General features: G+C 45.9%; 1 protein-coding gene across 1 annotated transcript; it reads left to right on the top strand.

The window, feature by feature from the left end:
* Window positions 1–38144: 38144 nt before the first annotated feature.
* On the top strand, window positions 38145–47739 carry LOC109768267 (uncharacterized). The gene is made up of 19 exons (XM_020327007.3): window positions 38145–38268; window positions 38631–38783; window positions 38889–38973; window positions 39920–40022; window positions 40104–40188; window positions 40608–40688; window positions 40771–40800; window positions 40883–40986; window positions 41974–42079; window positions 43234–43658; window positions 43872–43953; window positions 44120–44296; window positions 44367–44420; window positions 45223–45315; window positions 45413–45478; window positions 45587–45633; window positions 45763–46434; window positions 46585–47088; window positions 47308–47739. The coding sequence occupies exons 2-18, from the start codon at window positions 38667–38669 to the stop codon at window positions 46973–46975; spliced, it is 2718 nt and encodes a 905-aa protein (XP_020182596.1). The 5' UTR covers window positions 38145–38268; window positions 38631–38666; the 3' UTR covers window positions 46976–47088; window positions 47308–47739.
* The last annotated feature ends 24350 nt before the right edge of the window (window positions 47740–72089 follow it).

Genomic DNA, 72089 nt, shown 5'->3' with positions numbered 1-72089 from the left:
AAATTCATCAAAATAAGCAAACAACACACGAAAAACACAATCTGTCAAAAACAGAACATTCTGTAGTAATCTGTAACTAACGCAAACTTCTGGAACTCAAAAAAATCAGCCAAAATAGGAAGACATGGAAAATTTGTCTATTGATCAGCAGCAATTGGAATCAGTATTTTATCACGTTCTGGTGATTTTTAACAATTGTTTTCGTGAACAGAAAGTTTCTGGAAATTTCTGCAAGATCAAATAACTATCACCGAAGAAGATCCTATAAGTTTAACTTGGCACAAACACTAATTAAAACATAAAAACACATCTAACCAGAGGCTAGATCAAATATTTATTCCTAAACAGAAGCAAAAACAAAAATACTAAAAATAAAATTGGGTTGCCTCCCAACAAGCGCTATCGTTTAACGCCCCTAGCTAGGCATAAAAGCAAGGATAAATCTAGGTATTGTCATCTTTGGTAGGCAATCCATAAGTGGCTCTCATGATATATTCATATGGTAAGTTTATTTTCTTCCTAGGGAAGTGTTCCATGCCTTTCTTTAATGGAAATTGGAATCTAATATTCCCTTCCTTCATATCAATAATTGCACCAATCGTTCTAAGAAAAGGTCTACCAAGAATAATAGGACATGAAGGATTGCAATCTATATCAAGAACGATAAAATCTACGGGCACATAATTCCTATTTGCAACAATAAGAACATCATTTATTCTTCCCACAGGTTTCTTAATAGTGGAATCTGCAAGGTGCAAGTTTAGAGAGCAATCATCAAAATCACGGAAATCTAGCAAATCGCACAAAGTTTTGGGAATAGTGGAAACACTAGCACCCAAATCACATAAAGCATAGAACTCATGATCCTTAATCTTAATTTTAATAGTAGGTTCCCACTCATCATAAAGTTTTCTAGGGATAGAAACTTCCAACTGAAGCTTTTCTTCATAAGATTGCATCAAGGCATCAACGATATGTTTAGTAAACGCTTTATTTTGACTATAAGCATGAGGAGAATTTAGCACGGATTGCAACAAGGAAATACAATCTATCAAAGAGCAATTTTCATAATTAAATTCCTTGAAATCCAAAATAGTGGGTTTAGCAACATCTAGGGTTTTGATTTCTTCAATCCCACTTTTATCAATTTTAGCATCAAGATCTAAAAACTCCGAATTCTTGGAACGCCTTCTAGGTAAAGGTGGATCATATTCAGTCCCATCGTTATCAAGATTCATATTGCAAAACAAAGATTTAATAGGGGACACATCAATAACTTTTAGATCTTCATCTTTATTTTCATAGAAATTTGAAGAACACGCTTTTATAAAGCAATCTTTCTTAGCACGCATTCTAGCGGTTCTTTCTTTGCACTCATCAATGGAAATTCTCATGGCTTTGAGAGACACATTGATATCATGCTTAGGAGGAATAGATCTAAGCTTTAAAGAATCAACATCAAGAGAAATTCTATCAACGTTCCTAGCCAATTCATCAACTTTAAGCAATTTCTCTTCAAGCAAAGCATTGAAATTCTTTTGTGAATTCATAAACTCTTTAACACAAGTCTCAAATTCAGAGGGCATCTTATTAAAATTTCCATAAGAGTTGTTGTAGAAATTACCATAATTGTTAGAGGAATTACTAGGATAAGGCCTAGGATTGAAGTTTCCTCTATACGCGTTGTTACCAAAATTATTCCTACCAACAAAATTCACATCCATAGATTCATTATTATTCTCAATCAAAGTAGACAAAGGCATATCATTAGGATCAGAAGAAACACTCTTACTAGAAAATAATTTCATAAGTTCATCCATCTTTCCACTCAAAACATTAATTTCTTCTATCGCATGCACTTTTTTATTAGTAGATCTTTCAGTGTGCCATTGAGAATAATTAACCATAATATTATCTAGGAGTTTAGTAGCTTCTCCTAAAGTGATTTCCATAAAAGTGCCTCCCGCGGCCGAATCTAAAAGATTTCTAGAAGCAAAATTCAATCCGGCATAAAAAATTTGTATAATCATCCACAAATTCAAACCATGAGTAGGGCAATTACGTATCATTAATTTCATCCTCTCCCAAGCTTGTGCAACATGCTCATGATCAAGTTACTTAAAATTCATAATATCGTTTCTAAGAGAGATGATCTTAGCGGGAGGAAAATACTTAGAGATAAAGGCATCTTTGCACTTGTTCCAAGAATCAATACTATTTTTAGGCAAAGACGAAAACCAAGCTTTAGCACGATCTCTAAGCGAAAAAGGAAATAGATTCAATTTAACAATATCATTATCAACATCTTTCTTCTTTTGCATATCACACAAATCAATGAAGCTATTTAGATGAGTAGCGGCATCTTCACTAGGAAGGCCGGCGAATTGATCTTTCATGACAAGATTTAACAAAGCAGCATTGATTTCACAAGATTCAGTATTCGTAAGAGGAGCAATCGGAGTGCTAAGGAAATCATTATTGTTGGTATTGGTAAAGTCACACAATTTGGTATTATCTTGAGCCATTGTGACAAGCAAGCAATCCAACACACGAGCAAACAAAAAGCAAGTGAAAAAGAGGCGAACGAAAAAGAGAGGGCGAATAAAACGGCAAGGGTGAAGTGGGGGAGAGGAAAATGAGAGGCAAATGGCAAATAATGTAATGCGGGAGATAAGGGATTGTGATGGGTACTTGGTATGTTGACTTTTGCGTAGACCTCCCCGGCAACGGCGCCAGAAATCCTTCATGCTACCTCTTGAGCACTGCGTTGGTTTTCCCTTGAAGAGGAAAGGGTGATGCAGCAAAGTAGCGTAAGTATTTCCCTCAGTTTTTTAGAACCAAGGTATCAATCCAGTAGGAGGCTACACGCGAGTCCCTCGCACCTGCACAATACAAATAAATCCTCGTAACCAACACGATAAGGGGTTGTCAATCCCTTCACGGTCACTTACGAGAGTGAGATCTGATAGATATGATAGGATAATATTTTTGGTATTTTTATGATAAAGATGCAAAGTAAAATAAAAGCAAAGGAAATAACTAAGTGTTGGAACATTAATATGATGAAGATAGACCCGGGGAGCATAGATTTCACTAGTGGCTTCTCTCAAGAGCATAAGTATTTTACGGTGGGTGAACGAATTACTATTGAGCAATTGACAGAATTGAGCATAGTTATGAGAATATCTAGGTATGATCATGTATATAGGCATCACGTCCGAGACAAGTAGACCGACTCCTGCCTGCATCTACTACTATTACTCCACACATCGACTGGTATCCAGCATGCATCTAGAGTATTAAGTTCATAAGAACAGAGTAACACCTTAAGCAAGATGACATGATGTAGAGGGATAAATTCATGCAATATGATAAAAACCCCCATCTTGTTATCCTCGATGGCAACAATACAATACGTGCCTTGCTGCCCCTGCTGTCACTGGGAAAGGACACTGCAAGATTGAACCCAAAGCTAAGCACTTCTCCATTGCAAGAAAGATCAATCTAGTAGGCCAAACCAAACTGATAATTCGAAGAGACTTGCAAAGATAACCAATCATAAATAAAAGAATTCAGAGAAGATTCAAATATTGTTCATAGATAATCTTGATCATAAACCCACAATTCATCGGTCTCAACAAACGCACCGCAAAAAGAAGATTACATCGAATAGATCTCCACGAGAGAGGGGGAGAACATTGTATTGAGATCCAAAAAGAGAGAAGAAGCCATCTAGCTACTAACTATGGACCCGAAGGTCTGATGTAAACTACCCACACTTCATCGGAGAGGCTATGGTGTTGATGTAGAAGCCCTCCGTGATGGATGCCCCCTCCGGCGGAGCTCCGGAACAGGCCCCAAGATGGGATCTCGTGGGTACAGAAGGTTGCGGTGGTGGAATTAGGTTTTTGGCTCCGTATCTGATCGTTTGGGGGTACATAGGTATATGTAGGAGGAAGGAGTATGTCGGTGGAGCAACAGGGGGCCCACAAGGGTGGAGGGCACGCCCTGGGGGGTGGGCGTGCCCCCTACCTCGTGGCCTCCTCCTTTGTTTCTTGACGTAGGGTCCAAGTCTCCTGGATCATGTTCGGTGAGAAAATCACGTTCCCGAAGGTTTCATTCCGTTTGGACTCCATTTGATATTCTTTTTCTACGAACCTCTGAAATATGCAAAAACAGCAATTCTGGGCTGGGCCTCCGGTTAATAGGTTAGTCCCAAAAGTAATATAAAAGTGAATAATAAAGCCCAATAATGTCCAAAACAGAAGATAATATAGCATGGAGTAATCAAAAATTATAGATACGTTGGAGACGTATCAGCTGGTACCAAGCACGAGGGGCCTGCTTGAGCTCGTAGAGTGAGCGCGAGAGCAGGCACACGTGATCCGGCTGGGTGGCGTCGACGTAGCCGATGGGCTGCTGACAGTAGACCTGCTCGGCGAGATGGCCATGAAGAAATGCGTTGGAGACGTCCATCTGGTGAACGAGCCACGTGCGAGAGACCGCCAGCTGCAGGACAGTGCGGATGGTGCCCGGTTTGACAACCGGGGCGAATGTGTCGCCGGCATGCTGGCGGAAACCGCGAACAACCCAACAAGCCTTGTAGCGCTCGAGGGTCCCGTTAGGGCGAGTCTTATGACGAAAGACCCACTTGTCGCTGATCACGTTAGCGTGCGGTGGCCGAGGCACCAACTGCCAGGTGCGGTTGCGCTGAATAGCGTCAAACTCCTCCTGCATCGCGGCGAGCCAATGAGGGTCACGAAGAGCCGCTCGAGCCGACGACGGGATGGGAGACGGTGCCGAGGTAGACGGCACCGAGGTGGAGGCCGCAAGAAGGTACTCGTTGGTGGAGTACCACTGACTCGGGCGGAGCGCACCGGTCCGGGCACGAGTCACCATGCGGGGTGGCGGCGGGGCCGGGGTGGCGGGCGACGGTGAAGAAGAGCCCGCCAAGCCAAGCCTGCCGAGGGCGCGGGAGAACCAGCGCGGACCCGGGCGACCCGGGCGCTGGAGAGGCCAACGTGGGTGCCTCGGCCGAGACTGCCGGGGAGCCCGAGGCGGTCGGCGTGGGAAGGGCCGCTGAAGAGCCCGACGCAGGAGTCCCGGTGGAGGGCGCAGATGGCGAGGGAGGCGCCGACGCGACGGGCGTCGCTACAGGAGGCGTCGAGGGCGCCGCGGTGGAGCCAGGAGCCGAACCTGCAGCCGCCGAGTGAGGCGCCGAGCCTGCAGCCCGCGAGGGGGGCAGGGGGCCGAAGCCAGGAGCCGGCCCGAGGGCGCGTGTGCGCACCAAGGGGGCCCGAGACCGAGTTGCCAGGAGCGGGTGGTGAAGTCGCCAGCGAGTCGGTCGATGGTACCTGCTGAAACGGAAAAACCCTTTCATCAAAGTAAACGTGTCTAGAAGTGAAAACACGGTGGGAGATAGGGTCGTAGCAGCGGTAGCCCTTGCTGTTGGCGGGGTAGCCCAAGAAGATGCATGCGAGAGAACGAGGGGCGAGTTTATGGGGGGTGGTAGAAGCGATGCTAGGGTAGCAAAGGCACCCGAAGATGTGAACGTCATCATAGGATGGCGGGCTTCCGAAAAGCAAGTGGTGCGGTGCAAAGTTGCCGTGAACACGGCAAGGCCGAATGTTGATGAGACGTGATACGGTGGAGAGGGCGTCGGGCCAGAAGCGGGGCGCAACTGGCATGCTGTACGCATCAACCAGGCCCGTCCACAGGTTCTGGGCCGCGGCCAAAGGCGCGGTAGCCTGCTGCTGGCGAGGCTGGCCACCCTGGCCATTGCCTTTGCGACCGCGACGCCCACCACGGCGGCGATCAGAGGAGGCAGGCTGGGTTGGCAGCCCCTGGAAGGAACCCGCGGGCGGCGGCGGGTACTGCCTGTAGGAGGCCGCTGGAGGAGAGAACCACGGCGCGGCGGGCGCCTGTGGAGCCGGCGGGGGCGGGCCGCCGCGGGAGGTCCCGGCGGTGAGATCGACGTGGGTAGCCCTGGTTTTCGCCATCTTCATGCGACGTTCCTCCAGACGCAAATAAGCCACGACCTTGGGGAAGGTTGGCTCCGGGATCAAGGTGAGGTTCGAGGCAGCGTTGCCGAACTCCTCATTGAGCCCGGCCGTCAGGGTGCTGAGGAGGAGATCGTCGGAGATGATTTTGCCAAGGTCACGGAGCCCATCACAAAGCACCTCTCCCATTGCAAGAAAAATCAATCTAGTTGGCCAAACCAAATCAATAGATCGGAGAGAAATATAAAGCTATAATGATCATGCACAAAAGAGTTCAGAGAAGACTCAAATAATATTAATGGATAATCTGATCATAAACTCACAATTCATCGGATACCAACAAACACACCGCAAAAAGTGATTACGTCGAATAGATTTCCAAGAACATCGAGGAGAACATTGTATTGAAAATCAAAGAGAGAAGAAGAAGACATCACTTCAGGATCAGCTACTTTGCCGTCTGCCAGGGCAGACGCAAAGGCATGGAAGGCGGACGGCAAAGGCCTTTGCCGTCTGCCGCGGACGGCAAAAGGCGCCGGCAAAGACAGGATCGGCAAAGACCTTCTTTGCCGTCTGCTTCCTGACGCGGACGGCAAAGGAGCCTTTGCCATCAGCGGCGGACGGCAAAGAAAGCCGACGGCAATAAAGTCGTTGTTAGTCCGTTAGGTGGCTAACGGCAGTCTTTGCCGTCCGTGGCTGACGGCAAAGAGCTTCAGGCCTTTGTCGTCTGCCACAGTAGGCAAACTGACCAAATGGGTTAGCTGCCAGGAAACACAGGTGGTTGCCACGTGGCTTCTTTGCCGTCCGCGGCGGACGGCAAAGAGCCCGTTGCCATCGGTGGCAGACGGCAAAGAGCCTGCATTGGCTCTTTTTCTGTTTTTTCCTATACCCAACCATTTTCACAGCAAATAGATGATACATATATATTTTTCACATGTCAAGTTCACAACAAACATATGAGATATCCAACACATATAATTTCATCATACATGCATAGTTCCATCAACCATACATAGCAAGTTCCACATACATGCATCCAACCATACATATTACAATAGTGTCATCCTACCATACATGCATAGTTCATCGATACAAAAGAAACATAGTTCATCCAAACAAGCACTTCATCTATGCAAACTTCTGTGAAGCGAATGAATTCTGCAAAATGGGAAATGAGAAAGTTAGAAGAAGAAGATTGGAAGAAGAAGAAGAAGAAGAAAATGAAGAAGAAGAAGAATATATGACATTTATGAGCTAATTTAGGTGAAATTGATCGTTTGTGAGCTAACTTAGGTGAAATGGATCGTTTATGAGCTAACCTAGGTGAAATGGATCGCTTATGAGCTAACTTAGGTAAAATGCATCATTTTAGAGCTAACCTAGGTAAGATGGATTATTTTGGAGCTAACCTAGGTAAAATGGGTCATTTTAGAGCTAACTTGGGTAAAATTGATCATTTATGAGCTAAGTAAGGTAAAATGGGTCATTTTAGAGCTAACTTAGGTAAAATGGATCGTTTATGAGCTAACTAAGGTAAAATGGATCATTTTAGAACTAACTTAGGTAAAATGGATCGTTTATGAGCTAACTAAGCTAATTATGCCATTTTTGACATAAGTAAACTAAGTACATGTTATTATTGAGCAAACCTAGTTAACTAAGCATATTAGAGCTAACTTTGGTCATTTTGGAGGAAACAAAGCTAAGTATAGATCGTTTTAGAGCTAACTTAGGTAAAATGGATGGTTTTGGAGGTCAGTAAGCTTATTAAGTCATTTTGGAGGAAATAAAGCTAAGTCTAGGTTTTCATGCATTTGTTAAGCAAAACACTAGAGAAACTACCGTGATCATGGAGGTGTGGGAGCAGGCTGGCTCGTGCGATGCTTGTCTGGAGTTATGCTGCACCAAAGATCATTTCCAATGTCTCGTTAGCATGATGACACTCAAATGTTAAACTCACCGTCGTCCCAGGAGCAATCTCTGGCATCGGCGGAGCGGTCTGACTAGACTTCTCGCACATAGACTGCACATTTGGTTTTGACGACTCAGTCATACTAGTTAGTAATGAGACAAACACTACATGAATGTTTTGGCTAATCAGCAGAAGAAACTTACCACAAGGAGCTCGTACATGGCCCTTGTCCGCATGTCATTCCCTGCCCTCTCCTCCTCCAACATCTTTGTCGTCCTCTCCTCCAACTCCCGCTGCCTCTCCGCCGCCTCCGACAGAGGTTTCTCCATTCTATCTCTCTCACTCTGTATAGCAGCCTGCAACACCACTCCTCGTTAGCATTTGTAATCATTGATGGAAGCGCACACAATGTATAACTAACCTTGAAGGCGAGTTGGACTGGCCGTTCACTAGGCCTTATCTCAGGAGCGGATCTCGGCTGGCGCGCCTTGATTTCCGGGAGAGTGCCAGGACAACGGATAAGTCCATCTCCAATGGCTATCGAGCCATGGGACCTCCCGCCACCAGCTATCATCACCAGCTCTGGATCAATGGGACGCTGGCTCGGGTTAAAGTCCTCCCCTTTCCTCGCCTTCCCTTGATCTCTATATTTCACGAGCTTGCCGTGGGAGGAGATGTTGGTGAAGTTGTTTGCATCATTGAGGTCAGACGGAGAGAATGCCTTGACTTTCTTGTAAGAGGCAGTATGGGCCATGGCATAGAGGTCGTACACCTCTGGCACCTTATCCGCCTTATTGTAGCGTGCCTGAAAGAGAGAAACAAAGTAAATTAGTAATTAAAGGGCTCAAGCTAGCATGATGAATGAATTGCATGCATCATGAAGCAAACCACATACCCAGTTCCGCCCGAACTGATATAAGTTGGAGCTGCCTTGATGGTGTGGCACACCTTCCATTTGGGCACGTTTGTCCTTGGCCGCGTTTTGGACGGCTAGCCATTCTTTTGAGCACCACTCATTGACCAACACCTCCCAACAATCCATCCGATCCGCACACCATCTCGGAGGCGCCTAAGTTAGCAACTAGAAACTTGAGCACTATGGCTATGAATTACTAAATGAAGGAAGTAAGTACAAGGCCTTAAGAATTACCTTAATGTACTGCTCCTTACTCAGGAACTTCTTGCGGCACGCCGGCTTGGGCTTCTTGATACCACGCAAGGCGTAGTAGTCTCGAACAGCCTGCACCCGAGCCTCGTGCCGTAAGTTCTGTAGTAGGCACTTGCAGACGTTCTCGATAACATTTGCCGCCGCCTCCTCGTATCCCTCCTCACACCTGTAGAATGTCTGCAATCAAATGAGACAATATTGATTAGTACAATTAATAACTAGCTAGTTGAAGATTTTTAATTGTGTAAAGAAGAAATTACCCAGAACTTTCTGATCACCACGTCTGCCCTCGTCTCGCACAAGACACCGTCGATAATCTCACCCGGCGGGGCCGGGGCAGCCAAGTAGTGCTCCCAGCTCAATCCAAGCTCTGGAAGCCGACCCTCACCAGGCAACGTGACAAACCCCAGGAAGTTTTGCCGGCAAAGCACTCCAAGGACGGAGTTGGGCCGGCGGACCTTCTCATGGTGGTCCCAACCCCTGCAGCATGACAAGGCCAACACATTAGATATTTGAAGAAACGTGAATGCAGAAGGTACAAAAATATTAAATGCACTTACCTCTCCCCATCAGGGAAAATCAACAACCTCTGCTCGCGGGTTGCCGGCACGGACGGGAGCCGTGTACAACCACGCTGGCAGACGTTGCCCCCTTCCTCCTCAATATCAGTCGGCTCCCCGCCATCATCAGCATGGCCACTCGGCCCCTCAGGCTGATCTGGCCAGGTACCCCATCCAGACGTGTGCTCGTCCGGGGTCCCGTGGGCCCAACTATCATGGGCCGAAGGCCCGTGGACCCGAGGCTCATGGGTCGAAGGCCCGTGGACCCGAGGCTCGTGGACTAGAGTCCGTGTATCCTCCTCCTCGGACAAGTCCACCCTAGCAGTCACGTGCTCGGGTGAAAAAGTCGGGGGTGGCGGCGAGGAAGGCACCCTAGCAGTCACGTGCTCAGGTGAAAAAGCTGGGGGTGGCGGCGAGGAAGGCACCCTAGCAGTCACGTGCTCGGGTGAAAAAGCTGGGGGTGGCAGCGAGGAAGGCACCCTAGCAGTCACCCTACCTCCTCTCCCGCGACCACGTGCTCCACCACCTCTCTTCTTCCCTCCCTTTCCTCGTCCCCTGCTGGGCACCGCAGTCGACGAAGAAGGGCCCGGCGGTGTCGACATACTGTCCAGCAATGCTCGGCGGATTTGTGCGGGTGGAATGGAAGACCTCCCACCACGTGCCGACGAAGAAGGGGCCTCAGAGCGCTCCGGACCAGCGCCCACCATCTTTCAACACCTCCATGACAAAGAGTAAACGAAGTCAATACAACATAAAAAAAATACTGACACGAATAATAATATATGATGTTTTTCATAAAAAATCGAAAAATATATATGATGTTTAAATCTACCCGATCAACACAATTATATATGTTGTTTCTCATAACAAAACCGAAAAATATATGACCTAACTCATAATTCACAAATATATGACCCCGTCGGCCTCTGGTGTCGTGGTGTTGGGGAACGTAGTAATTTCAAAATTTTCCTACGCACACATAGGATCATGGTGATGCATAGCAATGAGAGGGGAGAGTGTTGTCTACGTACCCTCGTAGCCCGAAAGCGGAAGCGTTATATCAACGCGGTTGATGTAGTCGTACGTCTTCACGATCCGACCGATCCAACTACCGAAAGCACGGCACCTCCAAGTTCTGCACACGTTCGGCTCGGTGACGTCCTCGCCTTCTTGATCCAGCAAGACGGGCGAAGTAGTAGATGAGCTCCGGTAGCACGATGGCGTGGTGACGGTGTTGGTGAAGAACAATCTCCGTAGGGCTTCGCCTAAGCACTACGAAAACTATGACGGGGGATAAACTAGAGGGGACGGGGTTGCCGGCACACGGCTTGGTGTTTCTTGATGTGTCTTGGGTGCTAGCCCTACCCCTCTATTTATATGTTGAGCCCTGGGGTCGAAACTTGGAGTAAAAGCCTCCTCAAAGTCGGTTTTGCCCGAAAGGCAAGAGTCCTTCTCGGACTCCAGGGCTAGACGTCGGGGTTCCTGACGTCTACCCCCTAGACGCCAGGGTTCCTGGCGTCTAGCCTCTAGTCTCCGCAAAACTTCCTTTTGCACTTTCCAAAAGCCTCGTGGGCTTTCCCCTTTGGCCCAAATAAAGCGTTCTCATACCCAGACATTTAGGGAAACATCCGGAACCCCTTCCGATGAATTCCGGAACCCTTCCGGAGACCAAACACTATTATCCCATATATTAATCTTTATCTCCAGACCATTCCGGAGTTCCTCGTCATGTCCGTGATCTTATCCGGAACTCCGAACAACATTCGGTTACCAACATACATAACTCATAAATACTATATCGTGAACGAACCTTAAGCGTGCGGACCCTACGGGTTCGAGAACTATGTAGACATGACCGAGACACCTCTCTGGTCAATAACCAATAGCGGAACCTGGATGCCCATATTGGCTCCTACATATTCTACGAAGATCTTTATTGGTCAGACCGCATAACAACATACGTTGTTCCCTTTGTCATCGGTATGTTACTTGCCCGAGATTCGATCGTCGGTATCTCAATACCTAGTTCAATCTCGTTACCGGCAAGTCTCTTTACTCGTTCTGTAATACATCATCCCGCAACTAACTCATTAGTTACAATGCTTGCAAGGCTTATAGTGATGTGCATTACCGAGTGGGCCCAGAGATACCTCTCCGACAATCGGAGTGACAAATCCTAATCTCGAAATACGCCAACCCAACAAGTACCTTCGGAGACACCTGTAGAGCACCTTTATAATCACCCAGTTACGTTGTGACGTTTGGTAGCACACAAAGTGTTCCTCCGGTAAACGGGAGTTACATAATCTCATAGTCATAGGAACATGTATAAGTCATGAAGAAAGCAATAGCAGAATACTAAACGATCAAGTGCTAAGCTAACGGAATGGGTCAAGTCAATCACATAATTCTCCTAATGATGTGATCCCGATAATCAAATGACAACTCATGTCTATGGCTAGGAAACATAACCACCTTTGATCAACGAGCTAGTCAAGTAGAGGCGTAATAGTGACACTTTGTTTGTCTATGTATTCACACAAGTATTATGTTTCCGGTTAATACAATTCTAGCATGAATAATAAACATTTATCATGATATAAGGAAATAAATAATAACTTTATTATTGCCTCTAGGGCATATTTCCTTCAGTCTCCCACTTGCACTAGAGTCAATAATCTAGTTCACATCGCCATGTGATTTAACACCAATAGTTCACATCACCATGTGATTAACACCCATAGTTCACATTGTCATGTGACCAACACCCAAAGGATTTACTAGATTCAATAATCTAGTTCACATCGTTATGTGATTAACACCCAAAGAGTACTAAGGTGTGATCATGTTTTGCTTGTGAGAGAAGTTTAGTCAACGGGTCTGCCACATTCAAATCCGTATGTATTTTGCAAATTTCTATGTCAACAATGCTCTGCACGGAGCTACTCTAGCTAATTGCTCCCACTTTCAATACGCCTCCAGATTGAGACTTAGAGTCATCTGGATTAGTGTCAAAGTTTGCATCGATGTAACCCTTTACGATGAACCTTTTGTCACCTCCATAATCGAGAAACATATCCTTATTCCACTAAGGATAATTTTGACCGCTGTCCAGTGATCTACTCCTAGATCACTATTGTACTCCCTTGCCAAACTCAGTGTAGGGCGTACAATAGGTCTGGTACACAGCATGGCATACTTTATAGAACCTATGGCTGAGGCATAGGGAATGACTTTCATTCTCTCTCTATTCCGTGGTCGGGCTTTGAGTCTTACTCGATTTCACACCTTGTAACACAGGCAAGAACTCTTTCTTTGACTGTTCCATTTTGAACTACTTCAAAATCTTGTCAAGGTATGTACTCATTGAAAAAACTTATCAAGCGTCTTGATCTATCTTTATAGATCTTGATGCTCAATATGTAAGCAGCTTCACCGAGGTTTTTCTTTAAAAAACTCCTTTCAAACACTCCTTTATGCTTTGCAGAAGAATTCTACATTATTTCCAATCAACAATATGTCATTCACATATACTTATCAGAAATGCCGTAGTGCTCCCACTCACTTTCTTGTAAATACAGGCTTCACCGCAAGTCTGTATAAAACTATATGCTTTGATCAACTTATCAAAGCGTATATTCCAACTCCGAGATGCTTGCACTAGTCCATAGATGGATCGCTGGAGCTTGTATATTTTGTTAGCACCTTTAGGATTGACAAAACCTTCTGGTTGCATCATATACAACTCTTCTTTAATAAATCTATTAAGGAATGCAGTTTTGTTTATCCATTTGCCAGATTTCATAAAATGTGGCAATTGCTAACATGATTCGGACAGACTTAAGCATATATACGAGTGAGAAACTCTCATCGTAGTCAACACCTTGAACTTGTCGAAAACCTTTTTGCGACAATTCTAGCTTTGTAGATAGTAACACTACTATCAGCGTCCGTCTTCCTCTTGAAGATCCATTTAATCTCAATGGCTCGCCGATCGGGCAAGTCAATCAAAGTCCATACTTTGTTCTCATACATGGATCCCATCTCAGATTTCATGGCCTCAAGCCATTTCGCGGAATCTGGGCTCATCATCCCTTCCTCATAGTTCGTAGGTTCGTCATGGTCAAGTAACATGACCTCCAGACCAGGATTACCGTACCACTCTGGTGCGGATCTCACTCTGGTTGACCTACGAGGTTCGATAGTAACTTGATCTGAAGTTACATGATCATCATCATTAGCTTCCTCACTAATTGGTGTAGGAGTCACAGGAACAAATTTCTGTGATGAACTACTTTCCAATAAGGGAGCAGGTACAGTTACCTCATCAAGTTCTACTTTCCTCCCACTCACTTCTTTCGAGAGAAACTCCTTCTCTAGAAAGGATCCATTCTTAGCAACTAATGTCTTGCCTTCGGATCTGTGATAGAAGGTGTACCCAACTGTCTCCTTTGGGTATCCTATGAAGACACATTTCTCCGATTTGGGTTTGAGCTTATCAGGATGAAACTTTTTCACATAAGCATCGCAACCCCAAACTTTAAGAAACGACAGCTTAGGTTTCTTGCTAAACCATAGTTCATACGGTGTCGTCTCAACGGATTAGACGGTGCCCTATTTAACATGAATGCAGTTGTCTCTAATGCATAACCCCAAAACGATAGTGGTAAATCAGTAAGAGACATCATAAATTGCACTATATCCAATAAAGTACGGTTATGACGTTCGGACACACCATTATGCTGTGGTGTTCCAGGTGGCATGAGTTTGTGAAACTATTCCACATTGTTTTAATTGAAAGCCAAACTCGTAACTCAAATAGTCGTCTCCGCGATCAAATCGCAGAAAAACTTTATTTTCTTGTTACAATGATTCTCCACTTCACTCTGAAATTCTTTGAACTTTTCAACTGTTTCAGTTTTATTAAGTAGATATACCCATATCTGCTCAAATCATCTGTGAAGATCAAAATAACGATACCCGCCGCAAGCCTCAACACTCATCGGACTGCATACATCAGTATGTATTATTTCCAACAAGTCTGTTGCAAACTCCATTGTTCCGGAGAACGGAGTCTTAGTCATCTTGCCCATGAGGCATGGTTCGCAAGCATCAACTGATTCATAATCAAGTGATTCCAAAAGCCCATCAGCATGGATTTTCTTCATGCGCTTTACACCAATATGACCTAAACGGCAGTGCCACAAATAAGTTGCACTATCATTATTAACTTTGCATCTTTTGGCTTCAATATCATGAATATGTGTATCACTACGATCGAGATTCAATAAACCATTTTCATTGGGTGTATGACCATAGAAGGTTTTATTCATGTAAACAGAACAACAATTATTCTCTAACTTAAATGAATAACTGTATTGCAATAAACATGATCAAATCATATTCATGCTCAACGCAAACACCAAATAACATTTATTTAGGTTCAACACTAATCCCGAAAGTATAGGGAGTGTGCGATGATGATCATATCAATCTTGGAACTACTTCCAACACACATCGTCACTTCACCCTTAACTAGTCTCTGTTCATTCTGCAACTCCCGATTCGAGTTACTAATCTTAGCAACTGAACTAGTATCAAATACTGAGGGGTTGCTATAAACACTAGTAAAGTACACATCAATAACATGTATATCAAATATACCTTTGTTTACTTTGCCATCCTTCTTATTCGCCAAATACTTGGGGTAGTTCCGCTTCCAGTGACCAGTCCCTTTGCAGTAGAAGCACTTAGTTTCAGGCTTAGGTCCAGACTTGGGCTTCTTCACTTGAGCAGCAACTTCCTTGCCGTTCTACTTGAAGTTCCCCTTCTTCCCTTTGCCCTTTTCTTGAAACTAGTGGTCTTGTCAACCATCAACACTTGATGTTTTCTTGATTTCTACCTTCGTTGATTTCAGCATCACGAAGAGCTTGGGAATCGTTTCCGTTATCCCTTGCATATTATAGTTCATCACGAAGTTCTAGTAACTTGGTGATAGTGACTAGAGAACTCTGTCAATCACTATCTTATCTGGAAGATTAACTCCCACTTGATTCAAGTGATTGTAGTACTCAGACATTCTGAGCACATGTTGTGATGCCCGGATAATTACGCTACAGTAATCCCACGCTAATGATGCCACGTCACCATGGTTACAATTGTTAACCTCGCGATGATTCGAAACCGTTTCAAAATTCAAATTCAAATTAATGTCAACAATAAAAGTTTTCAGAAGTTAAAACAAAAATGTTCGGGAGGTGCCATATTTTGCATATGTAAATATGGTGTAATAAACACATTTTTATAAAATGCCAAGATATTTTATAGTGGATGGAAACAACAAAAAAAGTAAATAAAAAGAAAAGCAGAACCTAACTAAAATAAAAAGACAAAACAGAATAAAAGAAAAACCCCCTGGCCCAACTAGGCCAAGCGGCCCAGCCAGGCCGCCCCACCCCCACTAGGCTAACTGGCCCAGCCAGCCGGCCCATACCCCTGGCCTATAAGGCCTACCCCCAGCCCCAAACCCTACCACCGACACCCCACTCACCCCATAAAATATCTTCCCCCCTCTCCCCCGATTGGATCGGGATCGAGAGAAGGAGCCCGTCGCTCGCCGCCCGTCACCGGACCTCCCCGCCGGATCGCCGCCATCCTCCCCGTCCTCCTTCTCGACCCACATTGCACCGGGCCATACTCCTCCTCTGTGAGCTTCCCCTCCCTTCTTTCTCTGTCGTGGCCGCGCCCTCTCCCCCGCACTTGGCTCCGCTGCCCGACGTCGTTCGCGGACAGCCGCACCCGGCCAACCCCGCGGCGCCCGCGCCCTCACCGCTCGGCCGCTTGCCGCCGCGCACTCGCGTGCCCCGCGCCTATCGTGGCCTCCTTCCCTTCGCCGCGCTCCGCCCCTGGCCTCGGGCCGCCGTCGTTCACCACCACGTGCGCGCCCGCGCCGCCCCGCTCCACTGCCCCTACTGCTGCTCCCGTCGCCGTCGCGTGCAGGCCATGGCCTCGTTCGCGGCGCCCTGCTCCGCCCTGCCGCCCACCTCCCCCTTCTGCAGCTGTGCACCATTGCTACTCGCCAAGGCCAGCCGGAGCTGTGCCGCTGGCCGCGCCGTCCGCAAGCCCTGCTGTGCTCGTCGCCAGGCCGCGTCCGCCGCCTCCCCGTACTGTCCGCCGCTTCCCCGCACCGATGCGCGTGGCCTCCCCACACGCGCCGTAGTCGCCCCCAACCGCACCCCTCCGCGCCAGCTTCCTTTGCCGGAGACGGCCGGCCGGCGAGTCCCGCCGTAGCCGCCGGCGCGCTATTGCGCCCATACCCCCCGCTGCGGCCCGGTCCGCCCCTCGTTCGGGCGCCGCCCCGTTAACCACCACCCATGCGCCCGCTAAGGCCTTGGGCCCATGACACGAGGGGCCCACAGCCCCTGACCGAAATATAAAAAATAAATAAATAATAAATAAAAATGTTAATTAATTAATTAACTTAATTAATTGTGTTTAGTTAACCTAATGAATTAACTAAACTAATTAAACCTGTTTAGTTAGACTTAGACAATGACATTGGGACCCACATGTCACTTTGACTAGGTCAACTGACTAGTTGACTGCTGACATCACCCTGACATCATGCTGACGTCATAATTACGTTTTCTAATTAAATTAATTCGGTTAATTCTAAAAATGAAATAAATCTTTAAAAATTAATATAAAATAATCCGTAACTCGGATGGAAATACTTTGTGCATGAAAGTTGCTCAGAACGACGAGACGAATCCGGATACGCAGCCCGTTCGTCAGCCACACATCCCTAGCATAGCAAACACAAAACTTTCCCCCTCTGGTTCATCTATCCGAAAACGCGAAACACTGGGGATACTTTCCCGGATGTTTTCCCCCTTCGCCGGTATCACCTATCGCCGCGTTTGATTACCCCTGGCACCGCGTATTGCCTTGTTATATTTTGTGTGATGCTTTGTTTGCTCCGTATTTACTGTTTGCTCCCCCTCTTCTCTTCGGTAGACTACGAGACCGACGCTGCTGCTGGTGCCCTGACCGACTACGCTGTTGACGACCCCTCCTTCTTGCCAGAGCAACCAGGCAAGCCCCCCCCCTTGATCACCAGATATCGCCTATTCCTTCTCTCTACTACTTGCATTAGAGTAGTGTAGCATGTTACTGCTTTCGGTTAATCCTATTCTGCTGCATAGCCTGTCATTGTTGCTACAGTTGTTACCCTTACCTGCAATCCTAAATGCTTAGTATAGGATGCTAGTATTCCATCAGTGGCCCTACACTCTTGTCCGTCTGCCATGCTATACTACTGGGACGTGATCACTTCGGGAGGTGATCACGGGCATATGCTATATACTTTATACTGTTACATTACTTATGATACTGTTCGGAGATGGGGGCTGAAGGGGCAGGTGGCTCCATCCCGGTAGAGGTGGGCCTGGGTTCCCGACGGCCCCCGACTGTTACTTTGTGGTGGAGCAACAGGGCAGGTTGAGACCACCTAGGAGAGAGGTGGGCCTGGCCCTGGTCGGCGTTCGCGGTTACTTCATAATAACACGCTTAACGAGATCTTGGTATTTGATCTGAGTCTGGCCACTAGCCTATACGCACTAACCAACTACGCGGGAACAGTTATGGGCACTCGGCGTCGTGGTATCAGCCGAAGCCTTCATGACGTCAGCGACTGAGCGGCGCGCGCCGGATTGGACTGGAACGCCTACTAGGCTAGGTCTGCTTCCGGCAGCCCACGCAACGTGCAGGTGTGCAATGGGCGATGGGCCCAGACCCCTACGCCATAGGATTTAGACCGGCGTGCTGACCTCTCTGTTGTGCCTAGGTGGGGCTGCGACGTGTTGATCTTCCGAGGCCGGGCATGACCCAGGAAAGTGTGTCCGGCCAAATGGGATCGAGCGTGTTGGGTTATGTAGTGCACCCCTGCAGGGAAGTTTATCTATTCGAGTAGCCGTGATCTTCGGTAATGGGACGACTTGGAGTTGTACCTTGACCTTATGACAAGTAGAACCGGATACTTAATAAAACACACCCTTCCAAGTGCCAGATACAACCCGGTGGTCGCTCTCTAACAGGGCGACGAGGAGAGGATCACCGGGTAGGAGTATGCTATACGATGCTACTTGGTGAACTTACCATCTACTCTCTTCTACATGCTGCAAGATGGAGGTGGCCAGAAGCGTAGTCTTCGATAGGATTAGCTATCCCCCTCTTATTCTGGCATTCTGCAGTACAGTCCACCGATATAGCCCCTTTACACCGATGCCCATGCATATGTAGTGTAGATCCTTGCTTGCGAGTACTTTGGACGAGTACTCACGGTTGCTTTCTCCCTCTTTTCCCCCTTTCCATTCTACCTAGTTGTCGCAACCAGATGCTGGAGCCCAGGAGCTTGACGCCACCGTCGACGACGACTCCTACTACACCGGAGGTACCTACTACTACGTGCAGGCCACTGCCGACGGCCAGGAGTAGTTTAGGAGGATCCCAGGCAGGAGGCCTGCGCCTCTTTCGATCTGTATCCCAGTTTGTGCTAGCCATCTTATGGCAACTTGTTTAACTTATGTCTGTACTCAGATTTTGTTGCTTCCGCTGACTCTTCTATGATCGAGCACTTGTATTCGAGCCCTCGAGGACCCTGGCTTGTATTATGATGCTTGTATGACTTATTTATGTTTTTAGAGTTGTGTTTTGATATCTTCCCGTGAGTCCCTGATCTTGATCGTACACGTTTGCGTGCATGATTAGTGTACGATTGAATCGGGGGCGTCACAAGTTGGTATCAGAGCCGACTGCCTGTAGGAATCCCCCTTTCCAACTCCTTGGCCGAAGTTGAGTCTAGTCGATGAAAATTGTTTTACTAACATGGCTGTGTGGCCCATGGGCCCACGTCGCCATTGGGTGGTATTAGGATCTTTTATTCCTCGTCTATACTCTAGGACTCTGATATCTCTTCTATTCGAGTTTAAATGGTTTACTAACTCTAACATTAGGATCTCGTGATCACATCCACCTGGAGTTTCCCTTCAGTCCAGATGATCGCCAACTGCACCAGAAGATTACGAAGATACTCTTCGATATTCTCTCGAGACTTTGTGCCTGTCGTTTCTGCAATTCCCTATCATCGATATATCCCTATGGATAAATACATACACTCGTCGTTCGTACCTTCATTCGAAGTTGCTCTTGTTATTACTAGATACCACGGAATATTTTCCAATATCTCGAGAATCTTTTGTGCCTACTGTTAGCTCCTTTCAACGTGAATACATGTGCAAATAATTCCTCACACTTATCGAGGATTTGTTCATCCCCAGTTGATCATATGTTTCATAAAATTCTTTGAAATGCTATTCGGTCTTCCGAAAATCCTCAGCAGCCTATTGTCTTGAAAAGCTTACTTGCTTGCATTATGGTTAATTCGATAAGTCTCATAATCTTATTGACTTCCCTTTTCTTTATCATTTGGGTCTGTTGATTCAACACGTTGTGAATGCTCTCGATCCTCAATCAGGTCCTAGAATTCATCCGGCTCAGACGTCATTTTGAACAGGAGCTGGTTCTTGACCAATCAAATTGTCGTCGATTGTGCCCCTAAGTCTATTCAACTTATCCATCCTTGATCAGAGTGTCTCCTTCTGATCCTTCGATTTGGAATCATAATTCCTTTGCAATTAAGCTTCGAATTATTCAGATGATTCCATAACCTGTTGCATTTGCATTCCTTCCTCTTCTGGATGAGTACCGATACTCACATCAGATCCTTTGTGGACCATCAAGTCCTTTGATGGATTGTTATCCGACAGTTTCCTTCATATTTAATCACCTTGTGAGTTCCTTCCCTAATACATAATGCCTTTGGTAAATTGTATCCTCTCCCTTTATCAAGCATGCTCTGCTTTCGAGCTATTGTTCATTACTCCTGAAGCTCGTGGTATATGTTCCTAAGATGCCCCGATGGGTTGAACCAATGCATTTCCTAATCTGTGTGAACCCGAAAGATTTAAGGGGGCATACTCCTCTGGTAATTCACCAGGTAGTTCTTCACCTTCACTTAATTTTAACAGAGTAGTGAGTGAAAGGTTATGCATTGGGGAAGTGGGAGTCGACCTTGAACTTTGTGTTCATGCCCATAGACACGATGTAGATCTTATCATGAAAGCTTCTCTTAAAATAAATTGTCCCCTTGGTATAAGTTCATCTTATATCCGGGATTTGGTCTTTTGCAATCGTGGTTTCGACCATATTGTTCTTCTTTGATCCCATTTCTTGGACAAGATTAAGTGCTTGCCTTCTGCAAATGATTTCACTTGTCCAACCTCTATTCCGCTCTAACTTTGAGTATACTCTCTGGTACCTTGAGAATATCATGGAACTGCATAACTTCTTATGGGTTCTTCATCAGCTGTTATTTCTCACCTATTCCAATTTTCCTGGGTTCTGGGTTGTCGTCAACCGAGAACACTGATAAGTGAATCAATTCCACACTCCGATTCAATAACTCTAAGTAATCTTCATTGCTTATGAGTTTATTAATCCTTCAAGTCATCGCTAGCCTGATCGGCTATATCATTATCGTGCAAACTTTTAATTGTGCTACATGGTCCTTCTTCCCGGAGCACAATTTTCGACAATGAGTTAAGCTTACGTCGATTTTCCTCATCATATCATTCCGCCTTGAACAACAAGCTTGATTTCGAGTTTGTGTCGTACTCGTGGTTCCAATAACCTTTCGCTTCATCATTCCTTTGACTTGATGTCATCGCCGATTGATTACATCTTCATGAAATCTCTCGACAATTGTGTCGTGAACATCATCAACATTCTGACTCCTTCCAGGATACCAATCGAATTCTTGATGAGAAATACCATCCTTGCCACTCGAGGATTTGTATTATCATCGACAACATTATTGCCTTCCCTCCGACACAAACTTGATCATGTTATGGAGCTCCTTGCTATCCAGCTTATGTTATGATCTACCTTGGATTATATCATCTTTTATATCAAGGATGTTGTGAGAATTGCTCCACCTCTTAAATAATTCTTGGTATTATGATACTTCACACTATCACCATTCTTTCTTGGTCCCTGTGTTGATTCTAACCGGGACACCAACAAGTGAACGGTGCTGCTTGGATTCTGTACTTCTAGCAACCCTGTTGCTTTGAAGCTAATGGTTGATAGTTCATTCTTAGACTATTGCTTATTGGATCACCATTCTAACAATTGATCGGGCTACCTATGCCCATACTTCGGGCGCACCTGTCAACCAGTGTTTAATTCGAGTATATTTTCCTCGAGTATACCTCATTATATCATTGATCTGACAAATGTTATCTCCTTGTTCACATAATTGTGGAAATCCCTCTTTTGGAAATCTCGTTGAATTTTCGCTGAGTTCATCAGCCACCTCCTCATCCTCTCCTTGGTTTACTGGTGAACTCTTGTTTCGAAACTCGCTTCCATAGTTCATTTCCGGATAATCTTACAATGTCTTATCATCAATTTGTGTCGCACCTTTTCTTCTCAGGCATCCCGAGTCTGAGGTATCCTGACCCTAATCAGATCTGAAACTCGGTCAGATATGATGGTTGGAACATTTTCCAAGAGTTATAACACTGGTCTTTTATGACCCGGTAAGGTGATGTCATGCCTAGCACACCTGGCCGAAGGCCCTATTGTTATGGATTCCTTTTTCAGCAAGGTTATCCATTCTTCCGTGAGGAAATTGTAAGACTTATTCCACAAGTTATTCCTGATGGATCCTTTGTGTTTCCAAAGTCTGACCTTTGCTCGAAGACCATGTCGATTCTATCTCGAAGCATGTTTGTGGTACTCCGATTTTCAACAAGAACATTTGAAGCCCAATGCTAAATGTTTCCTGCTCAATTATCCAAACACCGATGTATGGGTAATGTCATGAAATTTCTCTTCCCTACCTAAAAGGGTTTTCTACATTATATCCTGTCATGGATATCATGCTCTACTTGTCCTTGGGAAGGATATACCTTGAAATATGTGTTTAAACACATTTCCCTTTCCTTTGTTCTGTTTAATCTGATGATCATATTTTCCTTTCCATTGATTGGTTTACCATTGCTTGTGATCTATATGATCTAAGCAGTAATATTCTCCTGCTTATGTAAACAACCCGGTGTACAATTCTGTCAGCAAGACCCTGTTACTATTGTTGATGACATTCTGGTAGCCACCGATGGACGAGAACTTTGCCTATTGGTCCGCCTCGTTCAACGAGCAAGAAAATGGTTCTCTTCGTCCCTCGCCCTTGGTACCGACGTTGTTGCCGACATAACCGACAGACTATCCTCTGACATGCCTTGCTTACATGATCGTGCAAGATGTCACCACCCTTCCTACTTTTAACCCACATGCTGGGCCCATAGCCCACAGTTCCACAGGATCGAAACCTGACTCTCCTGTGCACCCTTGTTGCCAAAGTTATTCCTCGCGCTTGGCTTCGTATGCAATTCACGAGCTACATTCCTAGTGATCTATTCTGGTTTCAGATGCAATACCTATTCACGTTGCCCTGAAACCCTTTCACCTTCTGACTAGGCATTGAACGATTGCCTGACTACTTGAAACTTCTTATTGTACCTTCGAACTTTACTCTCGATGTGTTTTATTTGTTCAATTCGAGAGGTACTCACATGCTCATTCATGGGTTAATCCCAGATTATCACCCTTATAGCATTCTGTCGTTGCCGATCTGCCCCGTTACATATCCGTAAGTACGATGGAATCCCCGAAGAAAGGATGACGACTTCATAATGATGACCTGAAGCAGTGGAATGAAGACATCAATGTAATGGGTCAATCTCTTCGAGAAGCGCAGCCAATATCGAGAAGATCCGTTAGGATTTCGTAACCAGACCTTTCCCCCTTACCCTACCTCTTAAATCTCGGGACGAGATTTCTTGTAGTGGAGGAGATTTGTGACGCGTGGATAATTACGCTACAGTAATCCCATGATAATGATGCCACGTCACCACTGTTACTGTTGTTAACCTCGCGATGATTCGAAACCGTTTCGAAATTCAAATTCAAATTAATGTCAACAATAAAACTTTTCAAAAGTTAAAACAAAAATGTTCGGGAGGTGCCATATTTTGCATATGTAAATATGGTGTAATAAACACATTTTTATAAAATGCCTAGATATTTTATAGTGGATGGAAACAACAAAACAATTAAATAAAAAGAAAAGCAGAACCTAACTAAAATAAAAAGACAAAACAGAATAAAAGAAAAATCCCCTAGCCCAACTAGGCCAAGCGGCCCAGCCAGGCCGCCCCACCCCCACTGGGCTAACTGGCCCAGCCAGCCGGACCATACCCCTGGCCTATAAGGCCTACCCCCAACCTCAAACCCTACCACCGACACCCCACTCACCCCGTAAAATATCTTCCCCCCTCTCCCCCGATTGGATCGGGATCGAGACGAGGAGGCCGCCGCTCGCCGCCCGAACATCGACGCTGCCCGTCGCCGGACCTCCCCGCCGGATCGCCGCCATCCTCCCCATCCTCCTCCTCGACCCCCATTGCCCCGTGCCCTACTCCTCCTCTGTGAGCTTCCCCTCCCTCCTTTCTCTGCCGTGGCCGCGCCCTCTCCCCCACGCTCGGCTCCGCCGCCCGACGTCGTTTGCGAACAGCCGCACCCGGTCAACCCCGCGGCGCCCGCGCCCTCACCGCCCCGCCGCTTGCCGCCGCGCACTCGCGCGCCCCGCGCCTGTCGTGGCCTCCTTCCCTTCGCCGCGCTCCGCCCCTGGCCTCGGGCCGCTGTCGTTCGCCACCGCCTGCGCCGCCCCGCTCCACTGCCCCTGCTGCTGCTCCCGTCGCCGTCGCGTGCAGGCCATGGCCTCGTTCGCGGCGCCCCGCTCCGCCCTGCTGCCCACCTCCCCCTGCTGTAGCTGTACACCATTGCTCCTCGCCAAGGCCAGCCGGAGCTGTGCCGCTGGCCGCGCCGTCCGAAAGCCCTGCTGCGCTCGTCGCCAGGCCGCGTCCGCCGCCTCCCCGTACTGTCCGCTGCTTCCCCGCACCGATGCACGTGGCCTCCCCACACGCGCCGTAGTCGCCCGCAATCGCACCCCTCCGCGCCGGCTTCCTTTGCCGGAGACGGCCGGCCGGTGAGCCCCACCGTGGCCGCTGGCGCGCTATGGCGCCCGTACCCCCCGCTGCGGCCCGGTCCGCCCCTCGTTCGGGCGCCGCCCCGTTAACCGCCACCCATGTGCCCGCTAAGGCCTTGGGCCCAAGACACGAGGGGCCCACAGCCCCTGAACGAAATATAAAAAAAGGAATAAAATAAAATAAAAAATGTTAATTAATTAACTTAATTAATTGTGTTTAGTTAACCTAATGAATTAACTAAACTAATTAAACCTGTTTAGTTAGACTTAGACAATGACATTGGGACCCACATGTCACTTTGACTAGGTCAACTGACTAGTTGACTGCTGACATCACCCTGACATCATGCTGACATCATAATTATGTTTTCTAATTAAATTAATTCGGTTAATTCTAAAAATGAACTAAATCTTTAAAAATTAATATAAAATAATCCGTAACTCGGATGGAAATACTTTGTGCATGAAAGTTGCTCAGAACGACGAGACGAATCCGGATACGCAGCCCGTTCGTCAGCCACACATCCCTAGCATAGCAAACACAAAACTTTCCCCCTCTGGTTCATCTATCCGAAAACGCGAAACACTGGGGATACTTTCCCGGATGTTTTCCCCCTTCGCCGGTATCACCTATCCCCGCGTTAGATTACCCCTGGCACCGCGTATTGCCTTGTTATATTTTGTGTGATGCTTTGTTTGCTCCGTATTTACCGTTTCTTCCCCCTCTTCTCTCCGGTAGACTACGAGACCGACGCCGCTGCTAGTGCCCCAACCTACTACACTGTTGACGACCCCTCCTTCTTGCTAGAGCAACCAGGCAAACCCCCCCTTGATCACCAGATATCGCATATTCCTTCTCTCTACTGCTTGCATTAGAGTAGTGTAGCATGTTACTGCTTTCGGTTAATCCTATTCTGCTACATAGCCTGTCATTGTTGCTACAGTTGTTACCCTTACCTGCAATCCTAAATGCTTAGTATAGGATGCTAGTACTCCATCAGTGGCCCTACACTCTTGTCCGTCTACCATGCTATACTACTGGGCCGTGATCACTTCGGGAGGTGATCACAGGCATATGCTATATATTTTATACTCTTACATTACTTATGATACTGTTCGGAGATGGGGGCTGAAGGGGCAGGTGGCTCCATCCCGTTAGAGATGGGCCTAGGTTCCCGACGACCCCCGACTGTTACTTTGTGGCGGAGCGACAGGGCAAGTTGAGACCACCTAGGAGAGAGGTGGGCCTGACCCTGGTCGGCGTTCGCGGTTACTTCATAATAACACGCTTAACGAGATTTTGGTATTTGATCTGAGTCTGGCCACTGGCCTATACGCACTAACCAACTCCGCGGGAACAGTTATGGGCACTCGGCGTCGTGGTATCAGCCGAAGCCTTCGTGACGTCAGCGACTGAGCGGCGCGCGCCGGATTGGACTAGAACGCCTGCTAGGCTAGGTCTGCTTCCGGCCGCCCATGCAACGTGTAGGTGTGCAATGGGCGCTGGGCCCAGACCCCTGCGCCATAGGATTTAGACCGGCGTGCTGACCCCTCTGTTGTGCCTAGGTGGGGCTGCGACGTGTTGATCTTCCGAGGCCGGGCATGACCCAGGAAAGTGTGTCCGGCCAAATGGGATCGAGCGTGTTGGGTTATGTAGTGCACCCCTGCAGGGAAGTTTATCTATTCGAGTAGCCGTGATCTTCGGTAATGGGACGACTTGGAGTTGTACCTTGACCTTATGACAAGTAGAACCGGATACTTAATAAAACACACCCTTCCAAGTGCCAGATACAACCCGGTGGTCGCTCTCTAACAGGGCGACGAGGAGAGGATCACCGGGTAGGAGTATGCTATACGATGCTACTTGGTGAACTTACCATCTACTCTCTTCTACATGCTGCAAGATGGAGGTGGCCAGAAGCGTAGTCTTCGATAGGATTAGCTATCCCCCTCTTATTCTGGCATTCTGCAGTACAGTCCACCGATATAGCCCCTTTACACCGATGCCCATGCATATGTAGTGTAGATCCTTGCTTGCGAGTACTTTGGACGAGTACTCACGGTTGCTTTCTCCCTCTTTTCCCCCTTTCCATTCTACCTGGTTGTCGCAACCAGATGCTGGAGCCCAGGAGCTTGACGCCACCGTCGACGACGACTCCTACTACACCGGAGGTACCTACTACTACGTGCAGGCCACTGCCGACGGCCAGGAGTAGTTTAGGAGGATCCCATGCAGGAGGCCTGCACCTCTTTCGATCTGTATCCCAGTTTGTGCTAGCCATCTTATGGCAACTTGTTTAACTTATGTCTGTACTCAGATTTTGTTTCTTCCGCTGACTCGTCTATGATCGAGCACTTGTATTCGAGCCCTCGAGGCCCCTGGCTTGTATTATGATGCTTGTATGACTTATTTATGTTTTTAGAGTTGTGTTTTGATATCTTCTCGTGAGTCCCTGATCTTGATCGTACACGTTTGCGTGCATGATTAGTGTACGATTGAATCGGGGGCGTCACACATGCTCACTAGCTGAGCAGTTCTCCTCCATCTTGTAGGCAAAGTGCTTGTCAAAGGTCTTATACCTTTCGACACGGGCATGAGTCTGAAATACCAATTTCAACTCTTGGAACATCTTATATGCTCCATGGCGTTCAAAACATTTTTGAAGTCCCGGTTCTAAGCCGTCAAGCATGGTGCACTAAACTATCAAGTAGTCATCATACCGAACTTGTCAAACGTTCATAACGTCTGCATCTGCTCCTGCAATAGTTCTGTCACCTAGCGCTGCATTAAGGACATAATACTTCTGTGCAGCAATCTAGGAACATATCAAAACATAAATGGGGAGCAACAACGCGAGCTATTGATCTACAACATAGATATGCTAATACTATCAGGACTAAGTTCATGATAAATTAAAGTTCAATTAATCATATTACTTAAGAACTCCCACTTAGATAGACATCCCTCTAATCCTCTAAGTGATCACGTGATCCATATCAACTAAACCATGTCCGATCATCACGTGAGATGGAGTAGTTTCAATGGTGAACATCACTATGTTGATCATATCTACTATATGATTCACGCTCGACCTTTCGGTCTCAGTGTTCCGAGGCCATATCTGCATATGCTAGGCTCGTCAAGTTTAACCTGAGTATTCTGCGTGTGCAACTGTTTTGCACCCGTTGTATTTGAACGTAGAGCCTATCACACCCGATCATCACGTGGTGTCTCAGCACGAAGAACTTCCGCAACGGTGCATACTCAGGGAGAACACTTATACCTTGAAATTTAGTAAGGGATCATCTTATAATGCTACCGTCAATCAAAGCAAGATAAGATGCATAAAAGATAAACATCACATGCAATCAATATAAGTGATATGATATGGCCATCATCATCTTGTGCTTGTGATCTCCATCTCCGAAGCACCGTCATGATCAACATCGTCACCGGCACGACACCTTGATCTCCATCGTAGCATCGTTGTCGTCTCGCCAACTTATGCTTCTACGACTACCGCTACCGCTTAGTGATAAAGTAAAGCATTATAGGGCGATTGCATTGCATACAATAAAGCGACAACCATATGGCTCCTGCCAGTTGCCGATAACTCGGTTACAAAACATGATCATCTCATACAATAAAATTTAGCATCATGCCTTGACCATATCACATCACAACATGCCCTGCAAAAACAAGTTAGATGTCCTCTACTTTGTTGTTGCAAGTTTTACATGGCTGCTACGGGCTGAGCAAGAACCGTTCTTACCTACGCATCAAAACCACAACGATAGTTCGTCAAGTTAGTGTTGTTTTAACCTTCTCAAGGATCGGGCGTAGCCACACTCGGTTCAACTAAAGTTGGAGAAACTGACACCCGCCAGCCACCTGTGTGCAAAGCACGTCGGTAGAACCAGTCTCGCGTAAGCGTACGCGTAATGTCGGTCCGGGCCGCTTCATCCAACAATACCGCCGAACCAAAGTATGACATTCTGGTAGGCAGTATGACTTGTATCGCCCACAACTCACTTGTGTTCTACTCGTGCATATAATATCTACGCATAAAACCAGGCTCGGATGCCACTGTTGGGGAACGTAGTAATTTCAAAATTTTCCTACGCACACACATGATCATGGTGATGCATAGCAATGGGAGGGGAGAGTGTTTTCTACGTACCCTCGTAGACCGAAAGCGGAAGCGGTATATCAACGCGGTTGATGTAGTCATACGTCTTCACGATCTGACCGATCCAAGTACCGAAAGCACGGCACCTTTGAGTTCTGCACACGTTCGGCTCGGTGACATCCTCGCCTTCTTGATCCAGCAAGACGGGCGAAGTAGTAGATGAGTTCCGGCAGCACGACGGCGTGGTGACGGTGTTGGTGAAGAACAATCTCCGCAGGGCTTCGCCTTAGCACTACGAAAACTATGACGGAGGATAAACTAGAGGGGACAGGGTTGCCAGCACACGGCTTGGTGTTTCTTGATGTGTCTTGGGTGCTAGCCCTACCCCTCTATTTATATGTTGAGCCCTGGGGTTGAAACTTGGAGTAAAAGCCTCCTCAAAGTCGGTTTTGCCTGAAAGGCAAGAGTCCTTCTCGGACTCCAGGGCTAGACGCCGGGGTTCCCGACGTCTACCCCCTAGACGCCAGGAGTCTCCGCAAAACTTCCTTTTGCACTTTCCAAAAGCCTCGTGGGCTTTCCCCTTTGGCCCAAATAAAGCGTTCTCGTACCCAGACATTTCGGGAAACATCCGGAACCCCTTCCGATGAATTCCGAAACCCTTCCGGAGACCAAACACTATTATCCCATATATTAATCTTTATCTCCAGACCATTCCGGAGTTCCTCGTCATGTCCGTGATCTTATCCGGAACTCCGAACAACATTCGGTTACCAACATACATAACTCATAAATACTATATCGTCAACGAACGTTAAGCGTGCGGACCCTACGGGTTCGAGAACTATGTAGACATGACCGAGACACCTCTCTGGTCAATAACCAATAGCGGAACCTGGATGCCCATATTGGCTCCTACATATTCTACGAAGATCTTTATCGGTCAGACCGCATAACAACATACGTTGTTCCCTTTGTCATCGGTATGTTACTTGCCCGAGATTCGATCGTCGGTATCTCAATACCTAGTTCAATCTCGTTACCGGCAAGTCTCTTTACTCGTTCTGTAATACATCATCCCGCAACTAACTCATTAGTTACAATGCTTGCAAGGCTTATAGTGATGTGCATTACCGAGTGGGCCCAGAGATACCTCTCCGACAATCGGAGTGACAAATCCTAATCTCGAAATACGCCAACCCAACAAGTACCTTCGGAGACACCTGTAGAGCACCTTTATAATCACCCAGTTACGTTGTGACGTTTGGTAGCACACAAAGTGTTCCTCCGGTAAACGGGAGTTACATAATCTCATAGTCATAGGAACATGTATAAGTCATGAAGAAAGCAATAGCAGAATACTAAACGATCAAGTGCTAAGCTAACGGAATGGGTCAAGTCAATCACATCATTCTCCTAATGATGTGATCCCGTTAATCAAATGACAACTCATGTCTATGGCTAGGAAACACAACCATCTTTGATCAACGAGCTGGTCAAGTAGAGGCATACTAGTGACACTCTGTTTGTCTATGTATTCACACAAGTATTATGTTTCCGGTTAATAAAATTCTAGCATGAATAATAAACATTTATCATGATATAAGGAAATAAATAATAAATTTATTATTGCCTCTAGGGCATATTTCCTTCACGTGGGTGTCGTGTCGGGGTCGGGGTGCCGTGTCGGGGTCGGGGTGCTGTTTCGGGGTCGGGGTGTCGGGGTCGGGGTCGGGTGTGGTGTCAGGGTGTCGGGGGTCGGGGTGTCGTGACGGGGTGTCGGGGTGGCATGTCGGGGTCGGGTTGTGGGTCGGGGTGTGGTGCCAGGGTGTCGGGGTCGGGGTGTTAGGGTGTCGGGTTGTCGGGGTCGGGGTGTCTTTTTCTTCCTTTTTCCTTTTCTTCTTCTCTTCTTCTTCTTCTTCTTCTTCTTCTTCTTCTTCTTCTTCTTCTTCTTCTTGTTATTCTTCTTCTTCTTGTTGTTGTTCTTCTTCCTCTTCTCCTTTTCCCTCTTCTTCTTCTTTTCTTCTTCTTCTTCTCCTCCTCTTCCTCCCTCCTCCTCCTCCTCCTCTTCATCTTCTTTCCTCTTCTTCTTCTTCTTCTTCTTCTTCTTCTTCTTTCTTCTTCTTCTTCTTCTTCCTCCCCCTTTCTACTTATTCTACTTTTCTTCTTCTTTTTTCATCTTTTTTTCACTTCCTTTAATTATGACTATTTAACTCAAACCTAACACTAATCTAATGTAATTAAACCTAAACTAATTAAACCTAAAACTAAACCTAAACTAAAAAAACTAAACTAAATAACCTAAACTAATTAAACCTAAACTATTTAAACTAAATAACCTAAACTAATTAAACTAAATAACCTAAACTAACTAAACTGAAAAAACTTAAACTAAATAACCTAAACTAAACAGAAAAAAAAACAGAAAAGAAAACAGGGGCAGGGGCTCACTGTGGGGGGCGGCAACGGGTCGTGGAGGGGGCGACGACGGGGCGGCGGCGAGGCAGGGTCGCGATGGGGCGGGGAGGGCTGGCGACGGGCGGCGCTCCTCGGGGGACGGCGGCGGCCCGGTGGAGGGGGAGGCCGCGGCGGGTGGGGGCGGCGGCGACCCGATGGAGGGGGAGGCCGCGGCAGGACGGGGCGGGGACGGCCACCCAGGGGAGGGGGCGGGGCGGCTGGAGGGCCGCGGCGCGGCTGGCCGGTGTGGAAGGGGCGGCGGGGGCGCGGTGGACGTCGGGGCGCCACAGTGGAGGAGTGCGGGGCGACGGGGTGAGGGGCGAGGGGGCGGCGGCGGGTGGTGGGGCGATGGGGCAAGGGCGGCGGCGGGTGGCGGTGGTCTCATCGGGGAGAGAGGACAGAAAGAGAGAGAGAGAGAGAGAGAGAGTGGGCGGGGTGGGGAGCCGTTAGTTAGGTTATCTCTTTGCCGTCCGCCCCCCTTTGCCGTCCGCTTTTCTGCTCTTTGTCGTCCGCTCGCTGACGGCAAAGAGGGGGCCGTTAGGTTTTTTCCTCTTTGCTGTCCGCCAGCTGACGGCAAAGATTCTTTGTCGTCCGCTAGCAGACGGCAAAGAACTGGCAGATGGCAAAGAAGGTCTTTGCCATCAGCCAGTTCTTTGCCGTCCGTGTTCTGTAAGCGGACGGCAAAGACCTTCTTTGCCGTCCGCCAGTAGACGGCAAAGAACTGGCAGACGGCAAATAAGCTAATTCCAGTAGTGCATCTAACTACTAACTATGGTTTGATGCTTTTTTGAGTCAATAAAATCCACCCTTTGTCGAAAAAAAACTACTAACTATGGACCCGTAGGTCTGTGGTAAACTACTCACAGATCATCGGAAGGGTAGCAAGGTTGATGTAGTGCCCCTTCGTGGTTGATTCCCCCTCCTGCAGAGTGCCGGAAAATGCCTCCATATGAGATCTCTGGAGAATAGAAACTTGCGGCGATGGAAAGAGTATTTTGGGTGCCTCTCTGTTGGTTTCCCGATTTTAGAGAATTTATAAAGGCGGAATTAGGTCAAATGGGTGAACCTGGGCCCCATGAGCCACTAGGGCATGCCCACCCCCTGAGCGGGCCTTGGCGCCTCGTGGGCTCCTCCTTAATCTTCTCGCCCTCTCCTGAAGCTTACATGGTCTCTTTTGTCCAGAAAGAAAATCTCCAAAAAGTTTCGTGGTATTTGTACTTCGTTTGGTACTGATATTCTGGAAAACCAAAAACAGGCAAAAAACAGCAACTTGTGCGGGGCCCTAATTTAATAAGTTAGTTCCAAAAAATGATATATAATTGCTTGTAATTTCGTATAAAACATCCAAGATTGATACTATAATAGCATGGAACAATAAAAATTTATAGATACATCGGAGATGTATCAGACGCCACCAGGGACTCTCCGCACCGCCGTGGAGAGGTGCCACCGCGCCGGTGGACTCTGCATAGCCCAGCACCTCCACTCGGCTGGCCGCCCCCGTGTCAACCGTGGGACATGAGCGGAGGGGAAGGGGAAAACCTTGCTGCTGCCCTTGCTGGCCAGGCTTTGCCTGGCGGCTGCTCTGGGCCGCGGCAAGGAAGGAGGGCCGATGATGGAAGGAGGGGTAACGGTGGACTAGGGTTCCCCCCGGGCACTCACGGGAGGGAGGGAGGGTCCTCTTCCTACTAATAATCTAGAAATACCATGGTTTTCACACCAATGCCATTACAAAATAAACTAAAGCTAGCCTATGTGGTTCTCTTCTCAAACAAAAAGTAGCATGTGAGTTACCTGCTTGACATATAAGGAAATGCAGAAACTAACTCTCTACCGAACTAGTGGGTACTTACAAGAAAACTCATGAACCCTAATTGGCACAAAAAGTGGCGAAGTAGCCATGAATTCTCAACTATGCGAGAATAGGAACATTCGCTTACTTCATTGGCTTCACCTCAATGAAGACATTCTTGTCATAATGGTACTCATCTAGCCCTTGTCCGCACTTCAGTCTTGGAGGAAGGTGCTTCTAGAAGACAATGTTTGCATTTTGGAAGAGGAACCTGATAATCCCCAAGTGCAGGGAATCATCATAGCAATTCCCAATGGTGGAAGTGATAAGTATGGAGTGTCGAACCCACAAGGAGCTAAAGGTAAGATCAATATTCTCTCAAGTCCTATCTGCCACTGATACGACTCTACGTACACTGAACGTTTGCTTCCAACTAGAAACAAGAAATAAAACTACGTTGTGGGTATGAAGAGGATAACTTCGCATGATATCGGAGAGCTAAAACATTAAAGTAGGTGCTGTTATCATAAAGTTAGAATATATTACTAAATATTATAAATAGCGATTGTGGAATAATGATGGGTCGGTGTGCGTAATTATCCTAGGCAATTGTTAACAAGACCGGTAGTCGTCATTGCAATTTCATATGAGGGAGAGACATAAGCTAACATACTTTCTCTTCTTGGATCATATGCACTTATGATTGGAACTCTAGCAAGCATCCGCAACTACTAAAGATCATTAAGGTAAAACCCAACTATAGCATTAAAGCATCAAGTCCCCTTTATCCATACGCAACAACCCCCTTACTCGGGTTTATACTTCTGTCACTCAAGCAACCCACTATAAGCGAATCATGAACGCAACACCCTACAGCGGGAATCCCTCACGCTTGCGCGACACGGAGGGCACAATAGGACATCACCAAAATAAAACATACAACTCATACCAATCTAGATCATCAATCAACCCAAAGACAAATGATATCTACTCAAAACATCATAGGATGGAACACATCATTGGATCATAATATGTGGCATAAAGCACCATGTCCAAGTAGGGATCACAGTGGGATGTGGGAGAGTGGACCGCATAAAATAGATGAGGATGGTGATGATGATGGTGATGTTGATGAAGACGATCACCGCGGCGATGATTCCCCTCCCGATGGCACTCTGGCGCCACCGAAAGAGAGGAGGAGAAGTTCTCCCCCTTGTGCTTCCTCCTCCATGGCCTCCCCCCTGGATGGGGAGAGGTTCTCCCTCTGGTCCTTGGCCTTCATGGCGATGATGGCCCCTCCAGGATCCTCCTCCATGGCCTCCGGTGATGATGGCCCCCTCCGGCAGGGGCCAGAGAGGGCCTAGATTGATTTCTCGTGGCTACAGAGGCTTGCGGCGGCGGAACTTCCGATCTAGGTTAAGTTCTGGAAGATTGGGGATTTATAAGAGAGGTTGGCGTCGAGAACAAGTCAGTGGGGCCCACAGGGAGTCCACGAGGCAGGGGGCGCGCCCCAGGGGGGTGGGCGCGCCCTCCACCCTCATGGGGCCCATGGGACTCCCCTCCGGTAACTCTTGGTTCCAGTATTTTTATATTTTCCAGAAAAATTCTCCGTTGATTTTCATCGCATTCCGAGAACTTTTATTTCTGCACAAAAATAACACCATGGTAGTTCTGCTGAAAACAACGTCAGTTCGGGTTGGTTCTAATCAAATCATACCAAAATCATATAAAACTATTGTAAACATGGCATGAATACTTCATAAATTATAGATACGTTGGAGGCGTATCAGAACCACCAGAAGAAAAAAAACTGCCTTTTTAACGTCCTATTCATATTGCACTTACCCAAGAAGCGATTTCCCGAAAGGAAGAAAATGTGAAGACAAATATCGGTCCTTGGGATACTTGCGCTTCTTCACAAACACATGAATAGGGCCCTTGGTTAGTGTAGCGAAGGGCCGGAGGTGATGAATAGTGGCATGTCACTCCATGACATGTGTTAGAATAAATCTGAGGCACTCCGTCGATCATCCGAGGACCAAGAAATCACACGAGCACGACACCGAGATTTGTTAACGAGGTTCACCAATATGGCTACATGCCCGGGGACTGACTATGGGTGCTCCTCCCCATGACACCGCTACAATACCGCACCCGGTCGCCCTGTACGCCGGCAGATGCCGTTGGCTTCCCCTACGTTCCGGTGCTATTATGTTGGCATAGGTTACATCGTGTGTCTACCCTCGCTATATATGAGAGGCATAGGATACAAGTATCCTACTAGGACACGACTCCATATCCTATGTAATAAACATAATACAAGTACAAGTCCAACTGTGACCTACGTTGTACACAATATTCGACACAACTCTAACAAACTCCACCTTGGCGAATATTCTCCATCATCATGAATTCGTCAATGCGTCAAACTTCCATGTACACTGGACTTGAGCTTATCCCGTGAGCACCACTGCTACTCCAAAGACTCCATATTTGTAGTCCCTTCTTTTCTTGACCACAGTCAACACTCGAGCAAAATTAAGTTCCTTGTTACTCTAGTTTGTGCTCCCAACTTCCAGAGCATCCGTCCAACGCAATCACACACTGATCACTGACCTGCGTGAAAATGAACAACTCACATATTGGGTGTCACACATAAGAGTTACCTGAACTCAACATCACCGCTCCTTCTTGACTGTCTGTCTGAAACTTGAAAGAATTTCACCATTGCTTGTAGTCATCCCGAGTCAAATTCGCAGTTGTCTCACCACATGTATGACCACCAGAGCCCTGGCCCGTCTCCATGTACCCGTGTATACCAGCACCAAGTGAAGTCCTCTAGACTCCATCTCCACCTTCAACATGACTCCATGGTAGATGATCAGTCCACCCTCGCGCCCCGTCGACTTCAAGCTCCGTGTGTACACCACCTTGAATCAATCTCGCGCCATAGTCTTGTCGAAGTCACACAAGCCCTCAGGCCTGCGCACCATGTGTTTCCACAGCCAAAAGTCGGTCACCAGCAGCATCACGCTCCTATGTCGCTGTCATCAATCTCACCACCGTCTTCTGTACCAACCGACATCCAAGTCGATCCGTCAGACTAGCTTGTCCGACCAAGCTGATCTTATTCGGCTGCACGACACACTCAAGGCTCCCAAATCATGTTCGGCGAATTTTCATCCATCACATTATAATTCTATCTTAACTGACATGACTTCCTGCAATACCTTCAAGCATCCTTATTGTACCAACTAAACTTTTCACGATGCAATAGTATACGAAACAAACCGTTGTCACCCCCCAGTACTAATAGCAATTTAACCAAACAGTTATGGCCTTCACGTGGTGTAGCTCCAAGACTCAACTTCCAATGCTAGTTAGTAGTATTTGCTTTGTCCTGCCTCTGCCTTCCAACGGACGTATACATCAATCAATGGATTTTTCTTCCTTCCGCCGAATTGATCTACCGCCTCTGTCCGTGTCGCACTCCTCTTTTTTTTTGTCCAAAACAAATCTCAGTCTGTACGCAGCTCACACGTCAATCAACATCTCCAGCGAACCAGCGACAGTGCCCGTCGCCAGTGCCCGGCAGCGCACCATGGGCCTTGCAGCCGTCCTCCGTGTGCCCTCAGATGGGCCTCTCGCCATGGGCCACTAGACGCCAGGGATCACAACACGTACCCGCGCCGCCGCCTGACGCTCACCCGATCGATCGGGTGATCGACCGCCACACGTCCTTGCAACGCATATGCACTCTTCCGCTGTCCGACGCCTGTTGCAACTCATGGATTCCGCTGTTCTTGCCGTCGATTGCATTTGTGGACGAACTCGCTACCAGTTCATCCACACCGATGCCTTCAATCATAACCTCCAGATCAACAATCATGGCCTCCAAATAACCTAACTCTGATACCACTTGAAAGAATAAATTTGAGGTACTCCGTCGATCATCCGAGGACCAAGCAATCACACGAGCACGACACCGAAATTTGTTAACGAGGTTCACCGATACGGCTACATTCCCGGGGCCTGACTATGGGCGCTCCTTCCCATGACACCGCTACAATACCGCACCATGTCGCCCTGGACGCCGGCACATGCCTCGGCTTCCCCTGCGTTCCGGTGCATTATGTTGGCATAGGTTACATCGTATGTCTACCCTCGCTATATACGAGAGGCCTAGGATACAAGTGTCCTACTAGGACACGACTCCATATCCTATGTAAACATAATACAACTACAAGTCCAACTGTAACCTACGTTATACACAATATTCTACACAACTCGAACAACACGTAGTACAATATTTGAAGAATGTCGAGAGGTGAATCATTATTTTGGCAAGGTCATATTTGAGTAAAGGTAAACATGAATTAAACGCATTTGCGCATGAGCTAGCTCCAATGGGCAAGGACAATCCAGGAGAGTTGTGGCTGCATGTTCCCCATGATTCGATTTTTAGTTTTCTGACAAAAATCGATCTTCTATTTTGCCCTTTTTTTTACACCTATATTCTATTTTGCCTTAGTTGATGGTGTAACTATTGCATTAGTTTTTTTTTGAAATAACTATTCTTTAATTAAGTTGATAAAGTTAACCGATGCAATATCGTTTTGAGTCCCTGGGTGAACAGGAATAGGAGGAAAAATATCTAAAAATGAAATATAGTAAGTATGTTCATTCTCCAACATTACATGCAAATTTTTCGTGAGAAAGCAACACATATTGTGATCTTTTGGGAGAATATAACAAAATCTATTATATGAAAAGTAACTTTTCCAGAGCAATTTTTTTCTTGTCCAGATCACAATGTGTGTTCTGTCCACACGAATTTTTTCATGTTTGTTAAAGGCATCGACATGTTTACCTTTTTTGAGAAAACAGATATTCCGCAAAAAAAAAGACATTTCGACTATTTTTTCTTTTTCTGGTTTTACTGTTCACTTGAGAGGGCTCTGCTAAGAATTTTCCAACAGATTGATGGCCTTTTCGTAAAAACAAAACCTTCCCCCAAATCCCTCTCCCTCGGCGGCGTCATATCGAGCAGCGGCGGCGGCGGCGACGGTGACGGCGGCTCGTAGGTCAGTGCCTCCTCTCATCTATCTCCCCGGGATGCCTTGCCCTCTCTCTCTCTCTCTCTCTCTCTCTCTCTCTCTCTCTCTGCGCGAGCGGCGGCGGAGGCGGCACCGGAGGACGAGGGGCGGCGGGGGCCTAGAACGGAGACCGGTCGTGCAGCGCCGCCCAGCCCGCCGCTCGCACGCGCAACCTAGCGCCACAGCCGTTACTTCGCTCCAACATTTTTCTGACCTCTGACTGATGCGACTCTGTAATGGACACTGTGTCCCAAGCTCAACTTTTTTTTAGCTTACGATGAACATGAAATCAGCTCCAGGTGATTCTGGACTATATGAATGCGATTCATCATATGGCACACGTTTTGCAGGGTTTGATGCTCTGAGGTTTCTCCGGCATCGGCGCCATGGCTCCGCATTACCAGGCCACCACCCTGATTGCCTCCCCGTCCTATCCAGATGCCATCACCTGGTCAAGTGACAACTTGGTGGCCGTTGCCTCTGGCCACATCGTCACTATCCTGGTATGAGCAATTCCAGCACCTCATTGTGCTGCACTCACTTCCACTTGGGCATTATGATAGATTGTCTGTTGGATTGACCTTGCATTCATTATGTTTTCCTTGTAGAACCCAGCAGCACTTGATGGGCCTCGCGGACTTGTTGTGCTTCGCCCCAGGGATCCTTTTCCCATTGGAGTGGTTAGCAGGGAAGGTAGGTCCTATGTTGAATGTGTGTTGTACATGTTAGAAGAGTACTCATGCAGTTTGATAGGCACAACGGGGTGAAATGATTATTTCATCCTGAGAGTCTTTTGATTATGGTTGGATTGTCAGTATAATAATGCTTGTGAGAATTCAAGACTTGTAGTGTTAGTTTGGACACATCGTAAGCAATTTGACGTTTTGAAACGAGGAATTTAGTGAGCGCTTTTGTTGAGATCGTCGAGGGCCAACTGCCCAACTCCAAAGGATGATGGTGATGATAAATATACCGACCTGTTTCAATCTGTCGGAAATATTGAAGATTGTTCAGTTGTTCTGTAGTAAGAATTTGTTAACATTGATATTAGAGTGAGAATAGGATATGCTAGTATCGAAAATCCATTCTGCACCCGAGTTCATCTGCACCCGCGCCGACGAAGAAAATCAAAACAAATACTAGAAAAATTCAAAAAATTCCAAATAAAATTTGTGTGGTAGACAATTTGATGCGTGAGGCCTGCTCCAAATTTCGAGTCATTTGGACATATGAGCAGCTCTCAGCAAAAAAGACAAATTGGGGGTCTGTAAAAATGTTTACTGTTCATGTACTGTTTTGGCCCGATTTGTCTTTTTTGCTGAGAGCTGCTCATATGTCCAAATGACTTTAAATTTGGAGCGGGCCTCACGCATCAAATTGTCTACCACACAAATTTTGTTTGGATTTTTTTGAATTTGTTTTGAATTTTTTACGAATTTTTTTCTAACCGGGTGCAGATGAGCCTGGGCACCAAAACGCCCTACTCATGCTAGTATGCTGTTCTAATGAAGTGAAAATACCACTTGTTTGGGACGGACTACAGTGAAAGTATCTGGATGACATTTAAGAAGTCGGCTACTTCACGACAATTGAAAAACAGTAATTTTTGTTTCATTTGAAATCTTCTCAACATTTGCAGATCTCTTTGAACCAAGTTTAGTGCCAACATCCTTAGCGCGTGATACTGAACCATGTGCACGGTCAGTTTCATGGTCTCAACAAGGATTTGCTCCTAATTCTGGGTAATTTCTGTTGACTGATATATTAGATTCATTTATTCATCTTTTCGCCTAATATTTTTGTTTAATGGATCATTATTTCAGTTGTTTGTTGGCTGTCTGTACTGTTGATGGTCACGTGAATCTTTACCGTCCGCCAGTTTCTGAATTTTGTGATGACTGGGTTAAGGTAAACCTGTTTGGCTAAAGTAGTTCATATCAAGACATCTGGAATTAGAATCTGTACCCACTATATTTCTCATTTTCCTGTATACTTGGGAGTTGGGACTAAAGTTTGCATGATCCTTATGCATATGGACCCTATAATTTATTTATATCAATAGCTCACCATTAACAGTTTCACCTAGTTTGCAGTCAAGTTTTTATATGTTAATACCTTTTTTTCACCTGTTACAAACAAGAAACTTGTACATTACAATTTGGGTCATAGTATCTTTCATTTTTATTAATCTCCCACAAGTTTGTTCTTGCCAAAGTTAATATTTCCTGTTCTCATTTCAATTTTATTTTCTTCTGTCATTGTGGAGTTATCACTTTGTCTAGGCCACATCTACAATTATGCTCATCAACTCCTAATTGGTTGGTTAGGTTGCTGATATATCTCAATTGTTGTTTAACTATTACCAAAATATAAACTTCGGAGAGGATGATGGTCCATCATTTCCTCAGGTATGCTCCCTTCCACCCGAGCACTGAGGTTTCCCTGATTATTGTAGAATTTTGTTGTTGACAGTTTTCTCTCATACATTAGGAAAAGGCAAATATTGACCACGCTCCTCAGGTATGCTCCCTTCCACTTGAACACTGATTTGTTTTCTTGATTATCATAGAATATCGTCATGATTTTTTCCTCCATATATTAGGAAAAGTTAAATAACAAGCACACACTGGACACAGGATATGCCGGTGAATTGCAAGAACCTCTTTCTCTCAGGGGTCCTGGACGGAGAAAAAGGAAGCCAGTAAGGTGAATGGTACTGTCTGTTAAATCATCAAAGCTTTACAATTTTCACTGAAAAACATAACCAAGTTTTGAAATAACAAGATAATCCAAAGGGGTTAGTTCAAGAAAAATGATAAGATTGATTCACATGCCTTAGTGGCCTGGTGACGAGAAAGTAGTTTGTGTGAAAAGATTTTCATGCCAGTACAGTTCTAGATCATATTAACAGCGACTCTAGAGAAATATGGGTTTAGAAGTTTGCTCTGGGCCTCACACTTTCAACACTTGTTTTCTGGGAGACAGATTGTACCTTTATTGCATTTGCCATTTTCTCTGTGAGTGAAGTCCAATGCTTAGTGCGCAATGATGGCCTCCAATCATAAGAAGTTAGTAGATTGCAGTAACAGAGCACCACTAGTTTGCACAGGCCTTATATCTAAGGAGCTCGAAAAGGAATGACCACGCCACAGTATCTAAGGCTTTAGCTATGTCGAGCTTCAGCAATAAGCATTGGCATCTCTTTTGGTAGAATTGAAGAGCAGCATTCAAAGTTTTGGCCATGTTTACAAAGCGCCTAAAGCTGGCTCATTATATAAAGGAATGTATGTCACTTTGTGTGGTTATAAATCTACACTGCAATGGGAAAGCTATGCACGCTTTTCTGTTGTAGTATTGATAGTTAATCTGAGAAATAAGGTAAGCCAAGCTAAGGGTGCACGACATTGCTAAAAATCTATTCATCTTAGCTATTATCTAGTGCCAACTGTTGATATATCATCCTCATCTACCACACATAAATAAGGTACATAGGGGTGTTCGGTTTCAACTTTCAAACCCATCATGCCACATTTCTACTAGCATATGTTTTGGTCTTTAACTGATTTATTTTATTTTCATTTGAAATGCCAACACTTGTTGGTGGCCTTCTAGCATTCTTATATTGTGCCTGAACAACCATTCAAAATAATTTTGTGCCTGAATTTATTTGAAGTGGATTTTGACTGATTGTAGAGTTGAAGGCTATGTTTATGATGATGATGATGGAGATGATACTTCAAAGGATGCAGACTTCTCTCTGAATCCATGCCCTACATCAACAAAGATACCTATGAAAAAGGTAGTTTTTACATGTTTGATATCTAGACTTATGTTCAGTTTAACTCGATTTATTTGAGAAATTTGACAAACTGACACAGTTTTTCTTTGACTTTTCAAAGGCACATGTTCCATTGTCTTTGCCAAAATGACACATATTTGGATGACAAGTAGACAAAATGACACAGTTTATGTTTTTCTTCTTCTCTTTTTTGTGTTTTTAGGGCCACATGTCAGACTTTGTTAGATGAATATGCCCTCTGGTCTAACTCCCTGTGCGGATCAAATCGATCAGAACCGGTTTTAGAAGCAATCGGATTGATCAAAATCGATCGACTCCTCTCCTTGCCTTTCCCCGGCCACCCCTCACCTTGTTCCTCCCCTCGCCCCTGCCTCGCCGCGTCCCTCCCTCTAGCTTGCCGCCGTCCCTCCTCTGTCTGTCTCAGCTGGTGGTACCTGGAACTAGGCCATGCGGTGGCTGCCCCGGAGCAGGCGAGGCTTGGGTGCTGTGGTGGACAGGGAGCAGCCGACAGGCGAGGGGCGTGCTGAGGTGCCCCTCCCAGCTGTCTGTTTCTGTGTGTGCTGAGGACGGCGCTGACTTTTAGGTTCTGCCAACTTGTGCATTGGTGGTGCAACTGGCCCCAGCCAGGCGTTGCTTGCTCTACTCACTGGAGGTAATTGTAGGCTGTTGGTGTTTGGCTGTTGCTCTATCTGTAGCAGCGAGCATAGCAGCTGCTTGCTGCCTGTTGTCTTTTGGATTTAATCAATATTTTGGCAATGTAATTAATTGTATAGTTTGCCGTTCATGAGATGAGTGATGTCAAGGTAAAGCCCAGCAGCACGACGCCTCTCTGGTCTTTCTTCTCTCCAGGTTACACGTACCGGCTCTAATCGATCGATCGGTATTTTTTAGATCGACATGGGAGCAGGCTACAGCAAAAATACCAGGAACATTTTCGTCCTAAAAACTCTGACATGTGACCTGAGAATGAAAAAGAGAAACACTGTCATTTTGTCTAACTGTCATCCAAATATGTGCCATTCTGGCAAGGACAATGAAAGGTGTGCTTCTAGAGCAAAGACATAGGAAAAGTGTGTCATTTTGTCAGTTCTTCTTATTTTTGCTTTTATCTGATTCTGGATTCTGGATTAACTTTGGCCCAATTGTGATTCCAGATTGACATGCCTGTGCATGAAATGGCTGTCGTAATTGCGCAAGCTGGCTCACAAAATACCAAAGAAGCATTCTCTTACAATGGAGAAAACAAACTTCTTCCTCTGATCACAGCAAAACAATATTCTCGTCGCAATGCACTTTTGTCTTCTCTTGTAGTTGCATGGTCACCAGTTTTGCCATCACACAACACCATTTCTCATTGGTGCATTCTTGCTGTGGGCTCAAAGTCTGGGGATGTTTCATTTTGGAAAATATATAAGCCTGGGCACTACACAGTAGATGTTTGCACTGTTACCAAAGATCCAATATTCGTTGGGGTTCTTCAAGCTCATAATTCATCAGTTTGTGCCATGAGCTGGGAAGTTTCATGTTCAAGATCTTCAAAGTCTTCATTGCTTTTAGCAACTGGATGCTCGGATGGAAGGCAAGCACATTTATACTTATTCTTTGTAAATGTTGCAACCTTATTGTTTGTCTTTAAATGGTTTCATTGAGCTTGATTCATGACATGTGGAAAAGGGTACCTATGTTTAATTAATTAGAAATAAGATATTTTGTGTTATTTCGCAAGAAGTCCTGGATGCTAGATCAGCAATAGAACCCGCGCGATCAATGATTTTCCATGAACTTTTTTCAGTGTGAAGATATGGTCAGGTGATATCGAAGGATTGAATCAATGTACAGATGCGAAAGAAGTGTCATTTTCGTCAGTTGCAGAGGTACATATTAAGCAACATCTTTGTACCTGTGTTTATTTGATGCATATAGGTGAATATTCGAGACTAATTGATGTAACATCCAATGAATATAGGCATGCTTGTCTTTAGCTTTATTGCTGTGGCTGCTCTAATTATATACTCAATTCTGAAATGTTCCTCTCTTCAGGTGACCACTAATTCATCAGCTCCTGTCTCATCAATTTCATTGTCCACACCAGCTCAGCCTCGACGTGAGGTTAATTTGGCAGTTGGAAGAGTATCTGGATCACTGGAAACATGCATATTGGACCTGTGCAGCAACAAAGTTGAGAATAGCAGTGAATGTCATGCACATGATCGAGTGGTAAAATTTCATTGTAATCGAATGTCTTCTCTCTCCAATAAAATTCAACTAATTGTCAACATTACTATAGGTGACAGGTTTATCATGGGGTTTAGATGGCCACTGTTTATACAGCTGCAGTCAGGTGCATTAACTTGTCGCAACTCTGTGATTATTCCTTCTGATTGTGGTAGGGTAAAAAAAATCATGAAATTGTGTCCTCCTAACAAATTTTGTTACTATGGTAGTATGGGCAGTATGTGCTTATTTGGTTGTTAAAGTTACTGAAACGCTCCAAATATGCTAGAATTAACAACATGATCATTACTAATATTGCGAGATGGATACTGATGTCAACTGACAACCAATACCATGTGAACATCCCATGTCAATGCCATCATATGACATGTTGTTATGGCATGTTATGTCGTAATATCGGTATTCTCTGGGTGTATTACGGTCCAATGAAACTCATTGGAGTGGTTGGGGGTTTAGTTCAAGTAACTGAAACTTTGAGGACATGAGTGAGAAGGTAAACGGAGTGCCGGATCTATGTTGAAGGTTATCCCAAGCTAAAAGGCAAGTTAACCACTTGACCTAGTTATGGATAATTAGTCAATGACCGCTGTCTTAGTCCCTTGACATATGTTGTATTAGTACTGTTGGCTATGTACTAGTACTACTGTGCTTATCCGGATACCTTTTTGGTACTGTTATCCAAGCATTGTTGCAAACTTGTAGTAACTGCTAAAAATTTACGAGTCCCTTTTGATGCCTTCTGTATTTGATGGAGTTACTTTAGTTTTTCACAAATATGCTTCTAATAATAACTTCCATGTCCATGTTCTTTTCTTGCACCTGAATTGTATTATACTGCACAGTATTATTTTGTGTCATCCTAAACTTTGTTTTTCATGCTGATTCTGCAAATTTTCCATCTTTATCAGGATAATTCTGCACGCTGTTGGATCTTTGAAAAAAATCAACTTGAAGAAGTTCCCGTGCACACAAATTTCCCAGAGCTAAAGGAATCAATAGACGTAAAACTGAGACTCCTTGACTCCTTGTTGACCTTCGCCTTTTTCCTGAATGTGTGAGCTTGTATCATACTAACTGGCATCTCAAATGTTCATGCAGCTCTCAGTGGTATCTCATCAATGCTTTGGTCTTACACTTGGACCTGGAGAAGTAATGATTGCTGTGGTATGCTGTAGGTTGTTCCTTAATCTGACATATGTTGCTCAACTGCGACTTTTGCACTTGAGCTTGTGTACATAAGCTACACCAATTGATAGATATTGTCTCTTTCAGGTCCGCAGCTTGGATCCAAATATGCTAGATCAGATGTATCAAGCCAGGTATTATTTGTGAGCTTAGTATAGGAAGTACTGGAGTCTTGTAATAGAAATCTTCATGTATTGACTGCTTTGAGATAAAAGTCCATCATCAATTCATCATGGTAACATTTTGGTGAACAAAAACAACAGGACACAAAAGGCAGTGGTTGAGTTCATTTGGATTGGTGGTCAGTTCCTTGGCATCCCACTAAACAAGGACATTTATATCTCCAACAAACAATCTGCAAAGTCATCCGAGACTAACTTCTTATGGTGGGGTTCCAACATTCTTTGGTCATTGAAGAATTATGAAAAATGTGAAACCGGACTTGTCTTATGGGACGTCATAGCTGCTTTACAAGTGCTCATGAAATCCGCACCAGCATTTCTGGAGACACTAATGCATAAATGGGTCACAGATTTGTTTTCAGATGATCAGCAACGTGTTTCTATCGATGCACTGTGTCAGTGTAGAAAGGACATGATGTCCAATGTCAGCTCGCGGAAGCTACACCTGCTGAATATCATTTGTAGGAAAGTAATGCTTCGTGATCCTGCTGGAGAAAATGGTAATAGCACGTCAACTGATTTGTGGAGCAGTCTTCTGTTGAGCAGCGAAAGAGAGCTACGAGAGAGACTTGTGGCTTTCACTTTTGCTGCTGTCTTGAATCGAAAGTCATATTTTCTCAAGGGCACATGTGCTGAAAACATGTGGTTCCCTGTTGGCGTTGCCCAGATGCGTTCTTGGGTGTCTATGAACAGTGGAGGAGTACATAATCAGCTCAGGTCTCTCAGTTCGACAATTAAACGTCTTGGAAGCAGGTATTCAGTTTTTGCTAGATTTATTGTTCATCTACTCTAAGCTGATTTCATTACTTCAAGGACCTAAAGTAATCTATTGGTTTTGTCAGTTCATTGAACTGTAAAATTGGGCATTCAGTATATCTGTTTTAAATTGTTTCTCTGTTGCAGGATCAACTCTGTGTGTGAATACTCAGCTAAAGAAACCTGTGCCTATTGCTCCGCACCGGTTCACTTCGAGTCACCTGACATAGCCTTGTGTGGAAGTGTCGATCCTACTATTGTTCCCACCGAAAGGCACAAGCTGTCAAGATGTGCGGCATCGATGCGCTTATGCTCTGTTCTGGAACCAACCTGGTACTGTGTATGTTGTGGAGGAATGGTTGATAAGCTTGTGCCCGAGACCTATTTCACCATGAAGACATCTCCCTTGTTGAATGCTGCCGATCCAGATGTTGAATTGTCACTTTATTCAGCACCTGCTGTTCCTCGTTGCCCCTTCTGCGGCATACTGCTGCAGAGGTTGATGCCAGAGTTCCTGCTCTCCGTCTCCCCGGTATAGAAGCTAGTGGGACTTTTTTGCTCAAGTGCACGTCGTCTCTTTTTGCATTATTGTGCGTTTGTTCTTTATTCCTAGAGGCTGGCAAAAAAGGATGGAAAGCAACGTCATCCTGTGTAAGTCCTGAATTTCTTTTATCTATATGTTACTTTGAATTATTGAGCTCCAAACACCTCTTTAACACATGATTAGGAAGTTTCTACGGAATATGGCCAGGAACAATATGAGCTTTATCTTCCATACAGCATGCACATTATATTACTCTACTTTTTAATAGGCCTATTATTAAGCTTTTGGTTGATTGTGCCACTGAGTTTCTTATAATGGTATTTCAGCGACAGCATGATTGTTCTTGGGGAGATGCTTGTTTTGAATATTATGTTGGTCAGCGCCTGCAGTGGCATCTGTAGCTTCGGTAGAGATCGAGGAAGAGCCAGATAGTCTAAAGGCAAAAGGGAATGGTTCAATAGGAGACAGCGGTGCACAATCTTCATGTCCCATGTTGGAACGTGACCCATAGTTGCAGTGTTAGACAAGAGGCCTGGCTCGTCATCATGTTGTACATATTAATGTTTGCTCTTTTTTTTTTCCTTTTGTCGACGGTTCAAGTGGCTTCTAGGACTCGTAACTGGTCAAGTGTTTTAGCATATGATGTTCTCAAGATTGCTTTCCTTTGCTGAGCCGTGGACAAAAGAGTTCATGTCTCGATTTATAAGATTTTATAGGGTTTTCATGTCTCGATTTATATGATTTGTCATTTTAGCTTTTGGTGAGGCTGTGCTTCAGGTTGTTGGTTACTTATATATAATCGTCAAGCAGCAAGTGAATTTGGCAAAAATTGGCGGATAGGCTGCTAGCGAGGGACTGGCCTCACTCTGCTCGCTGCATGCTGTGCGACCAAGTTGCCGAGACGGCGGCCCATCTCATGATTCTTTTGGTAAGGAGATTTGGCATAGCTTCTCCAGAACCGAGGAGAAGGCGTCCAACTTTGCCTTGAGTACCACTTCCTTCTCGAATTGGTGGCCCAAGTCTCTGGTAGGATACAGGACCCAGGGAAGCAGGTGACAACGGCACCATATGTGGCATGGAACCTTTGGAAGGAACGCAATCGCCGTACTTTTGAGGGGGAGAGATGCTCCTCGGAAACAGTTGCGGCCATGGCAAGAGATGAGATTTCGCTGTTTTGGGAGGCTATCAATTGAGGCCTGCCCATCTGTGTTTTATTCTATTCTTCTTATTTTGCCGAGTCTTTTCCTATTGTGCTTCAGTTTGAGTTTTGTGTGCTTTACCTGAATCCTGTGGTTCAGCGGGCATTGTTTTGTACTGATGTTTGGGGCTTTCGTCCCTACCCCTCCGCCTTTTTTTATGAAAATTGGCAGTGCTCCTGCTGTTGCCCGTCAAATTTTTTGGCAAAAATAGTATGTAGTATAACATATATACCGAGGTGAGGCTGGGGCTGTGGATCAGGTTTGTTCGATTTTGGAGGATCGTAATCCACCATCTGCCGGGAGTACTATCTTATTTTGTGCTACTTATGCTGGAATGTTTAAAGCCTGCTCCAGTAATTGAATAGTGACTTTGACAGTGCAGGCAGGCAAGTAATCTAGATCTAGCGACTGGTGCTCCTAACACCTAGTGTCTGGCCACTGAATTGTATGAACCCTGAAGGACTTTGACCGTAGGCCCTATTGTATGGCCAATAACATCTCTAGATTACTGCCGGTTGAGTGGTGTCAGTTGCAGCAACAGAACATGCCATGTCATGAAGCTCCGTCTACGCAATACAAGTCTGTGAACCGACGGGTGCACTGATGCTAATTCATTGTTCGGCGAGACAAGTCCCTCTCTGCTTTCCTTGAAGCATCTTGGCATGAACTGCTTGCTAGGGCCAAACATCCATATTCCTCTGTTCTTGGGCTCCTTGGAATACATCTCTCGAGTATAGCTGACCGGCCTCGTACCTTGAATATCGTTCCATCTCTAGTCTTGCTGAATGTTCACTTGATACTACACAATCGCTTCCTCTTTTTTTTTTTGATGCGAATGCATCGCTTCCCTTCCTTAACCTCAGGAAACTTGAGAAGCTTGATCTGTCCTTGAATTATTTAGACCACTCAATTGCGTCAAGTTGGTTTTGGAAAGTGATGAGCCTCAAATAACTCGGTCGTGGTGGGAACCAGTTATTTGGAGAATTTTCGGACGCACTAGGAAACATGACGTCACTCAGGGTACTTGATTTGTCAAGCAACAATCTGAATAAAACTGGAAACCTTCAAAATCTTCTTCAAAATGATTTCAAAATCTTGACGTCACTCAAGCAAATCCTCGACCTCTCTGCAAATGTTATGAATGAAGATACAGTGTTGATGGAGGGGTTGCTGCACTGCGCACATGAAAAGTTGCTGGAGCTGCATTTCATGGAAAATGATTTCATCGGGATCCTGCCAAATTTTATAGGGGAATTCAGTACCTTGAGCATGCTTGACATGCCCAGAAACAATCTTGTTGGACTTATCCGAAAAAGGCTTCCGCCCCGCTTTACTAATAAAGCCACAACCATGGAGATACAAACACACACACACACACACCCTGCTGGGGATATCAGCCAGGGTTTATGAATTTGGTGTGTTTAGAGGACAAGCATGCAGTTGCATAACCTCCTGCTATGGAGTATTATTTATGAGATGATCTCTTAGCACAATATGTCTCACCACGTTTTTAGGAATTGCTAGTTATTAAGGCTAAGGCTAAGAGATAACCCATTGTAGACATTCTTTTATTATCATCTCTAAATTACATGCAAGTCTTAAGATAACATTGTCTTATCAACCACTGTACATGCCCTAACAACTGAAATTGGTGCCCTTACTGCTCTGACTTATTTGGACATAAGCGGCAAGAACTTGACCGGAACTATACCGGCTGAGCTTGGAAAACTGAAGCATTTGGCGACGCTTTCTCTCACGGACAAACAAAACAAATTGGATACATACCACCAGAGGTTATGCATTCAACTAGCTTAACCATCCTCAGGCTCTCCGGTAATCACTTCAATGGAAGTTTACCCACTAAATTAGGTTCTCTGAAGAATCTAGTTTTCCTGCAACTGAACAACAACAACCCTAGCGGTGTGATTATGAAAGAACATGTTTCAAACCTAAAAAATTAAATTTCATCAACTTGTCTTCCAATAATTTGAAGATTGTAGTTGATTCAGATTGGCACTCTCCCTTTATGTCGTTACAGTTTGCAAATTTTGCATCTTGCCAAATAGGTCCTCTCTTTCTAGCTTGGCTTCAGCAGCTACAGGGAATCATTGAACCTGACATTAAAGCACTGGTTTAGAGGACAAGTTTCCTGGTTGGTTTTGTTCACGGACAGCTAGTCTCAACATCTCTAATAACCAAATAAATGGCAGCTTGCCAGCACATCTGGGTGGCATGGCTTTTAAAAGACTCTACCTAAGTTCAAACCGGCTCACCGGATCAATGCCTTCTTGGTGAGAAATATGACACTAGTAGAAAAAGGCCCATTTGTCCCGGTTCTGGAACCGGGACTAAAGGGTCGGGACTAAAGCCCATGACCTTTAGTCCCGGTTCGCTTACGAACCGGGACAGGTGGGGCTCCACGTGGCTGCTGCGGCGAGCCCAGGCAGGAGGGCCTTTGGTCCCGGTTGGTAACACCAACCGGGACCAAAACGCATCCACGCGTCAGCAGCTCAGGAGTTGGGATTTTTTTTTGAAGGGCGGGGGTGGGTTTGGGGGTTTTGGAGGGTTAAATTAGGGGTTTCATATATTGTGTTAGCTAGCTAATAGAGAGAAGTGACCTCTCTTATCTCCGTGCTTGGTCGACGCTACGTACTATACGTATAGAGAGAACTCGCGACATGCTAGCTAGTAAGCAAATGAAGGAAACCATTAAGTACACAAGATCGTCATGAACATATACAGAGAGAAGTGATCGACCTCCTTCTCCAAGAGATTGGTCGAACAACAAGTTTTCGTATATCTATCTGACGCTACTAGCTACATATATACAATATAAGATCTCTTACAATCCCTAACATCTGAAGTCAAGTGCCACATGGTATTCTCCGGCTTTATTGATGACGTGGTCAAGAAAGAATCCCGCCAATTCCTCTTGAATTGCTTTTATGCGATCATGTGGTACGAGTTCATCCCGCAACTGCCAGATCTAAATTGAAGAAGAGGGTCAATACATGTGTATGAAACTCAACACAAATGATGGTAATAAAATAAAATTGTGAATATTTTTGCTTACGCACTTCATATTGTTTTTTAGAGTAGCCCCGCTTATTAGAGGCCGTTGCGTTGTAGATGAACTCGCAAACGTAGTATCCACAAAAATCATTCCCGGCTTCCTGCCACAAGCACTTTACGAGAAATAGAGGTCAATCAAACTGATAAGCAAGCATGCTAAATGGTATTGATGAAACTAGCTAGAATCAATGGGAGATGCGCGGAACTAGGTAGTAGTACTTACTTTCGGGTGTTTAAATCGCAGCTCGGTCGGCAGTCCCGGAGAAATTGTGGTGAACTCTTTCCAAACCCTGCCAGACAAAGGAAATAGTTACTCGATATCAGGAAATGAACTAAGTTGCAGATATGGTGCGATAATGATCGATTGAACTTACTTCTCGAGCATTCGAGTCATGTCTGCATACTCCTCGGTATCTTTTCGTCTGGCACAACCGTTCTTTGTGGCAGAAGTTTTTACTGGTTCTCCAGGAAAGTATGTTGCTCTTGCGGAAACTATTAGGGGATTTCAACTAATCCTTTCCGGAGAATTAGATGGCCTACCTGAACAGGCTTTTTATTTGGTGGGGTCTAAGACAGTTATTTCTCCTCGCTCAAGCTTAATCTCTAGGAGAATAAAGTGGAACATGTGCACGCATGCATAACTCATCAATTATATTACTATAACCTCGAGTAATAAGGGAAACCGAATGTGCACAAGATAGTAACACTCACTTGAAGTTGTAAGGAAATAGTATTTTATCTTTGCTTTGATTTTTGAGCAACGATTGTAGCAAGTTGTCCTCGGTTTCTGAGACATTGTGTTTAACTGTAAATTCATGTATGGCATTTGGGTTAATGAACCCAATGTCATAGATTTGTGCTTTTCTCCATTCGACGATCTTCAATCTGCATAATATAGTGAGGATAATTATATATACATGCAATGAAAGAGCTGAGCTATATATAGAGACTTAATTATAGAAAGTAGTACTTACAGACAGTAGCAAGCCATGAATGATTTGTCGAGGGCCTTTTGATTGTAGAACTGGAAAAACTCGTCAAAATCAATAGTTAACAGATCTTGTCCAATGAAGTCATGGTCATCTTTAATTCTCATTGTCAAAGCATCCTTCCCAGACTCGCTGCAGGTTTTCATGTACCATTGATGGAATCTTCGCATCATCGTTGTTAGAGGAGGACTTCCATCTTTGACGAGAGGCTTCCCGTACTGGTATCTGAATTCGTCCACCTCCATTGTATCAAAATGAACATCGTCGCCTAGGTAATCACCAGGATTGGTACCGGGCACCATCCCCGGCAGATTTGCGACGATATCGCTAGACACCTTGAGCGAGGGGCACGATTGGTTTGCCTGTTCGCCGAGCTAGGGAATTTTTCCCACTTCTTCGTTCTTCTAACCTTTGTCACTTGAAGTAGTTCCCGACCGGCGCACATCTTCCAATGTCTTTTTAAGACAGCGGACATGGTTGTCATCCAGCGGAGGCGGTGCTGGTCGCTTCAGGGCATCGATAGTGCGCTTCAGTTTCACCGGATCTATCTTCTCCTCCGGAGGTGGATGTTTCATAGATCTTTGCGTTTCAAGAAGTCCCTCACTTGGGCTTCACAGATCTTTGCGTTTTCCTCCACGGTCATCTCGTATGGTAACTTCTCTAGAGGCTTGAGAGATGGACCGTATCTGTATTGCCTCCCGCCTCTGGCTGTACTACTAGACGCCGGAGCGGCGGCGTCTCTCTTCCGTTGCTGCTGACGAGTAGTAGAAGGAGGCGGAGTGCTCCGACGCGCCGGAGCAGCCGGAGCGACGGCGTCTGTCTTCCGCCGTTGCTGATGAGGCGGAGAAGGAGGCGGGCTGCTCAGACGCGCCGGAGCAGGCGGAGAAGGAGGCGGAGTGCCAGCCTCACACGCCGGAGCAGCTGGAGAAGGAGGCGGAGTGCCTTGATCACTCGCCGGAGGAGGAGGAGGAGGCGGAGTGCCCTGACTTACCGGAGGAGGAGGCGTCCAGTTCGGAAGCTTGATGTGCTCCTTCCGCCATAGACATGGAGTCTTCAGAGCAAGACCCAGCTGAGTCTCTCCTTCACCTGTAGGGTGGTCAAGCTCGAGCTCCTCAAAGCCCTCCGTTACTTCATCCACCATCACGACAGCATAGCCATGTGGAATTGGATGGAAGTGAAAAGTTCCGTCGGGTTGAGGAGGTGCAACAGAGCCGACAACCGCCTTGACTTTGAGGTTCTGCCATTGCGTCATAAGCTAGCAATGTTGAGCCTCCGTGATAGCATCCACGGGGTAGCTAGGAGCCTTGAAGTCAGGCTGCTGAACGAGCTCGGTGGAAGCCATGCTGCTTCTCCGCTGAGATGGCGGGGTAGCTTCTGGGGTAGCTCCGGCAGCTTGCTGGCTCTCAACTTGTTCCTCTAGCTTTTGTACCCTTGCATTCAGCTTCTGCATTTTGCTCTGCTCCAGTTTCCTCTTCCTCTCTCGGGTTTTGTAACCGCCTGTGCCGGGAAACCCAACCTTCCACGCAACGGAGCCTAGCGTGCCTCGTGTTCGTCCAGGGTGCTTAGGATTCCCGAGGGCCTCTGTCAGCTCATCGTTATCTCTATCGGGAACGAACGTCCCTTCCTGCGCTACCTTGATATACTTTTGAAGGTTCTTGATGGGTATTGCAAGTTGCTCGTCCGTCCAACGGCACTTCCCTGTTTCAGGGTCCAAAGTTCCCCCAAACCTGAAGAACCAAGTCCTCAAACGGTCTGGCGAGTTCAATGTCTCTGGTTCGACCCCTTTAGCAATCAGGTCATTCTGAGCTTTGTCCCATGACGGCCGGGCTTTGAGGTAGCCACCTCACCCCGTGTGATGGTGATACATCTTCTTTGCAGCATTTATCTTGTTTGTCTCTAACATCTTCTTACTCTTCTCCGATGTCTTGTAGGCCACAAATGTGGGCCAGTGATCTCTTATCTTCTCAAATTGGCCAGTGAATTCTGGAGTCTTCTCTTTGTCGACATACGTTGATTTCAACTCATTCTTCCACCTCCTGAATAGATCTGCCATCTTCTTAAGAGCATGAGCCTTGACCAGTGGCTCTATAATTGGCTTATTTGGGTCCTCCTCTGGCGGTAGGGTGAAATTTGCCTTCAGCAAGGTCCAAAGATCATCTTTCTGTCTATCGGTGACATAAGAAACTTGAGGCTCTTCGTTCTTAGGCTTATTCCATTGCTGGATGCTGATCGGGATCATGTCCCTAACAATAGCTCCGCACTGAGCAGAAAATGCTTCCTTGGTCCGTCTGGGTTCAATTGGTTGGCCATCGTCCACGATTGCTGTGATCGTGTACCTTTCATCCTGGCGCAACCTTTTCTTCGGGCCTCGTCTCGTTACCGAAGTTTGGCTCGATCCGGAGGGCTCTAAAAGAAGAAAGAAGAGTTAATATATGTACATACCAAAACAATTAATACATCAATTAGCTAGTCAGCACAGGCTTAATTAATATATATATATACCTCACCGGACTTTGCAACAGCTCCGTCCTCCGTTCGGTCACCGGAGACATCATGATCATGTCCTTCCTCCTCCATTGTTCTATCACTGGAGCCTGCTTCACCCTCCCCTTCCAGACCATCGGTGTCGTTGAGATACGACATGACATCACCTCCGCCGAGGATTATGTCCCCCAACAACTGTTCTGTTTCCAAGTCTCTTTGCTCCATAGTTTCTGCAAATATTACAACATGGCAATTAATATACAAACATGATAGATGGATATATTAGTGACAAACATAGACCTAGCTAGCTAATCACAACAAGGAATATGAATTAGTGGCCTCGACGCTTCTACGGTTTGGGGTGGCCTCGACAACACTTCTAGGGTTTGGGGTGGCCTCGACGACAACACTCTTTTAACTTGGTAAATTTGGATGGCCTCGGCAACGTTTCTAGGGTTTGGGGTGGCCTCGACGCTTCTAGGGTTTGGGCCGGACCGCCTCTCTCATGAATGTCCGACGTCCGGACCGACAAGGGATTTAACAAAATGGTGCCATTCTGGATGTGCAGAAACTGGTCCCTATTTTTCCTGATCTCATCTACCCTTCTACATGTCACTTTGTCTAGTGTCAAAGCATGATGGTATGAAGCTCTCCAAAGTTATTTTGGAACGGAGTCCTGATAGGATAATTCGCTTTTTGGTACGAAGTTCAGCAAGAGCCTTTCGAATATCGCTATTTGGAAGGCCTTTGCTGAACTTCGTACCAAAAAGTGAATTATCCTATCAGGACTCCGTTCCAAAATAATTTTGGAGAGCTTCATACCATCATGCGCATGTTACTTCCGGCTAATTATGAAACCATGGATTTCTTCAATACTTTGACACAAGAGAACGTGCACATGTAGAAGCGTAGATGAGATCAGAAAAAATATGGATTAACTTAATTATGCACATCCATAATGGGGGCATTCTTGATAAATCTCTTATAAATCTCGAGAGAGTTTGCCGACGTCCCCCTCTCGACCCCTCGGCGATCCTCGACCCTCGACCCCTCAACGACCCTCGACCCCTCGGCGACCCTCTACCCTAGTTCCCGACCCTCGACCGCTCAGCGATCCTCGACACCCTCGTTCCCGATAAAAAATAAGAAGAGGAAGAAGAAGAAAAAAGAGAGGAGAAGAAGAAGGAATAGAGGAGAAGAAGAAAAAGCAGAACAACAAAAAAAGAGCCTTCTTCTTCTTTTTTTCTTCTTCTCCCCTATTCCTTCTTCTTCTCCTTTTTATTTCTTCTTCTTCCTCTTCTTATTTTTTTAGAGCCGCTCTAAAATGCTAACACGGGGGGGGGGGGGTGGGGGTGGTGCTCCCGTGGTCTAAATATGGTCTATGCACGATAGAAACATTTTACCTTAATAACTTAGAAAAAAATGTTATCGGGGAGGGGTATATCGCCCCCCCTCATGTCGAAGTTATCGGGGAGGGGGTATATCGACAACGACGACATACATACATGAAAAAAATGTTATCGGGGAGGGGGTATATCGACCCCCCCCTCAATGTGCTCTCCTTCTTTTTCTTCTTCTTCCTTCTTCCTTCTTCCTAGATAGAACTTTTCTAAAAATGTAACTTTTGCATATATAAAACTTTTTCTTCTTCTTCCTTCTTCCTTCTTCCTTCTTCCTAGATATATAAAACTTCTCTAAAAATGTAAGTAACCTAAAATGCACTAAATCAGAGAACATACGTAGAAAAAACTTTTCAAAAAAATGTAACTTTTGCATATATAAACATATATACACAGAGAACATACATACATATATACATTTTTCTAAAAATGCAAAAAAAAATCACATAATATGAACAAAAAATCAGGACATATAATCATATATACACACATACATATAATCTGAAAAAAATCATCATCATCATATATATAAGAAATATGGGGGGGGGGGCAAATGGTCGATGAAAACAGAAAAATTTACAAGTGTTGCTTATATACACGAAGCTTAGTCCCGGTTCGTGGCACCAACCGGGACCAATGCCCACCTTTGGTCCCGGTTCGTGCCACCAACCGGGACCGAAGGTCTCTTTTCAGCAGCCCAAAGGGCGGGAAGGAGAGACCATTGGTCCCGGTTGGTGGCACGAACCGGGACCAAAGGTTGGCATTGGTCCCGGTTGGTGCCAGGAACCGGGACCAAAGGTATGCATTCGTCCCAGTTCGTGGCACCAACCGGGACCAATGGCCTGCGCCTGCCAAAGCCGCGGTGCGGTGGGATGTTTAGTCCCACCTCGCTAGCTGAGGAGCAGCCGCGCCTGTTTATAAGCGCTGCTGTATCCAGCCATTTGAACTCCTCACTATTGCAGGCCTACTGGCCTAAACTTGTCTCTCTGCCTGTGGTCCTGCTGGCCCTGCTGCAGGCCTGAATCCTGGCCCAATAGGGTTTCTAGTCGTATTCAGGCCGTGGTGGCCCAGTAGGTGGCAATTTTGTATTTTTTTCCAGTTTTTTGTTTTGTTTTTTGCATTATTTATTTTATTTTTTCTACTTTATTTTTTTAGTTCTTTTTTGCTTTTAGGTCACAAAAATTATAAACTTTCTGTTAGTGCCATTAGTTTTCAAATCTGAATAGTTTAAATTTGAATTATTAGAAATTTGTGTGAATCACTAGTTTGTGATTAACTTTGCTATAAAAATAGATTTTGGAGTGATTCTTTTTCCTGCTATTTAATATTACTGTGTTTTATCATTATATTCAAAAACAGATTTTGTTATTTTAGTTTCTAACAAAAAAATCTTTATGATAATTCTTTTTGCTATTAAAGTTTCTAACAAAAAAAATTCATTTTGCTTTTAATGTTTTGAACAGAAAATACTTTGATAATTTTAGTTGCATAAATTTTATATAATTTTAGTTTCAATAATACTAGAGGTTTATAAAAGCTTTTTAGTTCATTCCTTTTGCTATTGGAGTTTTATTAAAGCTTTTTAGTTGATTCTTTTTGCTATTGAAGAATATTATAGTTTTGTTTTAGTTGATCATAACATAATATTTTAATTGATTATTTTTAGTTCATTCTTTTTGCTATTAGTTCATTCTTTTTTCTATTAGTTCATGAGCTAAATGACCCTTAAATTGAAAAGCACTACAAATGAACTCTGAAAAGGTTGAAAGCTGGCATGATATCATCATTTCACCCACATAGCATGTGCTAAAAAGTTGAGAGGGTTACGACAAAAACTGGATGCACTTCGTGTACAAAACGGACAGTCTCTTTTGAAGTATCAGGGTTTCAGACGGAAACTCATCTGTTACAAAAGGCATTTCATTTTTTTGAACTTATTTGAACTCCAGACTTTTTGTGTGTTCAAAATGAACCATTCAAAGCTACATCATCAATTTTCAACACTTTCTGACTTCAATGGTATTTTTCATGCATTTACTGATTTTTTAAGCTAAATGACACTGAAATTGAAAAGCACTACAAATGAACTCTGAAAAGGTTCAAAGTTGGCATGGTATCATCATTTAACCCACATAGCATGTGCTAAAAAGTTTAGAGGGTTATGGCAAAAACTGGATGCACTTCGTGTACAAAATGGACAATCTCTTTCGAAGTATCAGGGTTTCGGACGAAAACTCATCTGTTACGAAGGGATTTCATTTTTTTGAACTTATTTGAACTACAGACTTTTTGTGTGTTCAAAATGAACCATTCAAAGCCACATCATCAATTTTCAACCCTTTCTGACTTCATCTGGTATTTTTCATGCATTTACTGATTTTTTAAAGCTAAATGACACTGAAATTGAAAAGCACTACAAATGAACTTTGAAAAGGTTGAAAGTTGGCATGGTATCATCATTTCACCCACATAGCATGTGCTAAAAAGTTGAGAGGGTTACGGCAAAAACTGGATGCACTTCGTGTACAAAATGGACAATCTCTTTCAAAGTATCTGGGTTTCAGACAAAAACTCATCTGTTACAAAGGAATTTCATTTTTTTGAACTTATTTGAACTCTAGACTTTTTGTGTGTTCAAAATGAACCATTCAAAGCCACATCATCAATTTTCAACCCTTTCTGACTTCATCTGGTATTTTTCATGCATTTACTGATTTTTGTAAGCTAAATGACACTGAAATTGAAAAGCACTACAAATGAACTCTGAAGAGGTTGAAAATTGGCAGCGTATCATCATTTCACCCACATAGCATGTGCTAAAAACTTGAGAGGGTTACGGCAAAAACTGGATGCACTTCATGTACAGAACGGACAATCTCTTTCGAAGTATCAGGGTTTCATACGGAAACTCATCTGTTACAAAGGGCATGTCATTTTCTTCACATGTAATTGCAGTGATATTCTAGATCAAAGGCATCATCATAATAGTTGTGAAGAGAAAGTCTTCACTTTTTCTTCGCTTGTGTCCTTTGCTTATTGCGCCGTAACCATGGATAGTCTTCATCGTTTAACAGGGTGCTTGGGTCAGCCTTGACTTTGAAGGGAGGAATTTCATGAAACTTTTCATAATCTTCAGACATGTCTGTCTTGCCCTCCAATCCCATGATGTCTCTTTTTCCTGAAAGAACTATGTGGCACCCCGGCTCAGAGCAACCGGTTTACCATGCGTTGCCAGCCCAGAGACCATGTCTTCTGGCAACACACAACATCTTGGTACGATCAAAGTTTATATTACAACAGGTGGCGAGGCCAAGCGGCATCCACGGTGCGGCTGAAAATATGTACATTATTTAGTGAACATAAAGGGGCCTCGATCATAACAACTACGCGGTAGCGGAACAACGTCGTAGCGGAAACTCCATAGCACAGGGACACCGATGTGGACACGATCTAGACTCGGATAGCACTCCTTTCCAATGAGACTTTCCTAAAATCTGGAATGACACGCCAGGTCAGTACATTGAATGTACTTGCAAGCTCACAACAAGCATAAACATAATGACAAACAATATCATGATAATTAACCAATTATTAATAATGCAACAAACTAACCGACATGCTGTGATTATGCTCTTGTGGGACAAGTCCCACAGACTGACTTACCAACGGTGATCGCTCTTGGATCACAACCAGACCAACCTCATGGTCTTAACTAGGGATATCTCGTGATCTTTTCGGCAATCACAAAACCGACCAATATTTGGTCTCAAACGGTGATCATTCCGGCGATCACAACCATGACCAACACTGGGTCTCAAACAACAAGATGGCCTTCCCGCCATTCTCAACGGTGCAAAGTTCATGACTTAGTGTTCAAGATTAATTAAATGTTGACCCATGGTGTGACCTACTTTCGAGCGTGTCCGTAACCGTGGACTCGGATATCGATAGATTAATACACTCTGCAGAGGTAGCGCACTATACCCACACCATGGAACCCATGGCCTCGTACTCCCATTCGGGTGGACCAACGGCATTCCGACGAAACCCCTCCATTGCCATGACACTCTCTCGGCCACTCCGACTCACTCCCCACTGGGCTACTCCTGGGTGGCCCCGTGTCTACCAAAGACACAACGACCACCGTCGTGGCCAAAACATAAACGTCCCTCACGGGGACCGGTACCAAAAATCTCAACAACGGGCACACAAGGTTATCTCTGCTTACCGGGCCAGGGTACCGCACACCCATAACCTTCCCTCGTTGGAGGCACCGACCAGAGGCATGACAACGGACCGAATAAAGGCCTTCCCATAAAGGCAAATGTGGTTGCACTGGGAAAAACTCGATTCAGTGGCACCATGACCCGGTCAACGATATATTCAAGTTGTGTTATTATCAGGTTCAACTTAAATTGGAAATAACCGGTTTCATAGTATGCCATGAAATGCAACACTAACATATGCATCACATATTAACGGAGAAGACCGAGTCAACTATATCCACACTAAGCATAACCATCAACAACTCTTGATACTTCTCTAGTTAAGATTAAACCTCACATTAAACAGAACCTTTTCTAACAAATTTTATCATTTTTCTCATGCAAGAAAAGTAACTCCAATTAATTACTTATATCCATAACCATATTATTTATTTCATAGCAAAATTAATTCTAATTTCTATGCCAACTTAGGTAGCTACAAACTTTATGTAATTCAAGCATATTCACTTAAACAAGCACTAACAGAATATAAATAGCATAATAGTGATTTAAATGCATGGATTAAATCATTCATTCAAGTAGAAAAATCACAAATATTGTAGTGGCATCATGAAAATGTTGCTGTGGCTTGCCTTAGTGCAGATGAGGTTCACAAGACTTCTGGTGATCCTCAAGACAAGCTTCACTCTCTGAAAATATATATAAACACAAAAAGAAAACATCAAGAACCCTTCTGAAAATCACCAGAAAATCTAGACAGCAGGGGAAAATCCCATTTTTGGTGAGCTGCTAGATTTCTTTGCAAAGAACACAATGCAAAAAGAATCAATTCATTTGGACTTATGGTTGAAGAGTTATAGCTGTTTGAAGCTCTCTGGATACAAATGAAATTTGAATTTAAATAAAAACAGACTGGGGGGTGGGGTGACGTCGAAGGCGTAAAGCCTCGGGGCGCCACCACTCGCACCGCTTCACGCGCATACTGAGTGGCTGACTAGTGGGCCTCGCTAGTCAGGTGAGGGGGAGAGGGAGAAGGAAACAGAGGACGGCGCGGCTTCGCCGGAGCTCACGCCGGCGACGAGGGCTCCTTGGCCAAAACGAGAGGGAGGGATCGAGAGAGGAGACGGAGGCGCACCTACCCGTACCCGTAGAGTAGCTAGGGGTGGTCGGACGGTGTCGGAATCGTCCTCTCTAGCGGAGACAGGAAGCAGAGCTCGCCGGAGACGAAGGCGACGGCGAGCAGAGGCGACTCCAGAGGCAAAACAGAGCGCTCGGCGGCACTCAGAGCGTGTCGACACGCAGGTTGGCATCGTGTACACGCGTGGTCACCGCGTGAACTTTGCCCTCAGGCCGACCTAAGTCCAAAACTCATGTCTGGCATGTTGTTCATGGAAGTTTTGAAGATTACCACGCTTTGGTTTGGATCCAGACGCAGTAGAAAAGATTTCACAAGCCTAGTAAGTTTCTGACCAGTAACTTTGAGAGGTTACTGAGGTCAAATGGCTGGGAGTTGGGAGCTGGGCTTTGGAGGTTAGCAATCATCTACTAAGGTGATGATGCACAAGAAAAATCAGCCACATTGGAGCAAGTAAAATGCGTTGCTATAGAAACCACCATTTCTGTCCAGAACAGAAAATATTTTCTGTAGCAAAAATATTCCAAAAAGTGATGAAATATTTTTGCTCAGGAAGGTGCCCTAGGGTTCAAAGAATATTTGTGAATTTTCTCAGATTTTTGTGGGCAAGAAAAATTGGGGTTGCTTTGGAGCACATTGAGCTAGCTAGGGTTTAAGAGAGGGAAATGAATATTTTTCATTTAAGAAAAATATTCCGAATATTATTTTGAGTAGAACCAGAGAGGAAAAGATGATTAGAGAGGGAAATGAGGCACTTGGGTGAAAGCCAAGGGGTACCCAAGTGTTTAAGTCCATATGAAAAGATTCAAAAACTTCAAATTTCAAAATCAATCCAAATGAAAATCAGGCAAATAAGAGAGGGCAAAAACTAGGCTATCACAAACCATGTGGCACTTTGGCTCATCGTATGATGTATTCGCTTCCTTATCTTATATTTTTTCTCGGTTTGGTAGAAATGTCCATCACATAGAAAACCTGCGCCACATCATTGGCTAGGACGAATGGTTCGTCTGTGTACCAAAGGTTGTTCAGATCCACTGTTGTCATTCCGTACTGTGGGTCTACCTGTACCCCGCCTCCTAACAGATTGACCCATTTGCACTGAAACAAAGGGACCTTAAAATCATGTCCGTAGTCAAGTTCCCATATGTCCACTATGTAACAATAATATGTGTCCTTTCCCCTCTTGGTTGCTGCATCAAAGTGGACACCGCTGTTTTGGTAGGTGCTCTTTTGATCTTGGGCGATCGTAAAATGTATTCCCATTTATCTCGTATCCTTTGTAAGTCAATACAGTCGAAGATGGCCCCCTGGCCAACGAGTACAGCTCATCAGAAACAGTGTTGTCACCCCTGAGACGTGTTTGCAACCAACTACCGAAATTCCTGATGTGTTCACATGTAATCCAGTCATCACACTGCTCCGGGTGTTTGGAGCGCAGAATGTTCTTGTGTTCATCGACATACGGGGTCACCAAGGTAGAGTTCTATAGAACCGTGTGAAGGAAATATGCCCTAGAGGCAATAATAAAGTTGTTATTTATATTTTCTTATATCATGATAAATGTTTATTATTCATGCTAGAATTGTATTAACCGGAAACTTAGTGCATGTGTGAATACATAGACAAACAGAGTGTCACTAGTATGCCTCTACTTGACTAGCTCGTTAATCAAAGATGGTTAAGTTTCCTAGTCATAGACATGAGTTGTCATTTGATGAACGGGATCACATCATTAGAGAATGATGTGATTGACTTGACCCATCCGTTAGCTTAGCACGATGATCGTTTAGTTTGTTGCTATTGCTTTCTTCATGACTTATACATGTTCCTATGACTATGAGATTATGCAACTCCCGAATACCGGAGGAACACTTTGTGTGCTATCAAACATGTGAACGTAACTGGGTGATTATAAAGATGCTCTACAGGTGTCTCCGATGGTGTTTGTTGAGTTGGCATAGATCGAGATTAGGATTTGTCACTCCAATTGTCGGAGAGGTATCTCTGGGCCCTCTTGGTAATGCACATCACTATAATCCTTGCAAGCAATGTGACTAATAAGTTAAGTTACGGAATGATGCATTACGGAACGAGTAAAGAGACTTGCCTGTAACGAGATTGAACTAGGTATTGAGATACCAACGGTCGAATCTCGGGCAAGTAACATACCGATGACAAAGGGAACAACGTATGTTGTTATGCAGTTTGACCGATAAAGATCTTCGTAGAATATGTAGGAACCAATATGAGCATCTAGGTTCCGCTATTGGTTATTGACCGGAGACGTGTCTTGGTCATGTCTACATAGTTCTCAAACCCGTAGGGTCCGCACGCTTAAAGTTCGATGATGATCGGTATTATGAGTTTATGTGTTTTGATGTACCGAAGGTAGTTCAGAGTCCCAGATGTGATCACGAACATGACGAGGAGTTTCGAAATGGTCGAGACATAAAGGTTGATATATTGGACGACTATATTCGGACACCGGAAGTGTTTCGGAGAAGTTTAAGATAAAACCGGAGTTCCGGAGGGTTATCGGAACCCCCGGGGGACTAATGGGCCTCCATGGGCCTTAGTGGAGAGAGAGAGGGGAGGCCAGGGCAGGCCGCGCGCCCCCTCCCCCTTGAGTCCGAATTGGACTAGGAAGGGGGGGGGGCGCCCCCCTTTCCTTCCCCCTCTCCCTCTCCTTCCTTCCCCCTCTCTCCCTTTAGGTGGAAACCTACTAGGACTTGGAGTCCTAGTAGGATTCCCCTCTTGGGGGCGCGCCAAGGAGGGCCGGCCGGCCTCCTCTCCCTCCTTTATATACGTGGGGAGGGGGCACCCTAGAACACACAAGTTGACAATTGTTTTAGCCGTGTGTGGTGCCCCCCTCCACAGAATTCCACCTCGGTCATATCGTTGTAGTGCTTAGGCGAAGCCCTGCGTCGGCAACTTCATCAACACCGTCAACACGCCGTCGTGCTGACGGAACTCTCCCTCGGCCTCAGCTGGATCTAGAGTTCGAGGGACATCACCGAGCTGAACGTGTGCAGATCACGGAGGTGCCGTGCTTTCGGTACTTGATCGGTTGGATCGCGAAGACGTTCGACTACATCAACCGCGCCGCTAGACGCTTCCGCTTACGGTCCACGAGGGTACGTGGACAACACTCTCCCGCTCGTTGCTATGCATCACATAGATCTTGCGTGATCGTAGGAATTTTTTCGAAATTACTGCGTTCCCCAACAGTGGCCTCCGAGCCAGGTTTATGCGTAGATGTTATATGCACGAGTAGAACACAATGAGTTGTGGGCTTTAATAGTCATACTGCTTACCAGCATGTCATACTTTGATTCCGCGGTATTGTTGGATGAAGCGGCCTGGACCAACATTACGTGTACGCTTACGCGAGACTGGTTCTACCGACATTCTTCGCACACAGGTGGTTGGCGGGTGTCAGTTTCTCCAACTTTAGTTGAATCGAGTGTGACTACGCCCGGTCCTTGTTGAAGGTTAAAACAGCATACTTGACGAAAAATCGTTATGGTTTTGATGCGTAGGTAAGAACGGTTCTTGCTCAACCTGTAGCAGCCACGTAAAACTTGCAACAACAAAGTAGAGGACGTCTAACTTGTTTTTGCAGGGCATGATGTGATGTGATATGGTCAAGACATGATGCTAAATTTTATTGTAAGTGATGATCATGTTTTGTAACAGAGTTATCGGCAATTGGCAGGAGCCATATGTGTTGACGATATAGCTACTGGTGTAACCCGCCCAGGATGGGCCGGGTTACGTTGCGACGATTCATCATCCAGAAGCCCAAGGACGGGTTGAAGATCGCGATTCAGTAAGGGCCTAAGGCCCATAGGTGACTTGAGGCCCGTAGTGATAAACCGCCGTTATGGCATGACTTGTATTATAAGGCGAGAATAGTTAAGAGTCCGAGCCGGACACTGTTTATGAGCCGGCCGGGACTCTGAGAGCCGCTGGGCGTTAACCTCTCTATATAAAGGGACGACCCGGCGGCGGTTCAGGACAAGTAACATCAAATCGGTAGCCAGGCATAGCGGATTCGCTCCCTGGTCATCGAAACCCTAAGTAATTCCACCTCAACTGGAGTAGGCTTTTACCTTCACCGTAAGGGGCCGAACCAGTATAACCCTCGTGTCCTTTGTCCCGTTTAACCCCTTTAAGCTTCCTAGTTGCGATGGCTCCACGACTAAGTCCTGGCACGAGGACATCTGCCGTGGCAATTCCACGACAGTTGGCGCCCACCGTGGGGCCAGCGCCCGGTGGATTTGAGTTCTTAAAGGGAAGCTTCGAAGGGCTCAAGGGATACGCTATGGGCCGGATGACCAAGAGTCGTCGCGGCAAGCTCTACATCAACGACGCAGGCTGGGGCCCCGACGCTGGGTCAATCGAGTACGGGTACCGGGTCCCCTTCGGCGGAATCCACGTTTTCATTGGCAAGATCGGTGAGCCGGGCCCTGAGTTGGACATCGGCACCGACCTCATCGAGACGGCTCAGCGTGCGAGACCCGACCGGACTCTGCCCGCCTTGAAACGTGCTTTCGTGGGATGCATCCACGGAGGACTCTCTGAAGGATCTAGATCTAGCGATGAGACGGCCATCTGCTCTGATGAGGAATCATCCACAGGTGAGACGGACTCGTTGTATCAACTTCAAGACGGCAGGCTCGGGGGTTGTTCCGATGGCAACAGTATTCCGGACCCTTTTGAGCCGCCAAGCCGGGTTGGAATCTTCATGGCCGGCACACAACCTGTGCAAAACTCCGCCGCTGGGGCAGGAGGCCCTGCGCACTCGCCGGCTCAGGTGCTGATGGATCTTACGGATAAGATGACTGCCCTGCTAACCGCCACGGTCGTCCCAGCGGATCAAGCTCAACATGATGCGGAGGTGGCACAGTTAAAGCTAGATATAGCACGAGCCAAGGAAGATCTGGCAGCGGAAGGAATCAGGATGGCTGCAGAACGGGCGGCTCTGGACGCCCAGACTCAACTGATTCAGGCGCAGTCTTTCCGGCTAACGATGGATCAGAACGCATCCAATGAGATCATGAGAAGGAGGCATCAGAAGGCTCAATCTCGGCTCCCTCCGGTTTATGATCCTCGAAACCTCTTCAGCACGCCTGATGCAGGGCCCAGTAACCCGCCAGAAATCACAGCACCCGGGGCTGGAACGCCGGTTCAGCCGCAAGTGATGGGGCCTCCCCGTATGAATACTGCCCTACCTCAATACGTGCCAATACCACCGGGCCATTATTCTAATCCGTTGGAAAACATGATCGCTGCAGCGGCGCGACTGGCGGCTCTCCCAGTCGAGGGTGACTCTCCAACGGCGGTCGAAACCCGCAGGGTCAGAGAACTTCTTCAGACGGCTCTGGCACAACAGGAGGCATATTCATATAGCCGGGACAGGATTCATTCAACCCCTCGTCCAAGCCGGAGCCCAAGTTATAGCAGACACATGGTTTCAGCGACCGGCTCAAGCAACGTCCGGCGCCGTGACTTGCCAGCTGGCCATGGCCCGGCACATAATGGATCCTTTAACGCGGTAGACCAAGACAGAGCACGTCAAGAGGTGGAGCAGGCGGCTCAGCTGACAGCTTACCAGCCCCTCCCGGTTTATCCGACGGCTTCTATCGAGGCGGGCATAGCTACGAGGACCGGAGGTGTCCCTTGTCTGGTGCCGGCTCTCCGTAACGAACGTCTGCCCAAGGATTTCAAAGGACCTAGGAAGGTACCTAATTACACGGCTGATTTACAGCCCGGAGCATGGATTGAGAGCTACGAGATGGCTATGGAGTTGCTGGAGGTCAGCGAAGCAGCAATGGCCAAATACTTCACCATGATGTTGGATGGGACTGCCCGCACTTGGTTGAAAGGACTGCCACCTAATTCTATCGGGTCATGGGCAGAGCTAAAAGCCTGTTTCATCCAAAACTTCAAAGATACATGTAGGCAATCTATGTCAATTGTGGATTTGACTAACTGCAAGCAGCAAGAGGGCGAGTCTACAACCCATTGGGTACGTCGGGTCAAAGAGATAATACATTCGTCTGATAAGATGGATGCCGGCTCTGCAGTCTTAATGTTGGAGCAAAATTGTCATTTTGCGCCCCTGAAGATGAAGCTCGGGCGGCTCAAGCGCGATTGCAATGATATGGGTACGCTAATGGCGGCTCTAGTCAAGTACGCCGACTCTGATAGTACCAAGGATCCCGCGTCTGATGATGAAAGGACAGGGAAGGGAAAGAAGAATGGCAACGACAAGGGCCCTCAGCATAACCCGGCGAACCAGGGAGGTAACAAACGTAAGGCTGATGGCAGTATGGAGTTTGTGGCCAACACCAATGCGCAGGATAACAACCACCGACGTAAGGGGAGACAACCTCCCCGATCCGGCGGGTCAGGCCCGACGCTTGAGCAATTGTTGAATGAGCCCTGTCCAAGGCGTGGCTCCAGGGAGAAGTCGGCCACTCATCTATGGAAAGACTGCGCAATCATGAAAGCCTTCAAAAATTCCAACACTTTTAATGGCAACAATGGGCAGGGCGGCGGCGGCTTTCATGGCCCGGGCGGCAGCTCAAATTCCAATTTTCAGAATTCTCAAGGTAATCACGGTGGTTTTAACCAGCAATCTGGCCAGGGTAATCAGCATCAGCAGCAGGGGGTTACCAGACCCATCCAAAGCAGCTCAACAGTGGACAGTATCATGTGTTTACTACCAGTTTGTGCAAGCGAGACCAGAAGCTTCATAAGAGGGTTGTGAACACTGTTGAGCCGGCAGTTCCACGTTACTTGCGATGGTCTGAGCAGCCGATTGTATGGAGTAGGGAAGATCACCCTCCCCGGGTTGATAATCCAGGTCACCAGGCCTTGGTGGTGGCTCCTCAAGTTGGTGGGTATAAATTCACTAAGGTACTCATGGACGGAGGCAGTAGCATCAACATCCTCTATTATGAGACCTTCCGTCGTATGGGATTAACTGATAAAAACCTCAACCAGTCCAACACTGTTTTCCATGGTGTGGTGCCCGGTAAGTCGGCGTATGCAGTTGGTAAGATTGAGCTGGAAGTAGCCTTTGGAGATGAGTACAACTACAGGGCGAAAAAACTGACTTTTGAGGTTGTTAAAATAAGAAGCCCGTACCATGCTTTATTTGGGCGGCCGGCTTACGCCAAGTTCATGGCACGACCGTGTTACGTATATTTGCAGCTCAAGATGCCGGGTCACAATGGGACCATTACGGTTCGTGGCAGCCGAAAGATAGCCTTGGAGTGCGAGGAAGGTGACGCTGCTTACGCTGAATCTGTTTGTGCGACAGAGGAATTAAAGTTTTACAAGGATAATGTTGACCCAGTAGATATGACGTCTTTGAAAAAGCTGACCACGGAGCATGAGCCGGTAATGAAATTTAAGTCGGCCGATGAGACTAAGCTTATTGACTTTGTGCCAGGCGACTCATCTAAGCAGTTCAGCATCAGTGCCAATATGGATCCTAAATAGGAAAGCGCGCTCATCGAGTTCATCCGTGAGAACCGGGACATCTTTGCATGGAAACCTTCTGACATGTCGGGTGTACCGAGAGAACTCGCTGAGGACACTCTTAATATTGATCCAAAATTTAAGCCAATCAAGCAATTTCTCCGGCGGTTTAATGAGGAGAGGCGGAAAGCCATTGGTGAGGAAGTGGCCCGGCTCTTGGCGGCCGGGTTCATCATTGAAGTCTTTCATCCAGAATGGCTAGCTAACCCGGTGCTCGTGCTCAAGAAGAACGACACCTGGCGTATGTGTGTGGATTATACGGATTTAAACAAGGCTTGTCCGGCTGATCCTTTTGCTCTCCCTCGTATTGATCAAATTATTGATGCTACGGTGGGTTGTGAGCGTTTGAGTTTTTTGGATGCGTACTCTGGTTATCATCAGATCAAAATGGCTGTTAAGGACCAAGAGAAGACGGCGTTCATTACTCCCTTTGGAGCCTTCTGCTATGTGTCTATGCCTTTTGGGCTCAAGAGTGCACAGGCGACTTACCAGCGGTGCGTGCAGAATTGTCTTCATAATCAGATTGGGCGCAACGTTCATGCTTATGTGGATGATATTGTGGTAAAATCCAGAGAGAAGGAAACCTTGGTAGACGATCTGAAAGAGAAACCTTTGATAATCTCCGGGTCTACAAGATGATGCTTAATCCGGCCAAGTGTGTTTTTGGTGTTCCTGCAGGCAAGCTCTTGGGTTTTCTGGTTTCTCACAGAGGCATTGAAGCTAACCCGGAGAAGATCAAGGCAATCACCTCTCTGGCTAAGCCAGCGTGCGTAAATGACGTGCAACGTCTAGCGGGTCGCGTCGCTGCTTTGAGTCGGTTTATAAGCCGGTTGGGCGAAAGGGCCATACCATTATATCAGATGATGAAGAAAACATATGACTTTGTGTGGAGTGATGCCGCTAATGCTGCTTTTGAGGATTTGAAAAGACAGTTAGCTGAGCCGCCAGTTCTTGCAGCACCTGTCGATAAAGAGCCCTTATTGTTGTATGTAGCCGCTAACACACGAGCCGTCAGTGTGGCCGTCGTGGTGGAGCGCAAGGAGGCGGGTAAGGAACATCTGGTTCAGCGGCCGGTTTACTACGTCAGCGAAGTACTCATTGAGTCCAAGCAACGATATCCACATTGGCAGAAGCTTGTTTATGGGGTGTTCATGGCAAGCAGGAAGCTTAAGCATTATTTCCAGGGCCACCCTATCACTGTGGTTAGTTCTGCTCCCCTAGGAGATATCATCCAAAACAGAGAAGCCACAGGAAGAGTTGCTAAGTGGGCCATAGAACTTGGGCCTCATGGTCTAAAGTATGTGCCACACACTGCTATCAAATCTCAGGCATTGGTAGATTTCATCAACGAATGGACAGAACTGCAGATGCCTGAAGAGAGGCCGGATAACACATACTGGACTATTCACTTCGACGGGTCCAGACAGTTGGAGGGCTCGGGGGCTGGAGTTGTGTTAGCTTCCCCTCGAGGCGACAAATTTCGTTATGTACTACGGTTGATGTTTCCCTATGCTAACAATGCAGCTGAGTACGAGGCCTTGCTCCATGGTCTTCGGATGGCTAAGGAGATGAGTTTAAGCCAGGTAAGGAGCTTTGGCGACTCAGATTTGGTGGCTCAACAGGTATCCGGCAAGTGGGACTCTAAGGATCCCCTCATGGCGGCTTATCGCCGTGAAGTTGATGCCATCGCCGGGCATTTTCAGGGTTATCAAGTGGAGCACATTGACCGCAGAAAGAACGAGGCGGCTGATGCCTTAAGCCGGCTGGGCTCTCAGCATAAGACGGTGCCGCCTAATACTTTCTTGGATATTCTGCATAACCCTTCTGTCAAGTTGCCTACAGAGGAAGACTTGGCTATTCCTGACCCAGAAGCACAGTTGGTGGCGGCTCCTCACGTTATCCCAGATTGGACAGTGCCATACTTGGCTTACATGACCCGGGGAGAATTGCCTGAGGATGAAACTTTGGCCAGACAAATAACCCAGCGGTCTACGTCAATGATAATTGTCAATGGCGAGCTGCATCATCGCAGTGTCACTGGAGCTTTTCAGCGTTGTGTTTCCTCTGAGGAAGGTCAAGAAATTTTACGTGAGATTCACGAGGGGGATTGTGGCCATCATGCCGGCTCAAAATCCCTTGTGGCCAAAGCTTTTCGTCATGGTTTTTATTGGTTGACGGCTCATGCTGATGCAGAGGACTTGGTCAGTAAATGTGACGGTTGTCAGAAGTTCTCAAGACGGGCTCACGTGGCGGCTCAAGAGTTGAGGATGATTCCAATCACTTGGCCGTTTGTAGTCTGGGGGCTTGATATGGTTGGGCCTTTCAAAAGGTCCAAAGATAAGAAGATCCACCTCTTGGTGGCGGTTGACAAGTTCACAAAGTGGGTTGAGGCAGAGCCAGTTAGTAAGTTTGACGCAGCCACGGCGGTTCAGTTCATGAAAAAGGTGATATTTCGCTTTGGTTTTCCACACAACATTATAACTGACAATGGTACCAATCTGTCTAAAGGCGCCATGGAGGAATTTTGTCAACGAGAGCATATTTGGCTTGATGTTTCATCAGTAGCTCACCCTCAATCCAATGGTCAAGCTGAGAGAGCCAATCAGGAAATCTTGAAGGGCATCAAGCCCCGGCTTTTGGTCCCTTTGCAATGGATGCCGGGTTATTGGGCGGAGGAGTTACCCTCTGTATTATGGAGCATCAATACTACTCCTAACAGGTCTACGGGTTACACGCCTTTCTTCATGGTTTACGGAGCTGAGGCGGTTCTCCCTAGCGACATCAGTCATGACTCGCCTCGAGTGGCGGCTTATGTCGAGGCGGATAATGAGCAAGCGTGTCAAGATGCTCTTGACTTGTTGGACGAACAACGTGACGTAGCAGCAGCTCACTCGGCGATTTACCAACAAGACCTGCGCCGCTATCACAGCCGCCGGGTTAAGTCCAGGACCTTTCAGGAAGGTGACTTGGTGCTCCAGCTCATCCAGGATCAAACAGATGCACACAAGCTATCCCCACCTTGGGAAGGGCCCTTTGTGGTCAGCAAGAA

Source organism: Aegilops tauschii, chromosome 5 (genome assembly GCF_002575655.3).
Source record: "Aegilops tauschii subsp. strangulata cultivar AL8/78 chromosome 5, Aet v6.0, whole genome shotgun sequence".
In the NCBI taxonomy this organism is placed as follows: Eukaryota; Viridiplantae; Streptophyta; class Magnoliopsida; order Poales; family Poaceae; genus Aegilops; species Aegilops tauschii.
The sequence above is the reverse complement of the archived record's forward strand: the minus strand, read 5'-3'. Positions and strand labels throughout refer to the sequence as shown.

Bases quoted from the DNA above. Each gene is read 5' to 3' on its own strand.
- LOC109768267 (XM_020327007.3), top strand. From the start codon at position 38,667: ATGGCTCCGCATTACCAGGCCACCACCCTGATTGCCTCCCCGTCCTAT. The intron at 40,023-40,103 runs GTAATTTCTGTT...TCATTATTTCAG, and splicing joins GGATTTGCTCCTAATTCTGG to TTGTTTGTTGGCTGTCTGTA. The intron at 45,316-45,412 runs GTAAAACTGAGA...ATGTTCATGCAG, and splicing joins AGCTAAAGGAATCAATAGAC to CTCTCAGTGGTATCTCATCA.